Source organism: Clinocottus analis, unplaced genomic scaffold, assembly GCF_023055335.1.
Source record: "Clinocottus analis isolate CAN_PGR_092001 unplaced genomic scaffold, fCliAna1.0.p SCAF_3, whole genome shotgun sequence".
Classification (NCBI taxonomy): Eukaryota; Metazoa; Chordata; class Actinopteri; order Perciformes; family Cottidae; genus Clinocottus; species Clinocottus analis.
Genome location: NW_027176042.1, coordinates 2175021 through 2244762, shown reverse-complemented (window position 1 = coordinate 2244762; position 69742 = coordinate 2175021). Strand labels below are relative to the sequence as shown.

Below are 69742 nucleotides of genomic sequence, written 5' to 3'. Positions count from 1 at the left end.
AAAGAACTAGAAACACATGACCTGCAACGTGCAGTCCAGATGAAGCAGCTGGCAGAATGGACCACTTTACTGTCTTCATCCCAATCCTAATCCATAATGGCAGCAGTGGATCTGCTGGTTTATATGCTGGTTCTGGGAGAACCAGAACCCTGCAGCAGAATCCAAAATGAAACATCAAATAAATGCTGATGTTGTTTTGTGTTTGCTGGATGCTAACGCTAGCAAGTTAGCAGTAGAGCAACGTGTCCTGATTCATTCCACCCTTCCAAAAATAAATAAAAGAACAAGTTCTTTGTCTCATAATTTACCCTCCAGTGAAATAATACCTCAGCAACGAAGGCTTCTGAAAAGACTTTACATGAACTCAGACTTGTTGATTACATAAGAACGGCTCGGCTCCAAAACTGTAATTAAATATCATCACACCACCAAGTGTGCGCGCGTGTGTGTGCGCGCGTGTGTGTGTGTGTGTAGCTTTGCATCAAACAGGCTGCTGCTGCAACAGGCAGCTTCGGCGCTCCGGTGCCGGTGAATTCTCCTCCATATTAAATATTCCAGCAGTAGAGAAATCTAAACTTTGGAGATGTTCTCCTCCTCTCCAGATCTCCCTCTCTCTCCTCCCAGACATTTGAAGTTATTATGCATGTTCCCTCTCCCCTCACTGAAGTGAATATGCATTTCCAACACCTGTCAGTCTGCAGCCGTCCCGGCGCCGGCCCTGGAAGCGTCCGGCACCATCAGCCCCGCGGTGCTGCTGCTCCTCTGGGAGACGCTGGTCTGTGTGAGTAATCAAGTGTTTGCACAGGAATTACTGCCGTGATGGGAATGAAATGTGAAAGATAAATCAATTTTCAAAGTTTAATATTTAAGAAGAGAGAGAGAGAGAGAGGGGGGGGGGGGTGACGGTGAATAATGCATGAGCTCACTCAGAGCCGCAGTGTGGACCGGCTCCACGCCGCACGACACCGGACCTCCAGAACAGAGATAATGAAAAGGAGACGTGTTCCCCTTCATGACGCAGGAAATGAGCCTTGTTGCTTTACAGGCACACACACACACACACACACACACACACACACACACACACACACACACACACACACACAGAGTTGACTCATTTTATTCTTTTCAAGTTTGAGTTCAGTGAGCAGATTAATATTTATTAGATATTTATTATGTTCATTATGATGTGTTGACTATAACTGTCTATATTCTGTGATGATTCTTTATATTAATACTGATTTGTTTTTGCCATTTCGGTTTGAATTGCTCGTGTCATTCTTTCTCCCATGGAACCAAAAGACATTTTAATATAAATGTATATAAAGTATACATCAATAAATCATGTGTGTGTCGATGGTTGGGGTTGATATTTGTCGCATTAAAAGCAGGAGTTCAGAGGTTTGCATCCATATTTCCATGTGTGTTTGGATCTGTGCAACAAAAGCACAAAGAGTTCAGGTGAAGGGAAGATTTGATTCAATGCTCATGAAGTAAATTATTCAAAATATGATCAAACAAGAGGATCTTAAACACCGTAACCATGTATGTCTGATCCTGCACGCCTTGCTTGTGATCAGATATTGAAACTTCATCATCACTGAACATTTTGCAGATGAGTTGGTACCAACAATGTGCGACTTTATATACTTTAATTAACGTTTCCTCATTATGTTGATGACAAACGTACATTTCTAAATGCATTCGCTGTTGCAAACTATATTTCACAGTAATTTCTAGAAGACATATTTGGTGTGTCAAACCCCATCGTCTATGTTTCTAAAAACTCTTCTATTTAAAAAAGCTGAGACATGTTTAAATGAGAAGTGTAAAAGGTGTTGAGAACAATAAACACCGGCATGTGGGATCAGACCGTATCAATGCACGTTTGAAGAAACACACCAAATAGTTTGACAGCAGCGTATCATGACTTCATTGTTTCATGTGTGCAGAGCGCCGTCTCTCTGCAGAGCACATTGTCATGTGAGTGGAGTTTGCTTGTGTTTCTCCTCTCATTTCTTTCTCTGTCTCTGCCTCCGCTGATCCCTGCTGTGCAATCAGATGTGCGATTGTTACCGTTTCTTTAGACAAAACACGTTCCTGCACCGAGGCGCCGCTGAAGACGAGCCGCCTGACAATCAAGCGGTTGTGTTTTAATTGCTCCTCTTCTGCTTTAGCACCTCTGCTGCTCGTCTGCTCTTAATTCATCAAACACTCTCAATGCTGAAGAAGAACAGGTCAAATAAACCACAGCCGTCTCTGTGCTTTCCTCACTGCAGCTGAAGCAGTTTAATAGGTTTGATTCCCCATGACGGCTCAGTCTGCATGTGTGTGTGTGTGTGTGTGTGTTGGTGCAGTTTGTGCAGTGAAGATAAGCCCGTGTTGTGAGCTCGGTTTCTTTGCTAGCATCTATTTCAGACTGTCCTGTTGGGCTCTGCGCTCCGTCTGGAGGCTCAGCTGAAGCCCGGAGAAAATCAATGGCAGCCCTGAACCCCTGCAGGGGACGCTGTCTCTGGACAGAAGAGCGAAACAGTGGGAAACAAGAATGTTTGTGAAGGTAAAGCTGCCTGTGAGCAGACATAGGGGACGCAACTCAGTGGATGTCTCGTGTATACTCAAAATATACCAGTTTATCATTCAAAAAGTCTGAAATATAGCGGATCAGATGCTAACGCTCAAAACGACCCATTACGTCTAGAGAGAGACATTATTCAGTGTTAGCTAGTTGGGGTTAAGCTAAGTTTACCGGGTTCATACACATAATTTACTTTATAACTGTGTATCACATTTACAATTAAAACCAATATTAGGTGTTCAAAATCGACAAAATCTACCTGTATAGTAATGAAATATGAGGAAAATGTAGCATTAAATGATTCATTTTAGTTACTTTACTGTTTATTGTTGTGTCTGGGCCCTTAACCTTTTGAAAAATCAAATTTTAAGTCCCAGCATGCCCCATTCAGACCATCTTTTAGCATTAAATACATAATTTTCTCTATTTTTGAACCGAGTGACACAGTTTTTTGACTGAAGCTCCTTCCTAACAGGACAAGACTTTGTTTTATTGTGATTGTTGTTGCAGGTTCTGATTCTTTAGGTCCTAATCTTTCCATAAAGGTGTCTTATTGACGCTCCAGGAGGCTTTTTTGGGGAATCTGGTTCATATCATGCTGGATGTTCATAGTTACCATCAAAATATCTTTTAAAAGTAATATTTTTGCAGATATACATTTTTTTCCCAAGACTTTGCTGAACAAATACATACAATAAACACAAGTATTGGAATTAATTTGAGGTTCCCACGAGGACTCAAACAGGGAAAAGAGGTCTGGGACAACATTGGCTCCACAGTTTAACGGGTTAAACTGCTCACTGCGTCGGCGTTGATCAGGTGTCTCCCTCTTCTCCAGAGTTAAATACATATCTCATGAGGAACATAAACATGGCGTGCATGCGTATCCGTCTCCTCCCCTCGCGTCGCTCTGTGTGCGGCGGGTTCCTGCCGACAGAGCGAGCGCAGAGAGATTGCTCTTCTCCAGCGTGACTGATCAGCAGCTCCCTGTGGATGCTGCTAGATAAAGTGAAGAGGAGGATGTAAGGGAGTGGGAGGTAGACCGGCTGCCGATGGATTAGCAGCCATGTTTACATAGTGGCTGATTTAGTCTGCCGGAGCTGCCCAGGAATGATTTATTGATACTGGAGGGAGACGGGAGAGTATTAGGAAGTGTGATGGAGCGGATATAGAGAGACAAAGAGAGAGGGAAGGTGAGTGTGAGGAGACATCAGATGAAATATGATATAAAACACAGAGGCTGTGAAGAAGAAGAGGACGTACCCAGAGGCTCGTAGGCCGACGTTTTGAAGCATTTCGGCCGTCGCCATCTTGGTTTTTAGCCGTCTGGTCGAGGAAGACATAAAAAAAAGCTGAAAACACTGTGAAAGAGTGAAAGTTGATAGACAGCGACACCCAAACGAGGGTCAATCAGCTTGTGGCCCCGCCCTAAACATCCCCTGCTTCATGCTCCATAATGGTTATGAATGTTATGAATGTTAGTGCTGATGCAGCTGACCTGCATGCGCTGCAGTGTGAAGTATAAAACGCTTTGATTGGTCAGAAGAATAGAAAACCGCTGATCAAGCACACGCCCATTGTCCACTTCACAACTTGTTTTCAACACACGTCACTTCCTTTGGCCACAGAGTTATTTCAACTGCATATTGCAGGTTTAACCGTTTGTGTGGTGAAATGTTTTAAGAGAACAACACACACACACAACAACAACAACAACAACAACAACAATGACAAACAAGCGATGGAGGAAAGAAAGCGGTGAGATAGCAAACCTGTAATTATGTCATCGTTGTTATTTATTTCTCTAAAGGATTATCTGTCACATGCAGAGACGGCATCATTGTAGCTCTCTGGAGACGACACACACACACACACACACACACACACACACACACACACACACACACACACACACACACACACACACACACAAAGGGCACCTGCATTTATTAGAATTATCTTCAAAGATGTCTATGATGTTTCTGCCCTGCCAACAGTTTATATGTCTCTTTATCTTGATGTTTATTGCTTTCTCTTCTGTCTCTCTTGTGGTGAAGGAGGAAAGGAGTGAAGGAGTGAAGGAGTGAAGGAGAGAGGAAAGGAAGGAACGAGAGGAGGGGATGCTGGACAGATGGAGGGGAAGAATGAGGAAGAAGCATATAAGCTGTATCCCTGTGCACACACACACACACACACACACACACACACACACACACACACACACACACACACACACACACACACACACACACACTGTGTGCGTTATTCTCAGTGGAGATCTCTTTATTATTAAAATGTCTGGCGGTGCCCTCTAGGCCCTTTTACATCACATCACCTGACAGCCGGCAGCTCACGCCCAGGAAGCTCTGACTCGTCCTCATTAGTTCTACTAATACACCACACACACACACACACACACACACACACACACACACACACACACACACACACACACACACACACACACGAACACTTTCTCTCTTCCCACTTTACACCTGGAGATCTGGCAGTTGGGTTTTTAATGTGATGTAGCTGCATTACTGTAAATGTGATCTAGTAAAACACTATTGTTTCTGTATTATTATTATCCTGCTATTAAAATATAGCATGTGTTGTATGAAGGGTTTGTAGGCTTGTCAAGCTTCTCTTCATCTTTTTTGACAGCAGACCTTATGGTAGGAAAAGCACAACACAAAGAGAAAAACAGCCTCTTGTTTATGTTGTTTGTGATATTGTAACATGCTAATGTACAAACAACAAAGTCAAGGAAGAAATGACACATTGAGCTAACGGCTAACGGCTAATGTTACGGCTATCTCACGTAGGACTAGACCATTTGTGTTTCATTGTTTATTTATTAATGTTAATACAGCTGCTGTAGGTTTACTTTATCTAAATTATTACTCTGTAGAAATACAGAAATATTATTGAGCTTCAGTGAGATTGCAGGTTTAGGATTTAAGCCACTAAAAGCAGCCGTGTGCAGGTTTGGGACCTTACAGCCCGACTTAGTACACACGGCTAACACACTGAAATGACGTTAATGCAACGTGTAAAAAACCTCTCACCTGGTCTGTGAACATGAGTTTAAACTGTGACGTCATCAGTTTAAGTTTTTAATGACACAGACAGTGAATCCTACTGATAAACATGTCAGTCGCTGGTTTTAACAATAATAAAAGCATCTCGTTCGGCCTTAAAATACAGTTTGCATGAAATAAATCACTCCTATAAAACCCGAATGCGCGCGTCCTGTTTCCCCGTAACGCCTCACTTAAGAAACACGGCGCTTTGCTCACATTCATCATCTTCAGCTGCACCTGGGGCGCCAACCTCCCTCACACCCCTTTTAGCAAATTAGACCGTTTAATTAGGAAAAGCTCATTTGTATCAAATCATTTACATGGTGCAGCCAGCCTTTGCCAGGATATTCTAATTGATTATTGCTGCCGGAGGCGGCGCCGGCGTCTGCGGATGATCCTGCTGGTGAGCGCGTGTTCTTGTGAGAGAGTCCATGACTTTGTGCTCATGAAACAAGGAGAAGAAACTTTAACTCTGTGGAAATTGCTTTGATCACCATGTAGAATCGGCCCATTCACAGTATCTCTATTTTAACCTTTTGGAAACCGCGGCCATTTTAAGTCCCAGCATGCCCCATTCAGACCATCTTTTGGCATAAAATACGTAATCTTGTACCGAACAACACAGTTTTTTGACTGAAACTTCTTCCTAACAGAACAAGACTTTGTTTTATTGTGATTTTTGTTGCAGATTCTGATTCTTTAGGTCCTAATCTTTCCAAAAAGGTGTCTTATTGACGCTCCAGGAGGCTTTTTTGGGGAATCTGGCTCATATCATGCTGGATGTTCATAGTTACCATCAAAATATCTTTTGAAAAGTGATTTTTTTGCAAATATACATTTTTTTCCCAAGACTTTGCTGAACAAATACATACAATAAACACAAGTATTGGAGTTAATTTGGGGTTCCTACAACGACTCAAACAGGGAAAAGAGATCTGGAGACAACATTGGTTTTAAACCAGTATTTTCATACTTTCTGGCAAATATTTTCGGTACATAATACATGTGAGAGACGCCATTCCTGTTAATTGTTATTTTTTTTCCACAAAGTGATTAACATGTCTCTGCTCTGAAGTGCCTCTTGGCACATTTTTGAGGCGACACACTCCATGTAATCACCTCCAGACACCTCCCACCAGCAGGAAACAAAGTTCCTTGATTTCATTGTCCCCGTTCATAAAGCCCCATTTGGGAATGAAACCCTTTGCTCGGTCCCTCCAAAACGCTTCTGTTGAGCTCGGCCCCATTAAGGAGCGGAGCGAGCCCACTTCCCCATCGAGACTCACAAATGACCCTTTGATGAGGCCGCTCTCTGACCCCCTCCACAAAGCCCGGGCAGCGAGGGAGCGGCGGCTGCGCGGCGGTTTGAAGGATACAAAAAGATAAAGAACGAGGGAAAAAGAGACGGCAGATTATTAGAATTCATCCAGCGGTGCAATGAATTTCCTTTCAAGCTGCGAGATTCTCTTTCTATTCAGCAGCTGCACAACAAAGAGACATTAAATTATAAGCAAATGGTTTCTATGGCAGCGTCGTATGAATACATGTTTTCAACTCTCGCTGCTCTTGCTTTGCATGAGGCTTTTTTTAGGAAGCTTTTAAATATCTCTCTCTCTATATATATATAGAGAGAGATATATACAGCAAAAGAGGAGAAGGTGTCAGTGTTTTTTCTTTTTAAAAAAGCACAGATGGATATTCTCAGCTTAATGTAGATCCTGGAAAAGTGGAGTAATGTATTATTTTATCTGTTGCTTCCCTTTGACAGACTGTCAGAGTCCCTGACGGCTTTTAAAGACGTCCGACCGACTCTGAAAGACATACCAAGGCTTTACTAGATCTAAATATAGGTGATTATATCAATTATGACCAGAATATTGTTCCATTATCTAAAGCCAGAGAAGACAAAATGCCTCGCTTCCCATTCAGAATGGAAACAGCACCTCTGGCTCATTAATTAATGAATTAATTAACTAACATGGTGTAACTCATTAGTTATGCACAATCAGAAAAGTAAAGATGCTTCTGGAGTTGGTGCTTCAGCTGCTTCTTGGCTGACGTGCGACTTGGCAAAGTGACTTCCTGCTATAGTCATGGCATCTAAACCACAACGTGTGTTTATTTCCTCTCAATTTCTGAAATGGAATAAAACAAATGAGATGCAACACGTTGGTTAGTGAGCTGAGAGTTGTATTTGTGTTTCTTTAACTTTGCATTAAATCCTCTTGCTGAGCCGGTCGGCTCCCGGCTGCAGATGCACATCTAACACTCTGTTAGTGTTAGCGTTAGCATTAGCATCAGGTTTCATAGATTGGTCAGAAGGACCCAGCTTGTAAAATATCAGAATATTCATCTTTTAGCTGCGTCGGCAGCGTGAGATGGGACCAGAAGACGAGCTGCGTGTTGAGACGATGGAGCTGATCGTGAGAATAAACTCACATCTCAGAGAAATGACAACACACAACCAATTTCACCAATTTCTGCCTCTGGAAACGAAAATATGGAGATGAAAATGGATGAATATTTAGTCTGAAAATGCACGGCACAGTTTGGAGCAGTGGTTTTCAAATGGGGAACATGAAGGCACTCCAGGGGAACGCGAGATGTTTTTTGTAATGCATCTAAAATTAGCATTTAAAATCAGCTAATGTGAAATTTAATAAAAATTCAATAAAGTTCAGAAACTGCATTTGATATATTTTGTATTAAATCAGACGCCGATGGCCCAGCGTTGTGTATTACATCTGATGCTTTGCTGATGCTGGTTGGGTGCATCACTGAGGAGAGAACATGAACCTCACAGAGCTGCTGCAGCAGTCCAGGCCTGAAGGTCATCCTGGGAGAAGACAAGGTCGAGAGAGAAGGACAGTATGTTTTGTCTCATTAGTTTGTGCACATGACTGATTCTGGAGCAATGTGTGTGTGTGTGTGTGTGTGTGTGTGTCTGTGTATGTGTGTGTGTGTGTGTGTGTGTGTGTGTGAGGGGAGGGACGGGGGGGGGGGGGGGGGGGTGTACTGGAGCTCTCATGAAGAGATGTCATGTCACAGCACATGAACTAACATGTTATGATCTGTAGGTTTAGGACAAATTGACCCATCCATCAACAGCAGGCAGCCCGGTGGAGAGAGAGAGAGAGAGAGAGAGAGAGAGAGAGAGAGAGAGAGAGAGAGAGAGAGAGAGAGAGAGAGAGAGAGAGAGAGAGAGAGAGAGAGAGAGAGAGAGAGAGAGAGAGAGAGAGAAAAATAAAAAGAGAGAGAGAGAGAGAGAGGAAGACCCAGAGGAAGACAAAACTGAAGTTAAAATTATGAATAAGAAAAATATAAACATTTATTCCATGTTCTTTCCTCCAAAGCGTCACAAACCTCTTCTTCTGTTTTCTCGCTGCTCTCAGTCACTTTGTGATCGTCTGAGACCAACTCGTTGCTTTTCATCCCGTCTTTTGGACCAGAGGTGGACGGAAGAGAGAAAAACAAGCTCCTTCTTCCCCTTTTGTCTCTCCATGTGTCTGCAAATCCAGTTTTTCCCTGTGTGATCCCAGCCAGCACATCTGCAGTCAGGTGAGCGAGGACGGAGAGGTGTTGCAGGCTCTCTTGGTAATGAAGTGGGTGAAGATTATGGGGAGAGATAACACTGTTGTTCAGGTTTGTGACGGCAGATAGAAGAAAATAATGTGTTCAAATAGTCAAAAGTGTGTTGATTCATGATGTAAATACAATGTTTACATAAATATCAAAGACAATACAAGCAAACACACAACTCACTGAATCCACTGAAGGAAATGAGAATGTTTTGATAAAGAGGAAACTCCTCATGAAACACACACTAAATGTATAAAATCTGCAAGAATCCTTTAGAATTAAAAGAGGAAACAACATATTAAACCATGTAGGTTACTGTAACGTAACCCTCTGTGTAAGCACACTGCAGCTCTGACCAATCGGTGTCATGCAACCCTTCTCCTGACCAATGAGCATCCTCCTGCAGGCTTCACACAGTTATCAGCAGAAGCATTTCCAATAGCAGCTGCTCAAAGATCTTCCGGCTGACTTTGCACGGACGCGTGCGGCCGTCAGCGAGCGGACGAGATAAGAGGAGCTAACTGACCAGATAATCAGGACTTAGTTTTTCCGCATTCCCCTCTTCCCACAATGCAGCAGTCGGGCTTTTGGAGCTCGGCGGAGCGGACAAGCGCAGCTCACAGGTCGGGAGAGGAGAGGAGAGGACGTCGATACGTCTTACCGCCATGGGAACGACCCGAAGAAGTCAAGAAGAAGAGAAACAGAGAGACCCGGGGATGAAGAGAAACGTGCAGAGCAATCAGCCATCTTGTTATTCATAACTGTCCAAAACATCAGCTGCAGACAAGAAGTGTCTATCTCTATGCCAGGGCTTTAAGGAGCAGAATACAGCTCATATGTGTATTATTAATGATGGAAAGAGAGAAACATGCATGAGCCTCTCTGTCTCTGATGATGATGATGATGATGAGCCGCGATGCTCTGGTCCTCAAACATGCCACAGGTGTGCGAGTGAGAGAGAGAGAAAGAGAGAGAGAGAGAGAGAGAGAGAGAGAGAGAGAGAGAGAGAGAGAGAGACGTGGACGAAGGTCACGAGGTCGCGAGAGGAACCGGCCAATCAGAGGAGAGATGAGATCAAAAGTGTGATTGACTGGCTTGGTGGGGATGGAGTGGCCAGGTGGAGGAGGGGGGGTGGAGCGGGGGTGGAGGTAGATGGTGGCGCCAAACGTCATATGCATACCCGACGAGGAATCAGGAGATGAAAGGGTTCCGTTGCTACGGCAACACACCTGCCCGCGGTGCGGCTTCATTGATATGAGGGCTGCGGGGCTTTAGGCCAGAGGGGGGGGGGGGGGGTCGCTGCTCTCTGCTGGTTCAGACCAGACATTTAGAATTCAGATTAGTTTATTTTATCTCCATCTTTGTCGGGCAGAAACATATTTATGTTCCAACACCATCAGTCTTCTCGTGACAGAGTATTTCAACCTGAAAACACCATGAAGACATGACAGATACTGCAGTTTGAGCACAACTTCCTCTCACAGTCCTGCATGCGAAACATTAATACGCATTATCAGAGGTTTCATTTCCTTCATGCTTCGTGGGGTCGCGGCCCTTTGGCTGCTCCGGCAGCGCCGACAGCGCTGATGAAGGATGCATAACACGACGTATCGTGTGTTGAATCCCACATGGTTCACAGCTGATAAAGAAGTGTGTTTCTTTGGCTTTTCACCAGCATCACACTGTAAGAGAAGATAACATCTGCTGTCACAGAAATGTATTATTGACTGCATGCTGGGAGATAACCTTGGTAGACAGACATGTATGATGCAGAAAATTTGGCATATTTTGAAATATTGAGCATCTTAATTGCACATGAATTTAATTGTTTTAATTCAATTTTCATTTATTTTGCAGCCATCTTGTCTGGAGCGTCTCTGTATCGATAGAAGGACACTTGATGAAAGTATCCTGGTTCCCACTGAAAGGGATAAAGGACAGAGGAGAGGACTTTTGACAGCGATGTTAGAAAATACATGAGTTATCCTCCCCGCGAGGCCGTGTGGAGAAAAGGCCTTGTCCTCCTCCTCCTCCTCCACTCCTCTTCTCCTCTCTCCCACTCTCATTTATTTCAATTTGTCATGCTTTACTTTCCCCTTAAGAGAGCGCGCCGGCTGGTGAGCGGCTCCATATCGGCCGCGAAATTGTGTCTGCGCCTCGGCTGTAATGAAACATTTAGATGCAGGGCAGAGCGACGGCTGCGCATTAACACGAGCGCCGGCGCCGGCGTTTCCAACCCGGCCGGACTCGCCCCTCCACTCGGCGGGGAGGTGAGCGGCGTCTCCCCTCGCGGGTCGGCCCTCCTGAGGAGGGTCGAGGGGTCAAAGGTCGCCCGGCGGCGCGATGGTGAGAGGTCTGCGTGACATCAGAGCAGAACATCGTGACGCCGAGAGAGAAACGCTGATGATGGGAGCTGACGGCATTTACTATGTAAGTACACAAGTGTTATGAATATATTATCCTAAAGAACACAAATTAAGTTACAGACAAGTCTGAAAAATGGGCTCTGATAAATATAACATGTGATTATTATTACATGATGTCATGTTAGTGTTGAGGTGGCGTTTTTTCTATTGCAGTGAGATGTATGAACATTTTGTATCTGTAAAGTAGAACTAAGCTGATAAATGATCCTTCAGAAAAGCAGAATGACAGAGATATTTATGGAGATATACTATATAACAATACTACTATATAATAATAAAGTACAAAACAGAAACTACTATATTTGTAACTGCTTTGAAAAGGCAAAAATAAATGTGTCACACAGACGATGTTGCTCATGGAGGTGATTTAACCTCTGTGGAGAACAATGCACTCAAACCCTCCTGATCACATGTTACCTTTCAGCTTTATGGTATTAAAATGTTGAGGCCATGCATCATTCATCTGCATAAACCTGCTGAGCAGCAAACCCTCGCTCTCTAACACACTCTTGTCATCCTGCTGGAGATTAATATGTGAGTCCCAAAATGTTTGACGTTCACATTATATGATGTTTATTAATGTATAAGAAACATTTGTTGACGTCATCCTTGCATATTAAAGCTTTAAGGAAGTAGAATTATTGCAACACGTCTGTTTTCATCTTCTTTGATGACCCTGTAGTGTTAAACTGTCTTGTTTTACCCCTAAAGGAAGCTGCGCTTCAGAACATGAGATGATGTGAGAGCTGACGTCCTGCAACGCTCTGCAATGAAATAAAAGCAAAGGAATATCTGAAGTTGACTTTTCCTCTTTCTGTTTTTTTTATGCAGTGCTGCCGTTGGCTTCAGGCGAAGATATTTTCTGTGTTTGTGATTTATTTTTTTTCCAGAAGCTGGTTAAGGGTTTGACATTGTGTGACAAGGAGAATACGCCCGTGTTATTGAAAGATCAAAGGGAGGCATGTCGGGGTAAATTCTTACATCTCGTTGCCATTGAAGCCAAAAGGCAGACGGATGCTGTGGTCTGAATGAACGCCGCTCTGAGCTCTGCAAGGAAGTCGTTTTGCATGAGAGAGAAACAGAGAGAGGAAGAGCAAAGAGCGAGGAAGCATCCACAGCATCCCACGAAAAGAAAAGGTATATATTTATGGACAAGTTCTATATTTCTACCACCTGGTGAACAAAAATGACTCACACCAAAACCACCCTGTTATGTATTATAATCTTTACCTTGTTAGTGTGTCTAAGCAGTGAGAAAGTACAGTTTAGGCTCATGGTGATGCCACCAGTGTTCCAGCCTCTTTGATTAAAAGCCAGAGGAGTTGTTGCATCTTGTGGACGATGTGTCTCGTGCACATTTCATTGCAATCCAATCAAATAGAAGTCACAGATAGCAATCTCATGTTTGCCCAAGAAGAAAAGTCAGGAGACCGGCAACGTCAGTAATTAATCTCAAGATTCCTCCAGAGATCACGAACGTCTGCTCACATTTCCAACAGTTGTGAGGCAGCGACTGACCGAGAGGCCTGCGCTCAGAAAGCAAAGGGAGGAAGGGAACCATGCTCCTTAGACCTGTGAACTGCAGACAGCACATGCTAGTAATACTCACTCCTGGAGAAGGAGGCTGAACACAAGTCCAAGCTCCACCGAGTCCTAGAGGATCACAAAAGAGAGTGTCTTCATGAAAGGATGGCAAAAAACCCACCTCGAGCCATTGCATCTCCTATAGCCTTATAGTTTCACCAGAACCAATTTGAAAATGTCCAGTAAGTGCATCAATTTGCACGACATCATGACAGAACCATGGTGGCTAATGTAATTAGTCTATAGTTATAAAACAGAAAAGGCCCTAATGAATTGTTTAATTCTGGAGCGAGAGGAATCCGTTTTCCCGCTCAAAAGTTCCATCATCTCCTCGTAACACATCCTCTCTTTGGAGACGTTAGCCCCGCTTGTTGAACACTAACATGTATGGCAGAAGAATAAACGATGGGCAACTCCTGCATGAGCACATGAACGCGCAGCGGTAACAACAGTCACACAATCGCGCCCGTGCACGCCAGCCAGCAGCCTCACGGCGCCCGTCCCGCCCGTCGGGCTCATCTGGCCCTCGGGGCGATGGGGGGGGGGGGGGGGCAGAGGTGGAGGCACTGTGGGTGGGAGCGCCTCGGGTCTTCTGCAGACTCTCCTGCCCGCTGGAGGGTGAAATGAGCCCAGATAGAGCGAGCGGAGCAGCGGCTGGTGCAGCGAGACCAGATAGAAGGCTCTCCACCTTTAGCCCTCCTGCATGTTTTCCAGCTGATAAATTGCATATCTGGTCCGGGAGTGTGGAGCGGGGACGGTCCGTCAGGTTTTTGAGTCGAGAGGCGCTCAGCTCGTGAGTGTGTACTGCAGGATGAGGGGGCGGTGTCAGCTAAAAATGCACAAATTCACTCGCAGCAGATGTTTGCTTGGCTGGCCACGAGGGGCTGGAAATCAATCAATAAATAGAACCACAAATTCTCAGGGAAGCTTTGTGACTGGTGTCAGGGACAGATATGGGACGTGCAGACATCGTGTGTCTACACGGTGCAGGTGAGCGTTGGATTGTGCATTTGTTTTGTGCTGGTAAATGTAATCTGAAAGTGAATATAGCTGTTTTAGAGAATGCGAAGGCCCGATATTGGAACTACAGCACAACAAACTGCTCTTAACAGCCCAATGCATCACCTCCCCCAAGAGCAAAAACCAACAACTTCCATCAGATTGATTTAGATGCAAATGTTGTCCTCATGCATGGTGGAAAATGACACTTGTTTCCTATTCCCCCCCTCGCCCCCCTCCTCTTTTTGTGCACTGCTTTGCAAATTAAGTGGAGTGTTTGTGACAGCTTGATGCTGGTGGAGGCAACAGCAAGCAGAGCTTTGGATTGCAAATGTTCCCTGAGGGGGCCGGCCCCGGTTTGATATACTTAATAAACTTCAAATCCGACAGGCTGGCAGAGGCAGCGCGCCGCTGCTCATTCCTCTCCCTTCCCACCGTGAGATATGGAGCCCTGTGGAAACGGGAATGGGGAAAGTTTAGACGCTTTTCTAAGAAGGATCAGCGGGAGAAAGGTGTGTGTTTGTGTGTTCGTGCACAGAATTGTGTCTGCTTGTGATGGTTATGGCGTCTCCAGCAGAAGGAAGGCTGTGTGTGTGTGTGTGTGTGTGTGTGTGTGTGTGTGTGTGTGTGTGTGTGTGTGTGTGTGTGTGTGTGTGTGTGTGTGGTACTGGCACGACGTCTGATAAAATAAAGAAGCATCCAGGTTTGGACACAATAATATGAAAACTCTACGAATGTAATGCAACACAAAAGCTTCAATAAAGCCGACCTCCATGAAGCTCACATGCTCATAGCTTGTCTGATATTTATTATTTTATGGCTTTAAGAGGTTTCTGATTCACCTGTGTGATGTTTTTTTAAAGGTAGTGTCATATTCTATGAGCCAATTAGCCCCAAAAACAGAAAGCACAGCTCAGACTGATGGGAATGCAAATATTTAGAAAGCCAACGCATCGGGAAAACATTTCTAAATTGTATGGTACAGCGGCTTTCTGGTCTTCCTCACAGCGCTTTAACACCACATGACATCATTCACCCATTCACACGCTGATGAGAGGAGCCACCATGAAGGTGCCACATCAGGATTAAGTGACATGTGTGTGTGTGTTTGGTGGAGCGCCGCCATCATCTGTATCTGCAGTCATGACCAGCCGGCGTCGTCCGGGTCTCCAGCTGGAAAAACAATCATCACGGCTCATTCAAGTTAAACAAGTACAAACTCAGCAGCCATGCCGTAATCCTGCAGCATCTCACAGGAGTTGCTTTTAATCCTCTCCGAGTAAATTAAAGTTAGAAATTGAATTACGAGCTTTTCTTGTCCAACAATACAGATGTAGAACAAAGTGGCTGATAGAGAGCAAACACAGTCGTCTCCTCTCGTCTGACATCCCTCACAAGTCTAATCTCTCTCCGCATGCAGCGTTTGATGTCCAATTAAGCAGAATGCACAGAACTGAATGCCCCATTTAAACCCTTATCTAGACAAGGGGAACGTTCACAGCTCTCCTTGTCAGGATGTCCATGATGTGCATGTCCAATAACGCCGGCTCTTCCTGGACTTAAAGAACAGCTGGAAGAGAGAAGAAGATGCTGTACACAAACAAACTATATACACATATACAAACCATATTCAACTGATATCAAACTTGGATTAAAACGTTCTACACACCAGATAAGATGCTTAATACTTTACCTTACACTTATATTTTGTTATTTATAATGTATAATATGCATTAATATTGTGAACACTTGTAGCATTAACTGTTAAAATAAGAAGTATGGCCGATGACAACTGTTGAATGTAAATATTTTAAGTAAAGTGAAAACATTTATGAATATAACATTATAATTATTTCTTCTTTTTCCCCTTCAGATGACATTATTTACGTAACTAATGTAAAGAATTACTTTGTCATCCAGCTTTGATGTTTTATTCTCACAGCAGTTCAGTTTATTCTCTTTATTCACTGTGATGTGCTGGTAGGACGAGGGTTGTGTGTGTGTGTGTGTGTGTGTGTGTGTGTGTGTGTGTGTGTGTGTGTGTGTGTGTGTGTGTGTGTGTGTGTGTGTTATGCCAGTCGAGCGATAAAAGTTGCATGGGATTGAGCTGCCGTCCGTGTTGTGAAAATAACTCTGAACATCGTGAAGCATCAGGACTCACAGTTCAATGAAAGATAAAAGCACCGAGGAGATGCTGGAGATGATGGAGATGCTGGAGATGATGGAGATGCTGGAGATGCAGGAGATGCTGGAGATGCTGCAGCTGCTGGAGATGCTGGAGATGCTGGAGATGCAGGAGATGATGGAGATGCAGGAGATGATGGAGATGCTGCAGCTGCTGGAGATAATGGAGCTGCTGGAGATGCTGGAGATGCTGGAGCTACTGGAGATGCTGGAGATGCTGGAGATGCTGGAGATGCTGGAGATGCAGGAGATGCTGGAGATGCTGGAGATGCAGGAGATGCTGGAGATGCTGGAGATGCAGGAGATGCTGGAGATGCAGGAGATGCTGGAGATGCAGCAGATGCTCGAGATGCTCGAGATGCTGGAGATGCAAGAGATGCTGGAGATGCAAGAGATGCTGGAGATGCTGGAGATGCTGCAGATGCAGCAGATGCTGGAGATGCTGGAGATGCTGGAGCTACTGGAGATGCAGGAGATGCTGGAGATGCTGGAGATGCTGGAGATGCTGGAGATGCAGGAGATGCTGGAGATGCTGGAGATGCAGGAGATGCTGGAGATGCTGGAGATGCAGGAGATGCTGGAGATGCAGGAGATGCTGGAGATGCAGCAGATGCTCGAGATGCTCGAGATGCTGGAGATGCAAGAGATGCTGGAGATGCTGGAGATGCTGCAGATGCAGCAGATGCTGGAGATGCTGGTAATGCTGGAGCTACTGGAGATGCAGGAGATGCTGGAGATGCTGGAGATGCTGGAGATGCTGGAGATGCTGGAGATGCTGGAGATGCTGGAGATGCTGGAGATGCTCGATACCAGTTGGCGCATCTGTCTCCTTGTTTTAAACGACAGTGCGATACTACAGCTGCCATTGTCATGGACACCTGCAGCCACTTCTCCAGTATGAAGGTCTGTCGGCTGGTCTCAGCTCGTGTATTTCAAGGCCGGCGTCGCTTCAGCGAGCGTCAGTGTGGGAGAGAAAGTGTGTTTGTGAGTCCACGTGAAAGCAGATGAAATATAACGCGTTTCAGCTCAGACTCCAGCGAGGCCTCCAGCTGCAGGGCGCTGAGCCTCGGCTGGATTGAACGCCAACAGGTGTGTTTAAGAGACTAATCACTGTGCAATCAATTACAGACCTAACGTCCCAGAATGCAACAGTCACTGCCATACAACTATTATTTTAGCCTGCATGCAATAAAATAGAACATAATAAAACTAATGCATGTCACTAAAACGTCACAAAAAGGCAGCGTGCGTTTGTATGTCATAAAAATGTCATGATATTTGAAAATGTGAAAAAGACGTCATCGTCATAGCCATCAATGCTCGAACAGTTTGCTATGAAGTCAGCAACTTAGCAGTTTAATGTGGAAGTGAGATGGGAACGATGCTTTGCTTCATGTGTACTTTTTCTATTCCTTTCCTCGATCGTTCCATCATTTGTCAAATCCCAAAACTCGTTCCCACGATGACTCCTTGTCCTCGCCCGCTGTGCCAGAAACCTTCAGACGTTGCATTCGGTTAAGGCCAACGAGATGCCGACAGGTTGCCGGCTCTTCACACACACTGAAAGGACGACGGCAGCGTGTGAGGATTCCACTTCACGATAAGAATCTTGGAAAATTCAACAAAAAAAAAAAAGCCAGTGACCTTTGAGCTGGATGCTGCAGAGCCGCTGCAGTGAGGACGTGTCTGAAGGGTGACGCCAGCCTGCTGCTGGTGAAGCGCTCGCCTCTTCCTCTGCTGGCTGTGAGCAGAGATACGCTCCCTCTAATAAGCCCCCGTGGGACCGGCATGAACACTGCTGCATGTACATGCAAGCCGTCTGCAACGTGAGGGAGGGGGGGCTTAACAAGACAAGTGTGAACAGCCGTGCTTCTAGAGTAAAGAGCTAATATCACTCTGCTCGGTGGCAGCTTATTGTGGAGCGCAGCGCGGTTACAATAAGACGCCACATTCAATTACGCTCCAGCGCGGCACAAAATGCTTCCTGTTAGAGCCGGACTGACGGATTAGTGTTCATTTTTTACACAAATCTGTGAATCCTTCGTCATTCTCTCACCAGGGAGCGTGTCAGAGGTGGCCACTTCCTCAAAGGGCTCGTTGATGTGTATTATTAAGAATAGACTCCCATTAATGCATTTAATCTAAAAAATATATTATTTATAATATATTTTAGACTTTTTCTCATGTATTTCCTCACAAGATCGAGGCTGCCGCAGTTTCTGGAGCCCCAATGCATGATGGGAAACGCTTGTCTGTCGCCTAATCAAAGAGCGAATCGGCTCTTTGATTTGACAGCAAACACCACGCTGGTAGAAAATCTTCATTTTCTGTGTAATTGTAATACTTAACGCTGGAGGGAAGCTGTACGCTCATGGAGAAGACAGGAAAGAAAGACACAAAACATGGAGGCTGCACGCCACGCCGCCAACAGCAGACTTCAGCTGAAGTCTGTCGGCACAGAGAAGCCACGGCGGCGGCTCGTAGAGGACTCCGACCGCCGCACTCGATGGAGGCCAGCAGGAAGTCAGCAGGTGCTGAGGGTGGCGGCGTGGGGGAGGGAGGAGGAAGAGGGAGGGGGGGTGTAATTAATTTTCTGGGCGACTTGGCGAGAGAGGCCTCTTCCTTTCATGTCCTATCGGGTCCGGGGATCGGCCCCCTCGCGGCTCGCGGTTCTGCCGCGGGGGTCTCCGGCCTTATCTTGAGCCCCGTCTTATCTGCAGCTTGTCCCTGCAACCTGACGGAGGGAAGATTAGCGCTGCACCTCTTGTCAGCTCCTGATTTTTCCCTTCAGCGAGGACAGAAAGGAGCCCGGCGTAAGCCAAGATTAAGCTCGTTCTGTGGGTGTGCTCACCGTGGGTTTTTTTTTGTGTGGAAGTCTTCTGGAGCTGCAGCGGCGGGGTCAAAGGTCAGACCCGTTTAGTTTGAGCCTTCACTTTTACAAAGTAATTACACAAGGAGGAGTAGGAGGAAAGTTCACTGGGGAACATAGGGGAGCTCCTTACAGACCGCTGTACATCCCACTCATAATTCCTTCCCCTCCTGGTGGAGCTCAGACCGTGCCGAGTATATATTTTATCGAGATTCCTGTAATAAAAATACAATACAGGGAGATGTGTTGTGTTTAATGCTCAGGCGGGCGGGGCCGCCGGGTCAGGTGCTGCTCTCGGCTGTCAGCAAGAGGACGGTTGAAGGCTCTGATGGTGGGACCTTCTGGGAGAGATCACAAGCTCAGCCAATTAGCTGCTGAAAGGAGGCTGTGACCTTTGACCTCGCCCGCTGTACTTCCATTCTTCAGAGTGATCTGATTTTGTTCATTAAGCCCGGTGTGGTACATTCCCCCGTCGTCTCCAGTCAACTATCACACAAATCTCAGAGGCGATGCTACAAATGGAACAATCTCACCTCCGCATTTTGACATTTAGCAGAGAGAGAAAAGAGGACTAAATGTATTTTATTATTATATGTTCTGAGAGAGACGACCGTGTAAATGTTTTGCCCTCTGCGGCACGATTATAATTATTCATATCGACATGATTGTGGACTGTATAATTTTAGAAAGCAGGTCTGATTAGTGAAAAGTCCTTCAAGGCTTTACCCAAATGTTTATTCTAAAAAAGCAAACCAGACAGTTATGATCACGCCCTGACAGAACTCAGCGTGGAGTCTGATTCGGAGGAATATTATTGAACATGTGTCAATTAAAAGAGTCTGAACGCTGTGGGCCTCCACACACGCCCTCCTGCTCCTCATGAATAACTGCTGATGTTTAGTGAATAAACACAACGAGCCGAGAGGCAAATACTCGTGCATTAAGCTGCCGCTTGAATTCTTAATTATCTCCAAAATGCAGTTGGAGAATCTCTCAGTTTGTCTTCTTTCATTAAAAAAAATCCAGCACAAGAAAAGCAGCCAACGTGTGAGACTTTCTCTTCATGTGCTTCCTCACAAGATCGAAGCCGCTGCAGTGTTTGGAGCCCCAATGCATGATGGGAAACGCTTGTCTGACTGTCGCCTAATCAAAGAGCTAATCGGCTCTTTGATTTGACAGCAAACACCACGTTAGTAGAAAATCTTAATTTTCTGCGTAATTGTAATACTTAACGCTAGATCTCATGATTAATCCAAACATTATAATTGATAATAATAATAAAGCTTATTTATATTATATATATAATAGCTAAATGTGCAGCAATGTGTTTCACAGGAAGACATAAGAACAAAGGATAGCATACAACACAGTACACGCACATTTCTACATAAATATGTATGTTGTATGTACTGAATAACAGGAAGTGGCTGTTTCTTTGACTTCCTGTCCTCTTTAAAGGTTGAAACTTATCTTTTCATCCTCTTTCCAGGGAAACGAGCTCATAATGCTGCACCATCTCCTCCACAGCAGAGACACAGACACTGAGAGCACTTCCTGTGTGTGCGTGTGTGTGTGTGTGTGTGTGTGTGTGCATGTGTGTGTGTGTGTGTGTGTGTGTGTGTGTGTGTGTGTGTGTGTGTGGACACAAACCTGCCCTCACTATTTAAATGGTGTCTCTCTTGCGTCATCTCAAAATGCTTCGCCATCTGCAGGTGTCGGCTCCCTGTGAGATCACATGACCTCATGGCGTGTGTCATGGCCGCCGCTCCGTGTGTCACCGCGCTGCTGCGTGTGGGTCAGCAGGAAAAAGATTTTTCTGTAGATCCTGTAATAGTTTCCCTCTCGTCACGGGACACACGAGTAACCAGCCCTTCAGCTGCAGATAAGAAAGTATTTCACATATTTTTGAAAGTGTATATTTCAATGCTCATTTGTGTTGCGTTGCAGCGTTGCGTGTACACAGTCCAACATGCAGACGGCTTCAGCGAGCTTCTGCTTTGAGCGATAGAGACAACTTTGGGATGATTGACAAGCAACAGCTGTGAGGGCGGATAACAGCATCCTGGAACAGTGTCGCAGGAACACGGAGTCAGTCACAGCGGATAATTAAAACAAAGCCAGCAGTGTTAATGAGAAAGCGTGAGTGGAAGTGTTGACGCTCTCTTCTGTCACTTTACCTTTGACAAACTTATCGGCAAAGAAAGACTCTGTGATCCCGAGAAAGTTTTCAAAACAAAGGAAAATTAATTAACTCCTGATACACACATGCAGAGTCATGTTAAACGAGCAGCGAGTATGAACACATTCTGAAATGTTATACTCTTAATCCTAATTAGATGTGTGTTCATAGCTTGAACAACAACTTCAAAAAAGTTGAGAATAACTGGTATTATTCTTGATATGAAGAGTTCCTCTGCACGCCACTGAGTGACTTTTACCTGCAGGTTGTCTTTGATAGCAGCACCTTTTGTATAATCCACACTCCAATTAAATGAAGTGCACATATAACCTTTCTGGATGTACGTATGCGGGACTCTTTTTGGGCAATGCTCGTTCTTCAAACTATCACAGGCAATGAAGAGGATGTGAGGAGGGACGTCAGATCCAGAAGCTAATGAGGTTTCTATGGCCCTGCACCTCAGAGCGCTTCTCACACACACACACACACACACACACACACACACACACACAGCATGTTGCTGGTACAGATTATCATCAGAAGAGGTGAGTCCTCTCAAAGCCACAAAGATCGTCATCCATGGGATTTAGTTTCACTTCTCTCATCTGGGGAAAAGCACACCAGCTGGTATAGTTTTAAATAACATAAAAAAAAGGAAAGCAAACTTAACTGCATGCAATGTTACAGTCCTGATACATACTTTACTAAACCTACGAGCTTTGAACAAACACACACCAGCAAAGAAGGAACAACTTTTATTTGGGTTTTCTTTTTTAAAACCTGATGAATGTAATAAGTTCTTGAGGGAAATATCTTTAGCAGTACGACTGTTTGAACCAACGAGTCTTCACTTCTTCCGCTTGGAGCTGGTCAGGTGGCGTTTGACGCCGGTTTGTCAAAGCTTGGTCACTTTAAACAGTCGCCTGCTGTGAATGAAAACTACTCTGACTCCATCAAGGTGTCACATTCACAGATTGAAAAAAAACAAACATGAAGGTTTGAGCGATGAAATGTAACTGAAGTTCATGTTGGTCACCGATGCACCGGAGGGTTCACGATGTGAGAAGAGCCTGAGTTTGTTCTTCAGTATTACTCCGGGGTGCCGGACCCAAGGTCCAGTGTGTACTCCCCCCCTGGACCCAGTTGGACAACTATATCGCATAGCACGTCTCTCTCCCTTTCCAAGGCCTGATACTGCCTCAGAAGCCTCCCCAGCAGGTCCTCGCAGCTGGAACACCATTGGGTCGAGTTCTGGCGAGCCCGGTCGCTCCGGCACACGTCGGCTAGCGTGAAGCCGTCGAACGGAAACGGATCCGCATCTTCTTTAGAAGAAACTGTCCAAAAAAACACACACAGAACTGGTGAGTTACACATTTGACATGTGCTGCGTGTTGTTGCGTGTGTGAGACAAAACATTGTTATTCAGCACTTACAGGCGAGACGCAGGGAGACGTTGAGAGCGGCCTGCAGGATACACAGCGCGGCTAACGCTGCGATGCCAACCGTGAGAAGGCTTCTTTTACCGGGCGTCGCACCTGCACACACACACACACACACACTTTGAGCAACACATCCGATGGTTATGGAGCCTTCATCACGTTCACATCATTAAAACTAGGGCTGCAACTAACGATTATTTTAATAATCGATTAATCGGTCGATTATTTTTTTGATTAATCGGATAAAAAAATAATAAATTTAAAGCATTAATTTGCAACCTTTTATTACAAAAACAGAACTAACTGTGCAAATTCATTATTATTAATTCATTATTAACAATGAAGAGTTCATCAAAAATAAAGAAATACAAATCAGAAAACTTAACAGGATTTGTCAGAACTTGTTCTCTACACTCACAGACGCACAAACTTACACACATGCACACACACACTCACACACATGCAGACACGCACACTCACGGACGTACACACTCAGAACTCAGAGAACAAGAGATGATAATCCAGAAGTAACACTCAATGTATGAACGGATAACTTACGGACTGCACTTTACCTGAACAAAGCTTGTTCATTAGATATGGAACTACAAATCCCAGCAGCACTTCCTCTGCATAAAGCCTCATTATATCAGACTGTTGCTTCTCTTCAAGCCTCCTCAACTGTTTTGTTCAATACTCAAACATCCTCGCGACTTATTGAGCGGCGTAATAATCGCGCGACACAACGAATCGATAATGAAATTCGTTGCCAACTTTTTTGATAATCGATTTTATCGATTCGTTGTTGCAGCCTAATTAAAACATTGAGGTAGTGTGAGAAAAACACAAGAAACAATCCTTGACGTGTTGTGTATGTTGTGTAATAAATGATGACCACAGCTGTTTTGCAGTATCTCTCTAGTCGAGTAAATATTTAGTATTTGTGTGTGCTCTTACCTGACCGCTGGTGTGTCTTAGTTCCCTGCAGCTCGTGTATAGTTGTGTATTCGGAGAGCTCTGTGTCTTGCTCCATGATGAGCTGCTGTGTCTCTGTCCAATGTGTCGCTGCTCAAAATGAAGGAAGTTAGTATTTAGTAAGAGGAAATAACTTGATTTAGAGATATGCGAGTCAGAAAGAAGAAGTTAGGCAATAGAGGAAACCTTTTCTTAAAACCTCATTATGGTCAAGCTGATTCATATCCTGTTTCATCGCTAATCTTTATGCGAACTGAAGAAGAAAAAAACAATTTCTTCAGGTCTTGAGCCAGGCTGGTCAAACAGAGAGGTACATTGATCGGCAGGAATCTCTCTGATGTGTTAAATCTTTCCACATTCGGCTGTTGCAAACTGGTCCTTTCTGATGTTACACTCTTGTTGTGTGCTTTTATCTGACCGCTGACATCACAGGCCACATCTCCACACGCTTCCACCGCTTTACTGACAAAACAAACATCGCTCCCAGCCAGCATGTCCATGTGAGCCCCACAAGGGTTAAATATGGGCTATGTGGGTACTGGGTGGGCGTGGGCTTGAACTGGGCAAATTTTGGAGGTCCCATGTGGTTTCACTTACATGGGCCCCACATGTGAAGCCCATGTGGGCTGGCTGTATGAGCCCCATAAGGGATGTCATTGGGCTGAGTGGGCATGGGCATGAACAGGGCAAATTTGGTGGGACCCATTTGGTTTTAGTTGCATGGGCCCCACATGAGGAGCCATGCAGGCCAGCTAAATGGGCCCCATAAAGCATATATGTGGGCTAAGTGAGTCTGGGCTAGAACTGGGTAACATGGACATGGGCCCTATATGGCATATAAATGGGCTAAGTGGGCATGGTATGGAACAGGGAGACACCGGGGCCCATTTTTATTACGGGCCCCACAATTGAAGCCGATAAGGAATTTGAAGCCCCTTTCAGACAGAATTTGCATGACATGTGTGCAAAGAAAGAAAGTCCTATAAGTCTCGGTTGATGAACACACAAAAAAACAAGACTTGAGAAGTGCTTCCTGCTTTTACATAGTGAGCCAGCTCTTCGTAAACTTAAAGGCTCGCAGCATGCCCGGTGTTTGAACAGCACCATCGCCTCTATTCATCCTCTGGTCTTAGCTTACGGAGCAGCTGGACTCCGCTCACACCTGGCCTCTGATACTACCTCCAAACCAGATCAATTCTGTGCTACCCTCACACCTCTGGGCCAGATACAAATGATGGGGCAGACATTAAGAGTTTCCATCTTGAAAAGGCAATGTAAATGGGGCTCAGTTTTTCAGATACTGCCTCAAAACTGGGCGGTAGAAGAAAAATCCCTGAACGCTTTACGAGGACTACAGCTTACCTAGAAATGTTATCTTTGAAAATAACCATTAAACATTTTGAAAATCAGTTGGAATGTCTTCGCATCTTAGCATAATAAACAAAAGGAATTAGTATCATCAGCACAAGAATGTCAGAAAAAAAAATATTTATTATAATTTATAATTTCATTCATGTAATCTCACAGTATAAAACCATCCATTCTGGAATGGCAGCATTTCATTTTGTTCTGTTGTTTCTCTTTTGTTGTTGAAGTTTTCAATGTTGTTGTAGTGTACACAATAAATGTCACATTGATAAATCAGATGTTGAATTAAAAATTATAAAACACACACACACACACACACACACACACACACACACACACACACACACACACACACACACACAAACCAATCACTCAATCTCCATAATATAACTGGCAAATATACAAAACAAATCATGCATCGGCCTACAATGTGAAAATGGTTGATTCTGGTGGAATACAGTGAAAATGTCAAATATCACTACTTTTCTTGAAAATGAAATGTTAACATTCCAAAATGCATGGTTTTATACTGCAATGACAGTGAGATTAAAAAATGTGGCTTTCATCTGGGGCATTTTTGGCCAGGGAGTATTTGACGCTACATAAAAAAAAATAATGCGATCAAATAAATGTTGTTGCTAATCTTTGACATTTCCAAGACTTTAATCACCACCAAAAACCCACCACTCCACTACTATTTACTATATGGAGAATAAATCTTTTTTTTTATTTTTAAGAATGACTCATTCAATCGTATGGGCACGGTTTCGCCCCACTGTAACCATCCGCTTCACCAAGTAGTCCGACATCAAATTCAGTTCGTGATCGTTAAATTTAATTTGTTCATACCTAATTCCGACAAGTTAGAGTTCAACCATACTCGTCATATGCGTTGCAAATATTTGGGTTTTACAGATTAGACGGAGGACTTAATTGGGTTCTCTGCGGATGGATATGTTATTTGAAAACCAGCTCCCTAACAGTTTGGCGCTCATACTGCTCCTCATCCTCGTCTCCTTTCCACCGTCAAGGCGTAACGAAGGTAAGACGAATGATTTGTCAGCACGAGTGTCTATTTACAGTTTGTTTTATGTGTGCAAAATGTAGTTTACAAAACCTTGAAGCTAATAAACACGCTTAGCATGGCGTCGTTAGCTAGAAAAACATGATTGTCCTTGTTTTGCCTGTGCATGTGAGGTGCACCTCCAGGTAGACAGAATAGCAACCGAATGCATCTCAGTTAGAAGCACATTTAGCAGACGTTGCCTCTCATGTAGACTTTTTCTGACCATGGGGTATGTCGAAAGACGAGTGACACAATTTCGGACTCTGTATAATTAGTTTCTTTACTCGGGAACTTGAGAAGCCATTACAGGCAACGTGAGTCACGCTCGTCATACATGTTCATTCTGCCTGCATTCAATCTGAACATTACTTGAACAAGATGAACATAGACGTATGTTCTACATCCCCTTTCCTTAGCTTACGGCCGTGGGAATCAATAAACAAACATGTTCTAATACATGTGGATCAACAAATGAGTTCAATGCCATTTTCACTTGAAACTAAATCCGTTAATTCTAAACTCAAACTGAATCACAGGTAAGGCAAATTATACTGTTGGCATGTCACATATCACAAAACATATGGCATCATGAGTTTCACATTTCCTCTTTTTTTTTTTTTTTTTACAGTCCCATTGGCCTGGTGCTTACTGCACATACTTAGGATTTGGCCTGCAAACTCTTCCAGAGCGGGTGATGTATGTATTGCTTGCTGTCCCATTGGGGGATTGGACAGGGTCCTGGCTCATGTTTTGTGCGTGGTTGAGTGTTTGTTCTTCTTCAGGACGGGAGGTGGGTGACTGAAATGCAGGAGTGAAGTCATGGGGGTCTCCATGTTGTGGTGGAGGTTCGGAGACGGGGAGGATATGCCTGCGGTTCCGTCTGCATTCTCCTCCTTTTGATTGGACGATGGATGACCTGGGTTCCTTGCAGACTTCCTTGACGGTTCCTAGGCGGTCATGCCCAAGAGGGGTTTGCATCCTCACAACTTCGCCTTGATGTAAGGGACGAAGGGGTCTGCTGGACTTGTCACAGCATTCATTTTGTGATAGGCGTTTACGAACGAGCCCTGCCCTGACGACTGAGTTGTTCTTGGACTTTGGGACCAACAGTCTCTTGCTCACGGGTAGGGTGGTTCGTGTCTGCCTGGACATCAGCCTTTCGGCTGGGCAGCCAAGTGTGTGGTCACGTGACACATTGCGAAGATTGAGCAGGTTGAGAAAGACATCGGTTCCGTCTCTCTTCGATCTTTCCATGAGCTGCTTTGCACTACGAACGGCACGTTCAGCTAGCCCGGTGGCTTGTGGATATTCTGGGCTGCTTGTTACATGACTGAAATCCCAGGCTAGGGCAAAGTCTGTGAAGCGTTGGCTGGTGAATTGAGTGCCGTTGTCGGAAATAAGTTTGTGCGGGCAGCCATGGACAGAGAAGTGCCTTTTTAGTTTTGTAATCACAGTGTTGGCTGTAAGGTCACGAAGTAGGTCGATCTCAAACCAACCTGGAATCAACTGTAACTAAACAGTGTTGGCCATTCCACTCAAATATGTCGGTTGCGACTGTTGACCACGGTAGGTCAGGCACTTGGTGTCGCTTGAGTGGCTCCTTTTGTTGGTGAGGTTTTGTACTGTTGCACACCGGACATGTAGTTGTTTCTTTTTCGATGTCCTCAGTGATTGTGGGCCAGAGCACTATCCCACGCGCTCTGCGTTTAGTGGATTCTGAGCCTGGTCGGTCTCTGTGGAGAATGGTGACGTAGTCCTTTTGCAAAGACTTGGGAGTGACTGCCTTTGGGCCTTTCATAACGACACCATCTTCAACTGCCAGTTCATCTCTGCAGGGGAAATACTGGCGGATCTCTGGAGGTAACCGAGCTTGTTTAGAAGGCCAGCGCTTTGATATGACACCGCTCCGTTTCTGTAGAACTGGATCTGAAGCAGCGTGTTCCCTCAATTCAGTCAGCCACACAACAAATTTAAGCAGAGGACGTGGTTTTCCATATTCTCTTTATGGTGACACATGAACTTTGTCATCCTGTGCTACAACTTGGTGATGTGTTTTCTTTTTTAGCTTTGTGTAATTGAACAAGTAATGATAACCCTTCCTATACTTTAAAAAGCTCTACCCAAAAGTTTTTAATCACTCATAACCTTCTAGGTTTTTTAAGGAACCCGATAGTTTTCTTTTCAAGGTAGCATGAAATTGATTAAAAGGTTTTGATAATGTTAAATACTACGGTTTCTATTTTAAGTAATTGTTATTAATATTATTTTTATACAAACATGCGACAATTCATTTTGCATTGATAAATAATTTCCATTCCATGATTGGTTCTGTATATGTACAACATTGTAAAAAATATGGTTAAAATGGTCGTGGATGAGTTTAAAAACAGTTAAGCGATAAATAGATGTAATACATTTATTTTGCCAGAGTTCTACATTTTTGCTCAGTGAGTTCCTGTAAAGAAAGAAATTGAACATGTTGCTGTTTTTGAGTTCAGGAAGGCTAAGATTTGTTTTTTTTTGGGTGTGTTATTAAAATGGCTTTTGTGATTTATTTTTAGGAGGGCTAAAGAGGAACGCATTAACCACCGGACTGAAATAGAAAGATGCAGAAAGGGCCGTCTCCAAGTGGTTCATCGGAGCCTGTGACGGGGGGAACCGAACAACAGGAGCGCAAAGAGACCTGAAAAAAAGGTTGGAGGGTGGAGTACAGAGCCAAGAGCCATCTCAGTCGGTAAAACTGCACTGATATGTTGGGACTGATATGTTGGATTTGAGCTTGTTACATTTTGGAAAGATTTAGTTGTCACCAAGTTTTTCTGCCCTTTCTTTTGTTTTTTAAAAAGAAAAAGACTGTTTTTTATGTGAAAGCATGTTTTATTAAACAGTCATTGTAAGCAACTTCATATTGTGTTTTTTGTATCTTTTTGTGTTTACTTAAGAGGAACTATGCAAGACTTTTACCCTTTTATTATATTTAAATTATTATTAATTGCCCAGTTGGGCATCATGTGTACAAATTCATTTTAATTGAGTTTGAACTGGTAAAATCCGTCAAGCCCACATGGGAACCGACAGGGTCAAGCCTACATGTGTCTGATATAACTCATTTTCTCATCCCTCTTCTTGCCCTGTGGGCAAAGATAAGGGGCCTACATGGGTTCTGTGCAACTCGCCAACTTGGGGCCCATCTGAAACCCGTCAGAACCCACCTGAGATCCATATGGGCAAACCCACGTGGGGCCACTATGGAAACTGCAGACAAACCCACTTGAAAACCATAATGTAGCCTATCTGGGTCCCACTTAAAGCCCAGTCGGATCCCTCTTAAAATCACACAAGTGGGGCCTAATTGGGTCTCAGATAAATTGCCCAGTTGGGCCTCATTTAAGATCCAGTCTGATCCCTTTTCGTGCCCATGTGGGCAAATATATGGGGCCTACATGGGTCCTGTGCAACTCACCAAGTTGGGCCCCATCTGAAACCCAGTCAGAACCCACTTGAGGTCCATATGGTCAAACACAGGTGTGGCCACTATGGAAACTGCGGACAAACCCACTTGGGACCCTCATCTGCAGCCCAAATGTAAACCTTATGGGCCCCACATGGACATGCTGGCTGGGATTTAAAGCAGATTTATATAAAGGAGGAGGAAGAGAGTTCCAGATGGGAGGGGCGGCGATGGAGAAGCCCCGCCCCCTCAGGTCCGATGCTTGGACAGAGTGTGATTCTGGTGGATGTGCACGTACAGGATGCTGCTGCAGTAGTCCAGTCCAGAGGCGATGAAGACGAGGATGAATGTTTCGGCGTGGACGGGTGATGTTTTTAGATGAAAGAAGGTTTGTGTGCTTGGAGAGGGTTGGATGTGTGGAAGCAGGAACAGAGGTGCCATGGATGCAGAGGGGTTGTGGTGGGGTTCGTTAAGTGGTTTGGGGCCGATGATGAGGATGATGAGGATTTCGTTGGCTTGCATCCGGGTCTTTATATGTGAGGCCGTTGCTGGTGGTGGAGACTGTAGTGGGTGTGATGGATTTGGTGGAGATGTGGAGCGGCGTAGTGGAAATGGAGGCCGTGGTGCTGTCAAGGGGAAGCAAATAGAGGATGAAGAGGAGGGGTTCGAGTACTGGACCTTGGGGGACACCTTGAGGGGCTGTCAGGCTTAGATTTATTGATGCTAATGAACTGTTGGCGGACAGAGAGGTATGACTTGAACCAGGAGAGGGCTGGGCCGGGGATGTGGAGGGAGGACGCAAGACGGGAGGATGGAGAGGTTGATGGAGAGGAGGATGGAGAGGTTGACAGGGAGGAGGAGTGGGTGGAGGACCGGGGGACTAAAGTGGAAGGCATGTGGTTCAGGTTGCAGGTGTATTGAAAGGTGCATATGGACTCAAGGGGATTGCATTCATATACAGAAACTGAAATTTAACTGTCATTCATTTCAAAACATTGGAAAATGTTAATCTGAAACACCTTTTCTACTCTGAGAACACAAAAATGTGACACTTGATAAATTAGTTGTCTAATTTTGTCATTTCAAATCTCAGCATGTAAAGAGGAAAACAGGCTTCTTAAAGGATGAACTCGTGTTTCACAATCAGTGGACCTGAAACTGACACTGCACACATTTCTAAATGTAAATATGAAATGTGTTTCAACACAGTACTCCACAATCAGAGACACGTCATAATGTATTACCACTCTGCACTCCATTTCCTGCGAGAATTCACAAGAAAATAGATTAAAAGCAGCCGGATGTTGAACCTTTAGTGGCGGGTATCAACACATGCAGAGTGAAATAAAAGCATTCAGCTGTCAACCTTACAGCTGAGGTAAAACATGTGCATTACACGCGTGATAAGCCTCTAACATACATGGTCCCTGTTGAGCTTTACATTTACGTATAAACAGATCCACCCAATTTAGTATCTTCCCTTGGGGGGAGGAATACCTGCCACCTGAGCAGGCTGCAAAACTTTATCAGTTCAAATTAAAGCTCCAGTGGAGTAAATGATACCAATCCTGACACTGCTTTACCACTCCCATATCTAACAGCAGCAGGGAGCAGGAAGCGAGAGAGCTGAGGAGAGGGAGAAATGAATGGGTGTGTTCGTCTGAGCTGCAGCGCCACGCCGACGGCTTGCAGGGAGCGACAGTGCATCCTAGTGGGCGCAAGGAAAAGCACTGCGAGTGTGTGAGGAGTGAGCTTCAGGTCAAGTATTTCAGTACAAATATTTCAGTTCTGATGCTACAGGATGCTGTGGGGAGCAAACATAAGATCAACAACACGACAACAATGTTACACTAATCTATTGAAACCAAACACACAAAACAACTGCAGCGCCAGAGCTGTGGTGCTGAACGACAAGAACAAAGAGACGACAAAGGAGATGAGACTTGGGGCTGTGTGGCAGAAGATATGAGTACATCATATATATATATATATATATATATATATATATATATATATATATATATATATATATATATATATAGATGCAGTTCTTAGCTCAGTCCATTCAAGCAGAAAAAACAATCCCAAACTCAGAGGCACACACACATACCTGCACACACACATACCTGCACAGTGCACACACACATACCTGCACACACACGGTCGCTGCACACGTTCACTGGAAAACACTCAGCCATTCATGCCCACAGCCGCTCTCACACTATCCATATCATGCACCTGTGCACACACACTCACATTCAATAACATGAATTCAGACGCACTCATGCAGGAGGGCACACGCGTAAACACCCAGCTGCATGCATACGGGTACTTAAGGTGTGTGTGTGTGTGTGTGTGTGTGTGTTTATACAGAATAACAGGACAAATCAAGGAAACAATGGCAGCAGTGTATGTGTGCATGTGTGTGTGTGTGTGTGCGTGTATGTGTGTAGTTAGCTATAAGGCTGTCAAACAGAGCGTGACGTCACTCTCCTGGCGAGAAACATATCACTAAAGATTTTTATTCTTTACGTCAACAATGAATGAATGAACTCCCACATCACGTTGTCCCCGAGAGGATGAATTATATGAAAGACTCGTTCTTTAGTTTTCCATCAGCAGGTTGACATTTTGGTGTTTGAGTGAAACGTTCCCGCTAACCTGCTTGACCTTAGCATGTTAGCGTTAGCGCTGTGAGCGAGGGGGCACTTTGCCCTCAGTGCAGCCTCGCAGGACCACCAGTATCTCATGCTAACACACTGACCCACCCCTCTATCTGATCTGCTCCTGTCCTCACATAAAGTCACAATTGCTTTTGTATTGTCAGTTTGTCGCAGTTTTGGCGCTGCAGTGTTAAAGTGTTGCTTTGAGATCCTTGATAGCCGACAACGTCCTCTTCTTGCGTTGGAGGCTTTTTGCGGAGGGAATGAGCCAGATGTGGCATGTTGTTTCTCATTAGTGACGTGCAGCTCACTCTTCTCACTGTTAAAACAAATAATCTGCCTTGACTCTGCGTCTGACAGCTGGAGATGAGAACTCAGTTAATTGACAAAAAAAATAAATCTGAATGAAATCAAAGCGCTTGCCGCGTCGTTTCGTGATGATTTGTCTAATTCTTGACTGCGATGCTAAAGGGAGGGGAACGGCTGAGATGTAGATGCAGTTGGGGAACGAGGAGATAGTGTGTTTGTGTGTGTTGTGGGTGATAAGGAGAGAGGGAGAGAGAGAGAGAGAGCCTGTGTGTTCGGACCAGCTGCACAGCAAATCTGTTTATTCTGCACAATTTGGCATCAAACACAACAGACTGCTGAGTGCCGGCTACTGCTCGTGGTGCCCCATTAAAATGGAATTTATTGCTGCCTTAAGAGCAAATCCAGATTACACATTTTTCCCCTCTACACGCTCTTTCCTCCTCTCTCTCTCACTCTCTCACACACACACACACACACTCTGGTGTGTTTCTCCCGCTCTAAGCAGCAGCTGTCAGACGAGCTCATGGCGGACCCAAACAGGAAGGCGTGGTCGGCCCGCTCGCCTACCTGTCCACCGCCTCTCTCCCCTGAGGGTGCCAGGACGAAGACCTTCCTGTCATGGACAGTTTAATGTCCCATCTTTGAGTCAGTTGCATCCATGTGACTGAAACAGTGCACAAAACCTCCCCAACCCGACAACGTGTTAGCCGTTTAGCTCACGCTAATGTGCAACCAGACTTTGAACTTGTGCTGCAAAGAGAGCATGAACTCGGGGGCCCGCATCTCGCTCCATAAATCTCCTCAGCCAATGATGAATTCATATTTAATGACCGCGGCCATCGTCTGGGAAAGGAGGAGCATTCTTTCACTATTGCTCCTTTTCCCCCCGCCGCTTGGTCGAGATAATTGATTTCTCTGTGGTAACAAGGTATCGACCACGCGGTGGCCAGCGAAGACGGCGGTTCGATTCAAAAGGAGGGAAAGAACAGAAGGAATGAGAGAAGAAGAGATAAAGTGAGAGAGCAAGAGCATTGAAAGCCAACAAGCCGTACAATCATTTGCAGTTAAAACACTCGCTGGCTTTCTGTGGGTGGAGATTGGAAGACGACTCGTCTCATTTTTCAGGACGTTTGCAGCCTCGTGCAGGCCGGTTTGCTCTTTTACTGTCGTATGTTTAAGAAAAGCATATTGATCACACAATCTGTCACTTGAGTTACTGAAAACTGTGTCAGAAACAAATCTGTTAGGACGACTTCTCAAGCACATGCTCAGGAAGCAGTTTATTGGTCCTCGTGTTTATGAATTAGCATTTATTCTCTAAACCTTGACAACCTGCTCCTTCTCCCCCCCCCTGCCCGTTTTGATGTGATTTCAAAAGCAAATCTGCATGATGCCGAGCCTTAATCCAGCAGCCAATCTTCCAAAAATAGTAAGCAGATTCTGCGGGAACATAGAAATGCCCCCCGGCAAGTGACAAAATATGTAAAACGCTTCATTTCATGTCGCAAATGCGCACACACAAATAGTCAAATACGGGGGAAAAAAAAGCACTATTTAACATGGCCTTCAGCTTAAACAAACGTATTGATTAGATACTTGATCAGACGGGTGGGTTTGACTGGCGGTTATTGAGTCGACGTCTCCGAGGTGCAGACGTCGACCTCGACCTCGACAGGAACAATCCGTCAATAACTGAAGCAAACCTCATGAACTGCGTAACGCATCGACTGCGTTCAGCGTGCAGAGACGGTAACACTTCTGTCGGCTCCTTCGGCATCGCTGCCTGCAGGTCACTATAGAGGAATAAATAGTGCTGCTGCTGTTGTTGTGTGTTTACCAGCTTACATTGTAATTTATTTAAGAGCTCTTAATTGGACTAGTTACTCATTTGGCCCTCGTTGGTCCCCCAGCAGAGTGGAGCTCCATCACCGCACACTGGGGCATGCTGGGATATGGCGCTGCAGAGACTCACTGCACACAGCCAGCTGTTTGATGTCTGCACAACGCACCGCCGTGCAGCATAAATAAACACACAACTCCCCCCTCCCACCTCCCCAAGAGAGGGCCCATGGACACACAGGAGACCTCAGCGCAGGCTGATCAACTATTAATGTTGATTTGAAATTCAAACATCTTCCGAGGGTCTTCTCTGCACTCGTTCATGTGTGTGTGTGTGTGTGTGTGTGTGTGTGAGGAAGCGCCAGCAAACACATTTGGATGAACTCTGCGCATCATATTTTCATTTCTCCCCAAACAGCTGGGCTCCGGTGTCATCTGTGTGTTGCTGAAGCTTCGTATTGAGGCCACACCGAATGTGTGTCAGTGGGTTCGGCCTCGGCTTAGCGCTCTCCAAAGTAACTGTTAATGGAATAACTATACAATGTGTAAATGATCCCTGCTTTAATTCATAATAATGTCGGACCTCATCGCCCGCCCACTCAGCCCAATAGATTATGGAAATAGCTGTAATGACTATTGGAACAATGAGCCAAATTGCATTATCATTCAGCGCCACATCAGCTGTGGAATAAGCGACGCCGCTTCGCTTTCACTGAAGATCTGCAATAATAATGGCCGACATTCAATTTCCACCAGAGAGATGACGATGAGGAGGTTTAACGCTGAGTGAAGGAGACATTAATAACATACTTATAGCTGGTGGGGGAACACTAATCCATGTCCAGGTGTAAGAGGGTTTGTAGGTTCAATAGCTGGTAACAAAACGCTCCCGCCTCACACCAGCAGACCTCCTCTGAGTTATGAACAAAACCCACCGAGACAAAGGAACCAGTCGTAGAGGTTTTATTTTCAGCTCCACAAAGGACTGCGTGTGATGGTGTTGGAGCCAAGACCAAGAAATCAAGGTTAACATTCAATCTGATCTTTGGTAACTACATCAGTTCATATTCATTAGAGAATCATACAATAGAATACATGTGCAAGAATGTAAAGAAACAGTAGATCTACTCGAGTCCCACAATATCCACTTCTCTTTTTTAAATCGGCAGGCACAACATGGTTAGATTTGGTTTGAATGACTCAATACTGTTAATCAGTTTGTGTCAGCATAAATATTTCTAAATAACTAACCCTTGTAGCAGGAACATAGTAGCTTCTAAACACAGTGAGAGCAGCAGAGAGGACATTTAATTCAGAGGAAACATCACTTCATGTGCATCGCTGGTGATGCAACTGTGCAAGAATGTTAACATGGAAACATATCTATATTTAAAATAGTGGGTGTGCATGCAAATCTGTTTTATTCTTAAATCATAGAAGCTGCAGATTGTATTGTGTGAGCCCACAGATGAGCGCTCGTGATGGAGATACAGCTCTGCTGATCGGTCCTCTGTGATAAAGGAATAACTCCATGATCTGCTGATTGTAATGAGTGTCAGCAACACTCACTGGTTGTGTACATATTGTGCAGTAGATCATCTTCATTGGTTACGCTTGCATATCAGAGGAGGTGCAACAGCGACCTCTCGTGGTGTGTTTTCCCATTGTTGCATGGACAGTACAACATGGCTCCCATTCAGTATCAGTGTTCATGATGCAGTATTGTTAAAGTATAGAAATTGTCATGGCGCACAAGCAACATAAATATAAAACAAAATGTTAAAAGCAGCTTCAGGATAGTGACGAGGAAACCGACCCCAGAAGACAAAGAGACACTGGCCAACAACACAAGTTATCTCCTCTTTGTCCAAAGCAGTTGTGTGTTTCTCGTGTGTTTGAGGGTCACAGACGGACCAACACGTGAGAAAGCAACACTTCTAAACATCAACGCAAAGCACATGATGCTTCAATAGTTACGGAGCGGCTGCGAGGTCAAAGCCTTCAAACCGGACAATCACACACACGTCACCTGTTTGTCAATAATTAATCATTAGTAATCAAAGATATAAAACAAACAATCGTGCAGAAATCTTTTCAAAAAATAAAACTCAGGTTAGAAAGTCTTGAATAAAATAAAATATAAAATCAGTAATAAAATTGTTGCATGCTAAAATTGCACAGTAGTTTCCCCACATGATTATGTGAATATATCTTTAGTTATTGCAGTTAAGAAACCCAGAAATACAATATGGGTGGACTCTTTTCTTCTTCTTGTATTTTACCGTTACTTCAGCTGCGGAGAAGCAAAGAAGTTTCCCTGCCGCTGAGAGGCAGCGGACGCTTTGCCCTTGCTCCCAAATCTAAAGACAGAAGAAGTGATGCAAGTTTAGTGAAAACAAGGTTTGCACTCATGTGGACAAGTCTGCATGTTGAAGTGTCTTCAGGTAAGACACTGAACCCCAACATGCTTAAATATGAATTACAAGAGCCCTGATATAAATAAAATGCAGTTGAATATTGTGTATTTCAGTCTCTTTCTTTAAAACGTAAAGACGTGAATGTTCCTTGTTCTTTAATCTATTGTCATAAACAGTATAAATGTTACATGATGAATGAATGAAACAGGGTCGTCTCCCGTCCCCCTTCAGAGCCGGGTGCAGCTGCACCCTGAAACGACTGAACGCCAACAAACATGGAAAATAGTTTCTTAGATTAAATATGTTGACAAATTTGGCAGAAACAAAGAAAATCACACAAGTCAGAAGCAATGCACGGACATTCTCTACTAATACAACAAGGGCCTCTGGGCGTAAAAATCCAAACTGCATCGCTCTGACACTAGCAATGTTATCTGCACTATACACTGTGTGTGTGTGTGTGTGTGTGTGTGTGTGTGTGTGAGTGAGCGTACATTGTGGTGCTGGAGAGCGTCTGCTTCATGCGCTGCGACAGCGAGCTGGACGACGGCGTTTTGGCCATCATCTGGTGCTCTGGAGTGGTGACTGGTCCCAATATGCTCACTGCAGACACGTGAAAGGAAACCACAATTCAACAAAGATGGTTTAGTCAATTTAAGACGCAGTAATTTTGATTTAGTAGTTTTAATCTCTTATCATGTGCACTACTAAAACACATTGTCTCGCTATCGACTTATTACATTTGGAGAAACCTTCGCTCCTGTATTCCCTTTCCAGTGATTCACCTTTGTGGTCTGGAGTATCGGTGTGGTGAGCATCCTCCATGCCCGTGTCATCTGGAGAAGCAAACTGGTCCCAGTAGTTTGCTGGAATACTAAGCAAGCGCTCCACGATCTAGAAAGAGAAACAATCAATCCAGTGTTTGGAGTCGAAACCATTCAAGAAGAACAGAAACTCTGACGTTGACGTCAACAAAAGCACGCGTCTGTTTCACTTTACCCGCGGCTGTCGGTTGGTGTCGTGCAGGATGGTCATGGGGTCGGGGTCGGGAACCGCATGACCCACGAGAGTAGGGCCAAACACCCTGGCCAGGTTGTGCACATCCATCTTGGTGTCCACACACTCAGAGACTCTGGAGAAGGAAAGAAGAAGAAGATGTCATGGTTTCAATTAAAGCTGATCTGTTCCGCAGAGAGCTGCTCACACTACTACGATGTAACGGGTGGGAGGTAATGAAGGACGTGATGGAGGAAGAACAGGATGAAACAAAAGGCTAGTGAAATAAAAAGATAATTACTTCTGCAGGTGGATCATGAGGCAGGCCAGAGTGTCTCGGTTGGGTTGAGGCAGCTCGCTGATGGTCTGGTACAGGACGGCGAGGCTGTTGCCATCATCCTGGATTTCTACAAAACAAAAACCTACTCATTTAAAAGTCCTTTAATTACTTCAATGCAAATGCTTGTTCTTAAATAATGTTGCACAAACGGACCATTTCTACTGCATATTGTCTCAAAGACTCACCGGCTGCTTCCATGAAGGCTTTGTTGAGGTGGAAGGTGAGCAGCGGCTCTGGGAGGTTTCTGAGGAAGTCTTTGAGGACGCCTGTGATGACGTTAATGTCGTCCACTTTGTGGAGCGGAGGCAGAGTCTTTCCTCTGATCAGCTTCTCCTTCAGCTCTTTCACCAAGCGCTCCTGGCCAGAGACCCTGTACAGGCCGACCTGCGGCACGGGAAAGGTAAAGGAAAGCAGCGCTCATTGTCTGACTGAGCGCAATCGCCCCAAAAGGTAAAAGATCAGAGCTTAACATGAAGGTGAAAACCAGGTCTATCTCACCTCATGCAGGCCTCTGTGTTCAATCTCCTTAATACAGTAGAGGACCAACACTGGGATCTTTGGGGAGGTGGCTGGAGCAAAGTCAGCCAAGGTGCTCTGCACACAAATTACAATTAAATTGACTTATTGGAATAGAAAACAATGAACTATAGTCGTATACGTGCCATACCCGTACCTCTGTGGTCATGACGGGAGTGTTCACGGCTTGCGGGTTGCAGGGCAGGGGGCACAAGTCCCGACACTCCGGATGGGTCGCGACCTTACAGTCCTGGCAGCGAAGGTACATCTTGCCGAACTTTGTTCTTCTTCCACACGGTGCGCAGACCTCGGACCGGATCACCTTATGGATGGGAGGAGCACAGCGAGGTGAGCAGTGACGCTTCGACAGCGGTGAAGAAGCGGTCCGCGTGGATGCTGACGCGACATTAAATATACAGCCTTACGGTTTTGGGGATGAACTGGTGCTTCTTCCCTCCTGCCTTGGCTCTGGGGGTTCGGGGCTGAGCCGGGGAGTCGGAGACGGTCGTGCTTGCGGTTTCAGATTGGTCGGTGGTGGTTGCATCGCCCCACGCTGGAGCAACTGGAGGCAACATGTTGGTAAGAAATCACCGAACCGGTGAAGAAATGTTCCAAGCGAATCTTGGTTTTATAGTCTAATTAATGTCGTGAAGATGAAGCATGCAGAAGATGTAGAAAACGCTCACCGCTCTTCCTGCTGCGAGTCCAGTAAGGAACCGTTTCAATGGTGGAGACGGCCTCCACGGTGCCGCCGTTCACCGGCAGCGTGATCGTGGTTGTGGTCACTATCGACTCATTCATCTGGGTGAAATGTTAATTATTAATTGGTCATTAATTGCTCTTTTCAACCAAACTGGCGGACATCAGAGTTTCTTCAGAAAAAAAGACTATATTGAGGTTTACTTTCACTTGATAAAAAGAGACATAATCCCCCAAAGCAAAGCTGTTTGAGTGTTACTGTTCTACAGTACGTTGAGCAGACGTCAGCTGTACCCGTTCTGCTGCTCGTCCAGTGGACCGAGGTTTCTTCAAGGCCTGTGGAGGAACCTCAGAGAGTTTTCTGGAGGAACGCTGGAGATAAAAATGGCATAAAACACATTTGAAGAACTGGACACCGAGCAGCAAGTTGTGCCGACGTGTAGAAAATAACATGAATCAAAACCACCGACTGTCTTTACACTCAGTCCAACACGAACCATCACCATTACATCATTAATGCACGCAAAGGAGACATCCATTCTAAATGTGTGATTAAAAAAACATGACTCACTCGTTTCTGCCGCTTCCGCAGTCGCACCGTCTTCATCGCCGAGGCGTCCCAGTCCTGCCGGTTAAGAAGACTCATAAACCAAAGCACTAAACTAAATGAAGGCTGTTGTATTCTCCTAAAAAATGCAGTGACACTTCTCGTTAAATGGGTCAAATTACCAGAGAGTCGTCCGTTTGGTCATAGCTGATGTCTGACAGCAAAGAAGCCGATTCATCGATGGTCGTTAACCTGTAAAACAGATGCATGCAGCACTTAATCGTCCTGTCTGAAGTACTTCCTGTGCCGAAGACTTGATGGAAAACAGCACAATATTCTGGGGAGTAATGCAAGGCTTTGATATAAGAATTTAAATGTTTAGTATAATTTGAAGTATGCATGCTGTCCCTCTCTACAGTTAATGGACAGTGCAACTTCAAAAAGTAAACCAGTCATGATCTCTTATTATGTAAAAGTTCAAACAAGGATTGAACTAAAGACATTGTTGTTTTATCAGGAAGCATTTCAGGAAGTATTTCAGAAGCAGAGGAGGATCTGACCTGCGGCTGGTGTTGAGGTTGCTCTTCGCGGCCTGCGCCGCCTGCGAGTGGGCGCTGAGGAAGGCGAGGGCGGAGCGCTGCTCCTCACTCAGGTGGACACTGTGACCGTTGTTCTCCGAGACCAGCAGCTCCCGGATCAGCTGCAGCTGACGTTCCTGTTGCAACCACAACCCAGCAGGATGAATGAAAGGGACAGATGAGATATATATTAGTGACCACCGGCATTACCTGAAGATTAACTTCTAGATTGTGAAGTCAATTAAAAACACCGCTGGATGTTTGAGCTATTTGGATCCTCCAGGTGTGTAGTCTATCTTGTGAAGGTCTCATTGAATGGGTGGATTATTGTCTCAGACAAATTTAAAATGCAAGTACCCTTAAAAAAAAAGCACACTGTAGGATTTGTGCAAAATCATAGTACCTTTCCACCAATGCAATGAGTCCTTCACAGGATGAAATGCATTTCTATACATTTCTTTTTCAAATTTCCTATATATTGCATTATCAAACCACGCAGATATCCAAGACTACTAAATGGTGTTGCACCAACCAGCTTCTCATAAACGGCCTCTGCCTTCTGCCGGCGGCGGATCTCCACGTCCACCTGGTTGCGGGCATGCTTCAGCTTGACCTCCAGGGACACTCGCTCAGTCTCCGCTTTGGTCAGCACTTCTTTACAGGAAACCAGCTCGTCACCCGCTCGCATCCACTTCTTACGGCACTCCTCAAAGTTAACGGCCATCTGGAGGAACTCTGAAAGACACAACCGAAGAGGAGATTGTTGTAGCGCTATAGTGCATCACATACCTTTCTTTTGTATGTGGTGGTTGTGTGTGTAAATGCCATTCCAGTGGCAACTGAATGACTAGAAGAGGGAGGATAAAGGACAAAGTGCTCTGCAGTAAAGTGAACACATGAGTTGATGTGCTTCCTGATGGGTTACAATGGAAATGAATGGCTTTATCTAGACTATTGAAATGGAAATTTTTACTCCACCCCAATAGCCATTCCAACCCCCATTAGGGACGTGTGATGCACCAACAATGTCCACAGCAGATGTGCAGCTCTGGCCCTGCTAACCTGTAGTTACAGGAAAGGCGAGGTTCCTGCAGCTCACATAGTTTGGGAAAGAAATGCACCGATGGTGACGTCACACCGTGCCATAGCAGACGAGCATGACTAGGTACGGAAGCTCTGGAGGTGGCAAATACCCAAACCAAGCGTATAAATAACTTACGTGGCGCAATGTCGTCATTGAGACCGTCCACCTGGGCTCTCAGGCTCTGGAACTGGAGGTACAGGTTCACCGCGGGAGACTCCATCGTGTGTTGCTGCTCACAGTAGCGGGAAGAACCGGGAGAAGTTGAGTAAAAGTCACGCTGCTGGTCAGCCCGTTGAACTCAGCTAATGTCCGTAGGTTGAACTGTTTTCCAACTCTCACAACAACTCTCGAGCTCGTTCGCTCCGTGCATGTAGCGCCGGGTTTAACGTTACTGCCGCGCCTTCAGTGACGCGTATCTGCACTAAAACACGTACCTGTGCGGTGTTTTTCCCCCGTGAAAGCGCCGCTGCTCGTGTAACGTCGCACCATCCACCGTGTGAAGCTAATGCTACCCGGTGTGTTCTCTCGCAGTCCTCCGGCAGAGCCGCACCTATTTGATAAAGTTCAAAAACCAGCGCCGGTTTTCTTCTTCGTGGGCTGTGAGGCGGAAGCTGCCGCGGCGCTCTGTCGCCCCCAGGCGGCCAAAGAGGAAACTGCAGGGGTCGTGGCGATTAATGTCGCCTAGTTCCTAAATCAGGAATTTATGTTTTATATAAACAAAAATACATGTATCATAACATATTACATTATTTAACATTTGATGAATACATATATTACTCAGTCAGTAAGTAGGTCTAATGATGGAGGTTAAATATTGATATAAAGTCATATTTCATTTCAATGTGACATATTGGTTTTATTGACATACTCATTTATATACATAATTAAATATGAATGCTAATATTGTCCAGTTCATTATAAATTCATGAACCACAGTCTTTTTTCAATTAAAAATTGATTTGGTTAAGATATTATTTTTTTTAGTATATATATATATATATATATATATATATATATATATATATATATATATATATTAATCCCTTATTCTATTGTCCGATTAATTATTAATAACTTAACCGCCATAACTCTTTTAAGAATTCTGATGTCCTCCTGTCCTCTATACATAAGAGGAAGACTTTAGGGACATACATAATACATGACATTGTTTATAATGACCCAGTGTATTTCTTCATCTACTAGCTCAAACTTCTGATTTAATTGTAGTTGTGCTTTGAGTTTTAAAAATCTCTGGAGGTTTTTTAAATTAGATCTGTTTTTGAGGCGACTTTCTTTCAAATACTTGCTTCTAACGTATTAACTGGACCGCAGGAACTCCTTTAATGACATTAATAATGTTGCTATATGCCATTTTTTGCACAGTATTTGAAGGGTATTTTGACTGAGATGTGTTAGTCCAGTATCTGTGCCTCCTTTCCTGACTGTGTGTCAAACTATTCAATTGAGAAGAGACAAATTATGTGTGAAATCGTAAAATCCTTTGAAACCGTCTCTCACTGTGTCCTGTTGTGGGCCTGGCACACGGGCTGCACAACAACACCATTAATCAGCCACGGATGGCATATCTGGGTGCAGCAGCAGCACAGTGCAACATTTAATGAGGGTACCACACACACACACACACACACACACACACACACACACACACACACACACACACACACTAAATCAATTGCAAACAATGTACATGTATGTCTCCAAAACACATTAAAATAAAGAAATAAAAAAATAGTCTATAATTGATTTGTGTGCTTGTGTTTTTAGCATCAGAACATTGTGTGTGTGTGTGTGTGTGTGTGTGTTATGAATATCGCTCCCCCATTAGAGGTGATTTGAGATAATAGGATCTGTCAGTCAATATGCACTCTGTGTCTTAGTCAATTATTTATTTCGATATGTACATTTCCTCCAGTCACAGATAATTTCACTGACTGAATTCTCTCTTGACATAAATCATTGTCTGGCCTTTCGTAAACTGAGTGGACTATTACTCCGATCTGCATTGATCTGTATTCTGGCATCGAGAGGGGAAAAAATAATAATTCATGTTTCACAGCAGAGCAGTTGTTCATAACTTAGTGCAAATGTATTTTCTATCAGATCAAACATTGTAAAAGGTGCGTTACCTTTTAGTTTATTCAGACAGGCAACACAGGTCAATGGAACTTGTAATAACTGCACACATTTTAATTCACAAGCAGTTTTTAAGACAGAGTGTTTACCTGAATAATGCATTCACAGACTTATAGATATCTGTCTAAAAGGTGCATGGATAATACGCTACAGCAAGGTCCAAATGTCACAAGTGCATCTCAGGAATGAAAAAAGTATCAGGAGGCTCTTATGCACAGAAGTTTCAGAGGAAGCACCTGCAGCTTGTGCTGACTCAGGCTTCGGCCTCCTCAGTGGCACCATTGGAAGGGTAATGGATCCACAAACAGCCTCATGGGGAACACTCGGCAGATATACATCTACTTAGGAGGATGCACGCCAGCAGAACACATCCTCTATACATACTTTGCATAGTTGTGCACACGAAGCAAAGCAACGTTTAAGGGTCTGGATACAGGTAAAGAAAACAAGCATGTTCATGCACGTTAGTGTTTACCCCCCCAACATTATACAGAAGTTCTGTCCAATTTGGTGTAAAAAGGGTAAAAGTGCTTGTTGTTGAACAGAAACAAAACCATCCATATCTAAGAATGTAGAAAGAGTGGACAAAAAACATGAACATGCGTTTCCCGATGTGGTTACTGATGGAGTTGTAACAGATCACAACGTAGTGTAAAGTGACCCCTCTATAATGCACGTCGTATTGCATTACAGTTAAAGCTCTGTAATGTACTTGTTACTGTGGAGATACCGGATTGAATTGAATCATATCTTAAGTGTGCGTGTTTTTGTGTCAGTGGATTTGAACATGGTGTCTATCGAGTTAACAGGAAGCGTTGACAACATGGAATGTCACACAACGAGCGAAACTATTTTCATCAAATGTGAAAGGAGGCCGTGTTGGTGCTGAGTGAGTCTGCAGGTATGTGCAGAGGCCAAGTGAGTAAAGCGCAGGGTAATGTGTGCAGGGGCACTCCAAACATCCCATCAATTGAATTACAAGTGGAATCTCCCACTCGGAGAGTGTTTACTGGAAAAGGCTCCTCTTTCCCTCCCGGCTTCAACAACAACACTTTTTTCTATCTTCCAGGTATTGAAACCGGACACCTGGTGAAAAACTCCAACGCAAACACATTCTCGAGTGGATTAAACAGCTTGTGATTTCTAGTTTGAAAAATGGGAGGAACTTGAAAAAAAATGTTCTTTTTTTTTATTGATTTGGACTCATTTGAGCAGTTTATCTTGTTGTTTGAGGAGAGGACAAGAGCATTCAACCTGAAAGAAAGTAAAAACACTCCTGTGGAGGGATCCGTTACCATAAGTGAAATAAGCCCCGAGGGCTCAGGCAGAGATCCACAATGCATCTTGTTTCTCAGAGAAGAGCAGGCAGAATGAGAAGAAAATCAAACGGACACTCAGTATCCTCTGATATTTGACAATTATGTAAAACATTCATACTGAGAAGCTTCCTGTTGCAGCCACCTGGAATCCTTAAGGACAAAAATCATTAAATAAATGACATTGAAGGGGAAAAAAAACAACTTAACATGGGAAATGACTTCCAATGTGTGACTGGAGTGTGATGTTGAAGTGTCAGCTACAGCTTGAATCCTAAAGGTTCTGCATGCAGAGAAGTGTACAGAGTCACTGAGTGTTGACCGAGCGTCAGTCAGCGACTCATCTCCGTGAGAATGGCCGTGCGAGTACTGCACACCTGTGGCAGGCGACGATGTGGGCTGCAAAGGTCTTCATGGCTTCATGGTGCAGACGGGGATGACGATGATGAGGATGATGACCACCGCAGTCGCGATGAGCGCCGCCAGCTTGCAGACTTTGGCCCGGCGGAGGTCCGCCTCTTTGCGCCGGAGGAGAGCGTCGTATCCTGGCGTGTAAATGTCGTCCATCCAGAACTCCATGTTGTTGGGGTTCAGAGAGTCCTGGGTCTGAGTGACACGGAGCCGTTCAGAGGTTATTAAAGCAGGTATACACTCATATAGATTACATAATCTAAGATGTAAAAGATGTGATCTGCTATTTCATGACAATCATTGCATTTTACTAAACTCCTCTTTTCTTGAGCTTGTGGATGTTCTTAAAAATATAAAAAAGATGCAAATGTTGGACTAATCAATCCAGAAAACGTACAACTTTTACTCATTTATAGATTAAAACCAATGACTTCATGAACAGAATAGGATTCAATGTGTTGACGTGTGATGAGCCTTTACCTGCAGGTCCAAAGGAGAGATCCGGGCCTCTCGGTCGTCCACGGTCCATATGGGCCTCCCCCTGCCCTCCGGCGGCCTGGGGTCCAGGATCTTCCCCGAGGTCAGTCCACCGGTCAGACTCGTGTCTTTGTGGCGGAACAGGGACGAGTTCAGCACCTGCTCCACCAGGTTGGAGGACTTTCTGGAGATGAGGTTCGTCGTGCTGCCCGATGGATCTGCCTACAAGGGGAACGGGCCAAACACAGATTTGATTTATGTTGTATTATTATTATACGAATGTTCCTTTGAAGCCGTGAACAAACACATGAGTTTTATTGTATTTTAACTTCTGCATGCGATTGCGTGTCTGCTTCTTTGTGACTCATTTGCATATAACAGTAAACAACTGGAAACACGGAGTGTTCATTGTAAAGGTTTGAACCCACAACGTGGCCTTATTAGTCATCCGACCACTAACTCACAGTCTACAGCAGAGCACCAGCTTCAGGCCGAGCACATCGTGTGGTCACACGTGATGTATTTCTGTGGATGACACTCTCATCTAACAGTTCATATGCAGCATGGAAAACAGTAAAAGTGCTCTACCTTTCCATGTGAAGATTTGCCATCTTTGCTTTTGGAGAAGGACACGGTCCAGTCTCTTGCAGAGTTGGAGACGTTCAGCTGTTTGGAATCAGACAGATGTTTCTCTTCGGGCTGGGTTTTGGAGGCCCGTCGAGACGATGCGTCTCTCATCCCTTCTTTCCCCCCCTGTGAATCCACCTGATCGTTGCTGCTTTCTGTGAGCTCTCCGGGATTGGTCCACCGGTTCCAGTCCAGACTGCTGGTGCTGATGCCCGGAAACAGATGCTCCGACACGGACAGCGGCTGAGGCTCTGACGACTCCGAAGGGGTTATAGGGTGGCTCATGAAAGAGGAGACGCCGCTGAGAGGCTCCAGCCATCGGCCGCCGCCGCCGCCTTGCTCGTTACCGCCGATCGGCTGCTGGATCTTTTCATCCAGCCGCTGCAGAGCGGACAGCACCTGAGAAATCTCTGCCTTGACGTCGTTCAGTGAATCCAGCTGTCTTTCTATCTGGCTCATGCGGAGCAGCAGCTTGCAGACGCTGGACTTGAGCCCGTCGTCGGTGCTCTCCAGAGAGTGGAAAAGCCTTTGGAGTTGACCCAGGCGGCCACGTCTGGCCTCGTGGGTGTCCTGGTTGAGGGCCCCGGATCCGTCGCTGGGGTGCAGGACTCCCGTGGAACCGCACATGCTAATGTCATCCAAGAAGCGGAAGATGGCACTGATGTCATCCTCGCCGATGTCGGGGTCGTCCAACGAGGTCATGAAGGAGAAGCGGTCGGCGTGGACGAGGCTGCGGAGGCGCCGGGTGTCCGACGGGTCGGTCTGGGTCCCTTGAGCTTTGACTCCGTCGACTCCGCTGTCCCCACTCTCGCAGCCCGAGGACCCCATTATGTTGATGGCGGGGGTGGATCGTCTCGGGAGTTGCCCCCCTTGTGATTCCATCCCCCACCCGATGCTGCCGGGGCCGATCCGGTCCTCTAGACTGTGACTCTTGTTGCTCCAGATGGGCCTCTTGCCCCTCTGAGGTAGATGGTGCCGGGGGGACCAATCTGGGGTCGGCCGCGGTCCGAAGTAAGTGGAGGCCTGCAGGTCATCGAGGCTCTCGTGTTTGCCCCTCCGCTCCGGCGATTGGTGAACTGTCGCCGCCGATGGGTACGGATTTGGGATGGTCTCAAAGCTTTGGTTGTCGAAGCCTTTCGGAGCCTTGTTGGGACTCGGAGACTCGCTGTTAGCCGTCACCGGGGGTATCAGAGGCGCCTGGTTGTGAAAGTCCTTCCTGAAGATGTTCCTCTTCTTGTCGACAGACGACCCCTGTCCGTCTTCGAAAACCTCCATGGGCGCAGAATCTCCGCTCGACTCGCTGTCCGTCTCCAGAGGCAGGTAGATATTCTTCATAACATCGTCGGGGCTTTGACCGCTCGGGTATAAAAGCGTGGTGTGAGGCAAGTCGAAAGACACAGCCCTCGCCCTGGTCGGAGAGGGGGACACGAGAGAGATGGGATCGGGGGGAAGACTCGCTCGCTTGTGGGCGGAGTAATTCGATCTCGGAAACAGCAAGTGCTGATCGATAGGCCCGGCACTGGAGTCAGAGTGGGCACGCGCTCGCTCTCCACCAGAAACGTTCAGCTGGTGTATTCCAGGCAGACCGGGGCCGGGGGATTGGTCGACGGGGAGGACCGTCTGCGCTCTCGTTGGTTGGCCGTCATCAGCGGCGCCGCCCGTCATCTGAATGAGGTTGAAGATGGTCACGATGTCAGCAGCGACGCCTATGGGTGAAAGCCCCTGGCCTCTGGCGGATACGCGGTCTCTGAAGAGAGTCGCTGGGAAACAGGGGTCCTGGCTGGCGGCGGCGAAGAGCAGACTCCTGAGCTCCACCAGGTTCTCCAGGTCGAAGCGCGTGCTGACCATGCGACAAAGGTCCTGGAAGGTCAGCCACTGGCGCATGTTGGCCAGCTCCTCCAGGATCTCCAGCAGCACGCCGGGGTATTCCTGCTGCAGGTGGGCCATGGCTGCTCACCTGGGAGAGGAACGCAGGCAGCTTCATGTGCAGAGGAACTTTAAAAATGTATATATTACAAAGGGATTGACAAAACACACTAACACAATATTAAATAAACACAAGTTAATATCACATTCTCTCTTCCTTTGATGTAAAAACAACATATTTTTGTTTCTATAACATATAATAACATGACATATAGCATCGTATACATGTTCAATAAGAATAATAAATCAATGGACATTATGTATTGACTATGTGTTGCATTAATATGAGGTATATATAAATATAAAGGTATTTTATAGTTCACTACCATGCTCTCATTATATTGCATGTTAATAATAGTGCTGGTAGTAAACCGGATGTTTTGTATAACAATTATATATATATATATATTTTATTATTAAACTTATTTCATCTTATGTCTAATATGAGGGTTTCAGATATGATCATGTTTCATAAGCAGTATATAATCATGTAAATCACAATCAAATTCCAAATCAAAACTCCTCAGAAATGATTTTAATATACGACTGTGTGCTCTTACTGTTTTTATTCATTTGTATTGGTTTTATTATTCTATTCATTTTATTGCAAATCTTTCAGGATATTTTAAATATTGTGTAAAGTGACTTTAAATACCAAGAAAAACCGCTCTGTAAATTAAATGCATCATTAATATTATTATAATTAAATCCTGGACAGTTTCAGCTCAGATTTAAAAAAGCTCTCCGAGTGGTGAATTTGTAAAGTGACCTTATTTTTGAGCCCTAAAATAACTGATCATCTGACCCGATGACGCCGTCACACTGCGCACATCTCCTCCTCAATGGACCTTTTTAATCTTCTCATTTCTATGAACAACCCTCGAGGGCAGACGCTTCACCAGACACGTGCCAGATGAATAACGTGGCGTTCAGGGACTTCGTTGCAGGCGGCAGTGAAACCGGTCTGGAGCTGAAGACATGCGGGACGTGTTCCTGGAGAGTCGATCCCCCTTTTTGAGCATCATCAGCTGGGACGACGCCAGTTACAAATGCAATGTAGGTTAACATCTTATGAAAAGGTGCAGCCGGTGAGCGTCTCCACCTACCTGAATGTGATGACAGATAAAGTCAGGCGCGCGTCCATGAAAGATGACAAAGATGACAAATACGATCCAGCTTCACGTCGATAGTGAGTCCATACTGCAAGGTCTGAGGCGGCTCTGAACTGTCTTTGTGGGCTTCTCTGTTTGCAGCAGCGACGAGCCCACAGCGCAGGCAGCGGAGGAGAGAATCAGAAATCAGGTCATCTTCCCACAAGTCCTTGCAGTCCCCTAAGGGACCTCAAAATAAATCCAAGCGGTTTCCCCCCATCGAGAGACGAGCGCCGACACTCGCAAAAAAGTCACCAGTGTGTGTGTTCTCCTTTGTGAGTGACACACGGGAGGAAAACGCTGCTGGTGTGTTGGAGTATAGGTCAAGCCATGGAGCATATTTTCTCAGGGTGCCATAGCAGTAATTGGTTTACGTGTGCAAATTGAGCAGAGGAATAAAGGGCAGATTAAAAATTGATGTTTGATAATTGACACTCCAAAGTGACAGCGCGCTATAAGAGCTGAAGGAAATTACCTGCTGGATTGCTGCACGCAGGACCGTCTGCCAGACTTCAGCCCGCCCAGACTTTTCACCATTACTCTGCATTATCATCCATAAAGGCTCGTACTTAAAACTCCATTAGAGCGAGAGAAGGGCACGGCTTTCATCGGCGAGTGGTAGCACTCGGCTGCGATCAGAATGGACATCTCTAATTCATCCAACGGCTCACAGAGCAGCCCATCCATCATCCCATACACTCAGGACGCGCTGGGAATCAATGCAGGGAATGAGCCGTGGACGTGGGTGAAGGTGTAGGACAGCAGTGTGTTACTGTGGCATCGTGCTGCTGCACACAGGGGGGAAGTACACAACTTAAAGGATGATTTCAAAACACAATCTGCTTTTTTTCTTCTTGTTTTTATTATTTCATTGCACTTGGCATTTACAAAAGTCTCTACTTATTGAGGTTGCAACATTTCAGTGACCTACTTTTACATTAAACATTAAACTGGACAGTCCAGTCCTACATAACATAGGGAAAGATTCCCTTTTGTACCTTCCTAACGACCGAGTTAGACCAAAAACCTAGAATAGAGCTAATATTTGACAGGACATGACATGATGTAAACGTTCCTGTGTTAAGGTTTCAGCTGAGACGAGCTTCTCGGTCTCTTTTCTTCTTTGGTTTCACCGCTGGAGCTACAAAGGTTGGCGTCAGTGAAGGATTCAAGGCCGGATCTAATGCTGGGTTCAGGGCCAGCAGGTCCAATATGGCGGCACTCTCCATGCCTGTTGACACATGACAGCATGAAGGACAGGGCCGGAGGGGAACGCCGTGTACGTATATTTACTCTGTGACTGGAGAAAGCTGCTCACCGGCGTCGTCCTCTTCGGCGCTGGGCTCCAGGTCTGGACTGTGGAGAGAGACCCGGGCCAAGGCCGCCAGCTCGGTTATGAAGCTTTCTTCTGCCTCCTGACGGACACAACAACGCAGAGCTCACAGAAAATATCCCGTGCGCGACTGTAATTTAAGTCGCCAAGACGTCGTCGAGCAGAAGACTTGAAACGTACGAACCAGCAGCTGAGCTTTGACCCGTTCCATCTTCTGGTCCTGGGCGACTTTCCTCCGCCTCAGCTCCTCGTACGTCTCGTCCTGGTCCCGATCACACTGCTCCAACACCCTGGCTTTGTGGAGCTCGACCCTGAGACGCGACAAAACAAACAAAAGCACCGACGCAAATTAGTTTCATTTCATGTATTTAAGGCTTGAAGAAGTGTGTCGTGCAGACAAAGTGGTGCTGCACCTCTGTTGAAACTCAGCGGAGGTGGGTTTCTTTCCCCAGTTCACCAGCTCCCTCAGCAGGGACCTGCTCAGCTGACTGCTGCCCTCTCGCTTCTCATTCTCCTCTGAGGGAACAGGAACAACGGCACACAGTCCATGTTGTAACTTACAGGTTTTTATACAGATGTAAACATCACATGTTGACTGTCCTCTCACCCTGGTTTATGTTAAACTGATCCTGCTCTGTTGTTTGGATGATGTCCTTCAGGTGGGAGTAGTAGCTTTGGACCAGTGCGGTGAGAGAGTCTTTGGTCACGTACACGCTCTCCGAGGCCGCCTCCGTCAGGTGGGGCTGATGGGGAACAAGCGTTACTCTGTGAGGCGCCGAGCGAGCGAACCCGAAGCAGAAAGATGATTCAAATCCACAACGCAAAACACAAGCGCCAACCTTCAGGCCGGCCTCCTGCTCTGGAGAAGTCTGCGTCTCCGCGGGGGGGCTCTCCATCACCTGTTGGATGGCGTGGCTGAGGGTGTTGCCCACCGCCATCTGCGCGTGGCTCTGGAGGAGCTCCATCCCCGTCTCCAGCTCAGACAGGAACTCCTGCTGGAAGCTGTGGCCGACCAGCTGACTCTCCGGGCCCAGGTGCCTCTGTGCGAGGCTGGCGCTGCTGCTCTGCGATGGGCATGGGACGACAGCGGTGTTCAGACTGCTGGGGACTCGGCTCGTGTGTTAGACGGGTGAATTAGGAGACGTATTGCATCGTGTGGTGGGTTTGAGGTGCTTAAAAGAAGGCATTGCTCCCACCTTGAGGGTTGAATGGACGCAGGGCTGGCTTTTGCCGGGCTCTTCCGTCAGAGCGGCTCTGAAATCCGTCTGCGAGAGCGCCTTCAGCTTGGACAGACGCATCTCCTTCAGCATGTGCAGACAGAAGTGCCTGACCACAAAGTGCCTCTGCACCGCCCCCAACAGGTGCTCGTGTTTCTTCTCCAGCAGCCGTCCCACGTGGCTGAGAAGAAGATCGGGTTGCACCATTTCCGAATAACGCATAAACATTGATTTTTAGTGGATGTGAGTGGATGTGGCCGTGCTGTAAATCAGGTGATCTCACCTGTTGAGCGTGTAGCTCTGTCTGGCCACCATGGCCCGCAGGATCGTCATCTGTTGTTCACTCAAATGTTTGAGACAGGCCTGCACCAGAGCCATCTCCTCATCCCACACCTACAGCAAGAGGCCTCGAGTTTAATCCAACTCTTGCAATCGTCTAATGTGCATCAATTTAATGTGTACGTGTCATCAGCTGGTGTCTACCTGTCCGTCGCGGTCCAGCTGAGCCCTCATGTCCTGCAGCTGCAGCCCGGTGCTGCGCTCCGTTTGCTGCAGCTGTGCATCCAGCTCCTGCTCCAGATCGCCCCACAGCTCCTCGCGGCGTTCGGCGGAGATGCTCGACTGCGCCGCGACAGAGGAGAGGAAAACGTCCCTGGCTAGATGTCCGAGCCTCTTTGACCAGGATGCACGCAGTTTCTGCAGATACGCACCACAACGTACATGAGGATAAAGTAAGAGCAGGAATACAACATGCGGCGGTCGACCTTTCACCTTCCAGTGCTCGCAGAGGGCTTCGGCCACCCGGCTGTCCTGCTGCTGCTCCAAGTCAGACATCTGCTGCCTGTGCTTCAGCAGCAGCTCCTGGTACACCTGAGGGGAAGGTTACACAACAGATGTAGATACCAGTGGAGGATGCACAAGGTGTACAGGACTATTTAGATCTATATATTGAGGGAAGGGAGGCCACATGTTCTGACCTTGGTGAGCTGCTGCAGGTCCTTGTGAGTGTGTTTCAGCTCCAGGGAGCCGCTCTTCTCCTTGGTCTGGCTCCTCAACAGCTTCTTCCTCTTGGACTCCATTCTGCTGCACTTTTCATCCACCAGCTCCTTGGTCTTCCTCGTGCACTCTGCAACATCAACGTTGCTATGAGCTGGACTAGTGGAGCACTTGGAAAACAACTGCAGTTTGTAAAGCCGGCTGGAAAACTAAGTTATGGATGATCATTAACAGAGATAGTTCTTGTAATGAATGAATGTGAGTGACAGTATATTCAGAATACACACATTTACACCACTTACCCAACAGCAAGAGGTGCATTGCTATAAGAAAACACCTCTATGATGTTCTGTCATACATTTTTAAATCATCCTTTCTTTCATTCTGAAGGACCAACATAAAATATTCCCTTTATTGTTTTTTCCCCTACTATCACTCACAAGAGGAATACAAACACAACAGAAAAGTAAAACAGACTCAGAGGATGAAGCACATTGTCTGACTAATGTGAACAGTGTTTAGTTCGGGTGCAGCGATAGTGAGAGAGATATTCTGTGCTGTCCTGAAAGAACCTGACCTGATTTGAGGAGGATTCCCAGAAAACGGTCTATTTATGTTTGAAAAAGTAGGCTAGACATTGTCTACTGCTGCCTGCCACCAGAAACTAATTACACACACTCACACTTGGTCAGTGTTTGAACAACTGCTTTCCAAAACGTACTCAAAAAAAAACCTGCGTTGTGGTGAATTGACTGAGATGAAAGTGAAATGTTCCCTCTCTCCTCACCCTCTGCACACTGCTGGAGGCCTTCGGTCACAGTTGCCTGAACCTCTGAAAGAATCGTTTCCATGTGGCTAAAGGTCAAGACGTCGTCGCTGGTCAGCTGCTCCAGTGTCGTCGCTATCAAGCTCTGCCTCAGAGACGCCTCCCGACTCAGCAAGGCGGGCTGCGACTGAAGGAGCCCCGACAGCTCCTCCCACCACAGCAACCTCTGCTGAACACCCTGCGAGGAGCAGAAAACAACTTTTCCTTTCGTGCGCCCGGTTCTTCGCTCGACGACACAAGGGATGAGAAGCAGAATGAACGGTGTGGCAACGAACAACGAGCACGGCTTCACCTTGAGATCAGCTCGCTGCGTGTTCATCAGGTGGGTTTCCACTAACAGAAGACTCTGGATGAGAGAGAGAATCACCTCCTGTGCCTCCTCCGGGGAGAAAATGCTGATCTTCTTCAGCAGATGCTGGCACAGGTCCTCCACCTGTTTGCTGAAACATCTGGACTGTGAAGAGACCTGATATTAGCTTTCCCTTCAGAACCCTCAGTGTGAATACAGATGTTCTCATGAACTTAGTGTAAAAGGAGTTTCTCCTCATTTTTACCACTTGAAGGCCACGCTCAAGAAGATCCTTCTGAGCTCTCTCTATTTCCTCCAAAGTACACGGAGCATCATCCTTTTTCTCGCTGGCAGTGTGGCCTGTTGGGAACTGTTTCTTCAGCTCATTCAGCTCCTGAAATGACAGATGACAACAGATGGATGGATGGATGCATGCATGCATGTATGCATGCATAGGTCTGCATGCATACCTACATACATGCATGTCTGTCTGTCTGTCTGTCTGCCTGTCTATATGTATGTATGTATGTATGTATGTATGTATGTATGTATGTATGTATGTATGTATGTATGTATGTATGTATGTATGTATGCATGTATGTATAATAGACATCTGCTCTGGCCTTTACCTTTTCTTGCATTTGAAGAATATTCTTGGAGAAGTCAGCATCATTTTTGTCTTTTGGAAAACGACCACTGAATATTATTTTTACCATTTGGAGAAACATCTATAGCAGGAAAAATACAACTTTTGAGCTTTGACAAACTACAGAAAAAGTACTTAATAAATATTATAACACTGTTAAAGAAAAATGGTAAAAACTCACCAGGCATTTTTCTTCCTGAAGCTGGGAGCAGCGTCGTTGGATATCCTGCAGGGCCAAACAGTAAAGGCTGATCCTCCCTTCAAAACTGAAGAGATAGCACGAGTGTTATAGCCTCCAGCAAACTGGGGTCTGTGCATCTTGCTGGAACATTAAGGTGCATGGTTATGGTTACGACTCAACGCCTAGAGGCTACTGGTTCCTACCCTGGCTGCGTCAGTGTGTGAGGGTAGTGAGAGACCCGGGTGAAGCTCTGGTTCTGCAGGCTCTTGGGGAACAGCGAGGAGGAGATGAACTGACTGCTGTCGTCGTTGTCCTGTTCCTGACTCAGAGACTCTCCATCCGTGGAAGAGGATGACTCATCGTTCGGCATTGCTGGCAACTTGGAGTGCTCGTGCAGTGATGGATTGGACGCTCCGTCTGCTAAAGGCTGACAAATTCAGGAACAAGTTGAAGTAATTACAAACCAATTGATTGCATTACTGTATTTACCTTTCCAACTTATGGATTGGTGTGCAACTGGTTACTATTTTCTGTTCTGCCACCACTTTTATTAAATATTGCATCTCCATTTTCTGTGTAATACTGTTTTGTTTGCTTATTTGTGCTAAAGAAAGTGTGTGTATTAAGCATTCATTTCAGTTTGTGAAGAGTCTATGACCTCGTGTACAGAGGAGGAAGTGGATGTTATTGTGGTGATAATCTGTATATTTATGACAGACTTACTCTGTATTTCTGGTTGATGGGATAAACCACCTTGGCTCTGCATGCAAAAGCAGCCACATCACTGCTCACAGGAGGCTTCTTCTTCTCCTGCACGGTGCCGCTCGGCGCCTCCTTCCTGCTGTTGCTGACACAGTCACTTTGGTTGTTGTCCAACTCGCCATCATCCGGTTCAAGCAGCCGCCTGGCGTTGTAGCCCTGAACGGGACGACACGCGGGGAATAAGTCAAAAACAAACATAAATCAAAGGGCCGCTGAGTGTGTGGTGAAGAAACGCAAACGAACAAAGGAACTCCTATGGCTGCCTCTCCTGCTCTGGTAAAAAAAAAAAAAAGACCTACCCAGGTGCATGCTGGTCCTGTACCTGCTTACTCCTATCTGAAACCCCAGGTGCATGCTGGTTCTGTACCTGCTCACTCCTATTTAAAACCCAGGTGCATGCTGGTCCTGAACCTGCAAACCCAAAATTAGACAACAAATAAAAGTCTAACCTAAATAAGCAAACATCTAGAATAACTCTCACATCCCCAATACATCTTCAAACACCCTCGCGCATCTTTTCTTATCTTATTAAAATACAATTGTCACTTTTATTATATAATACATACTTGTTCTGAAGTTATCTGTTTGTTGTTTACATATGTATCCATTGTCACATATTTATTTGTATTGTTTTATTCTATATCTATGTGTATTGTTTTGCATCTTGCACGTGCAACGTACTTGGCCAATACATGATTGATTGTGATGCTACACAACTAACTACATTACTGGTGCATAAGATGAGAGAGAGTGTGTGTGTGTGTGTGTGTGTGTGTGTGTGTGTGTGTGTGTGTGTGTGTGTGGCAGGAGGGGAGAGGCTGCACGGTCCCTCACTTGTCTGGTCAACAGCAGCGGCTTCAGGCAGAAGACGTAGAGAAGCGCCGCGGTCGCGACCCCGCAGACCCCCCCGCAGCTCGCGGCCGCCGTCAGCAGCCCCGCGGACACGCGCAGCGCCTCGGCGAAGCTCACCAGCAGCTCAGTGGCGCATCCCGCCAGCAGGTCCTGCTCCGACATCTCTCATCTCACCACGAACCTCGAAGTGCACGCACGTCAGCGGCGCTGCTCGCGACGTGAACAACTCATAACTCATGTGTTTCTGTGCGCGCGTGAGGCTTTAACGCGTCGTCACGCGTTTAAACATTAAAAACATTCAATGTGAAACAAACTTCTTCCAGCTCGAAACGTCTTTTCCCCCCCAAAAAACGACCAACTCGGTGTCACTGTTCGCCAATGGTGGTCCCGGAGATCCAAAACAGCTGCCTCGACTTTCACCGGAAGAGAGATGAACCCCCTTCAGTATAAAAGCACAGTAATTATTATTGATCGACATGAAGGGAAAATCCCCTCTCACAACATTGATACGAATAGAAGTGCATATTATACGTAAACATTACATATTATATTGTTTTTCTGTTGCATTTTTTTTGTCTTTTTCCAGTAATTAAAGCGCCAATAATCGTACTGGCTCGACTATGACGTTTTATTTTGAAGGCCGTAACCGGAAGCTCTACACCTCCTTTGAGGAGTTGCCCGTTTCTTCCCAAGTTTTTTTTGGAAAAAAAAGTTCTCCGATGTTGTGCAGGGACTTTGTGTTTGAAATGGCGTCCATGGTTTTCCGCTCACAGGTTCGATGCCCCCGCGGCAACGAATGAACGTCTCCAAGAACCGGCGGCGGGGATGTTGGTGTTCCGGTTGGTTTGCAGCCTCCTCTGGTTCCTCCCGGTGGAGTCCGGTGCGGAGCATAACGGGAGCGGTGCTGCTCGGGACCCGCCGGGGTACACAGCTGCACCGGCACAGGAGGTGAGGGACCTCCTGGGGAATTATGACAATATTTATAAGATATCATTGATTTAGTTTGTGTCCCTGAACCTCATTCTCTTCATGCAATGTTTTGATGCAGGTCAACTCTAACCAGGCTTTGGTTTGGAGCTGTACCCTTGTTTATTATTAACATATTAAATGGACTAATATTGCATTTTTTTCCATTGTCAGAGGCTCTCCGGCATCCGTGCAATGCAACATCACCTTGGTGGGAAATCAGCAGAGCAGACATTTCTTAGGATGGATGGTTGGTTCTTTTCAGCAATATCAACAACACAGTAATAACACAACTAATGTCTGTGTGAACATGGATGAGAGATTGTACACATAAGTCTCTGATAGTTTTGTATCCCATATGACGTAACGTCAGGCTTTCATCATAGTTTTAGGTTGCAAATATCTGATATGCAGACACTTGTGAATACAACACCTCTGAGTGTCCATGCATATATTAATAATGTGTTTATGTATTGTCATCTTCAGCCTCTGTAACTGGTTGTGTTTAACACAGCAGGTACAATGGAAACCAGAGCGCCCGCGCTGCTGCCTGCAGGGCGCCGCCTCTCCTCTCCAGCGCCGGGTCCTTGGGGTCACTCTGTCTACTCGCCGCTTTCCTTCCTGTCCAACATCTTGCACCAACGGAGCCGCAGGAGCACTCTGACCCGATACAGCCCGAGCATGCCTCTGCCTCAGGTGTGTTTCTCAGGGTCTGCGACGCCTCCTCGTGGACGTGGTGGTTCACACCGTCACGCCTTTACGTCACATTACAGCCCATTCCCGCGCTTTATTTTATATGATTTAATAAAGAATCACGTTGGAAGAAATGCAATACACGGTGTGTTCCATGTTTCTGCAGACTCAGAGCGTGGCACCTCCGTCTGTATTCGGGGTCAAATTTCACAAGTGTGCACAGGTACATCGGCACAATTGTTTGTTTCAACTGTTTTGAACATACAGAAGATGTTGTTGTCTTACTCCTGCCTCTGCTCCATCATGTGGCCCCCACCAGGTGGAGCTGGACACTGATCCTCCTCAACTGACGTTCTTCCTGCTGGTCCACAACATGGGACCCTTGGGGGGCACCAACCTCTCTCAGGTGGCGATCCGGGACTCCATTTCTGGGATAGTACCGTTAAAGTCTGATGGCCGCGTGGTGGAAAGAGGCTTCCAGACGTTTGCCATTGATTCCCTGTCTGGTATGTCTGGGGGTCAATCAAAGATGATTCTGGTTTGACATTTAAAATATTAGACTTTCCGGCGATTGCTTTCACAATATTGATTTTTACTTCTGTAGCCGGATCCCAAGTCGTGGTCAACTATACGGCTCACATAAGGAACCATAAGAGTGAAGTCCTGGACCTTCCAGCTTTCCTCACCTTCTCTAACGCCTCGCAGGTACTGTTGCTCTGCGCTATCGAACTGGAAGAGTTCTGTCTGCATTTCCAGTACGAAAAGAATAATTTCTCTCTTCATTACTTCTCGACTCCGCAGAATGACGTCAGCATGTTCGGGCCGCTGACGGCTAATCTGACCTTGAGGGTCAATTCCACCGACAGGGTGAGTTTCCTTCACTGGAAGCCCACTTTCATGTTTTCATCTGGTGCACAACTCATTCGATGAGACGCGTGACGTCTGCGCCTGCTGGTTTAGATTCATCCGAACCACGCGGTCCACTTCGCCGGCTTCGTTGCCGGGTTCTTTGTCACGCTGACGCTGCTGTCGCTGGGCTTTCTGGCCGTGAACCTGATCGGCCTCAGAACCAGACTGAACCTGCTCCAGCAAAGGGTACCACGAAGTCACGACACACTGTTATTAAAACTTGCTTAATCAGTTCATTACTTACGGTAATAACAGTATTTATGGATGTTTTAAATGTGTTGTTGATGCTTGTCTGTTTAAAGGAAATTTTGTCTTTTTGTCAAATCCAACAAGTATATGTTTCAGTCAAGGTCCAGTAAATAGTTTGAGGTTTTTAGCTTGACTTCAGGTCTCAGGTAATACACTGTGCATATCTGTTCCCGCTTCAGAGAAACAGAAGGGATTCTGACCCGGAGTACGCCGACTGCAACATGAGCGAGACCGTGAAAGATGAGGCCGCGTTTGAGGACAAGATGGTGGACACCATGGTGCTGGAGGATCCCCAGAACATGCACCAGGCTTTGGAGAAGTGAGTAGACGAGTCGAGACCTTCAACGTGCCGGTTTAGAGCTTGGAAGAAAGACACACCGCCGCTTCATGTTGCTTTCTCCTGAGCCGCTAAGAACCCACAGCTCACTCTGCATTTCATCCCCTTTAAAGCCTTGAAATGTCCACGCTGCTGCACGCCACCAACAACCTGGAGGCCACTCGCATCCAGATCTACAGGGACGTGATGGCCTCCCTGCTGGGCGGCCTGCGCTCCCGGGGCCAGGCCGGCGCCCAGGCCCAGCAGAGGCTGCTCAGTGTGCTCCACGGGCAGATGCTGGGCATGGAGGGTCGGCTGAAGGAGGAGCGAGGGGCCCGCATGGCCGCCCTGGCCGGCCGCTGCAACCAGGAGACTCGGGAGGAAATGGAAGCAGAGCACCGCAGAGAAGCTGCTGAGAAGGCTCAGGCCGAGCTGCTGTGTCAGCATGCGGACCAGCAGGTAGTGAGACCTCGTTAGGATCTGGATCTGAGAGTTTATAGCATCCGTTACATCCCGCCACTGAGCTGTGAACCTCGTGTTGTCGCCAGGAGCTCCTCCACTGCAGCGTCCTCCTGGAGAAGCTGCACAAGCTGACCCAGAGTCAGCTGCAGCGCATCCTGCTGGTCCGGCACGAGGAAGCCTCGGGGAAGGTCCAGAGGCAGACCATCGAGTGGCGGCGGGTGGAGCTGCACAAGATTTTCTCTGAGGAACTAGAGGAGGCCACCAGGATGGGCGAGCTGGAGAAGAGCGCCGCCAAGAGTCTGCAGCACGATTACTTTGCCTGTCAGGTGAGCGACATGTGAATGACACAATTATGTGTCCGTACATTGATATAAGGACTCTTCACCCATCTGTATTTGTGATGTTCAGTCCATGAAGCAAACATGCAACAGTCACGCCCTCCTCCTCTCTTCCAGGACCAGCTGGAGGAGGTGCTGGATGTGGTCGTCGCCAACCAGCGCTTTGTGCTCGCTGAACGCCACGCGCAGAGGAGGTTCCTGGTGCACAGCCTCCACAGCCTCAACAGCCTGGTTTCTGACAGCTTCTCCAGCACCTCCGGCAACCTGAACAGCTGGTTCTCTCACATCAGGAGGTGGGAGCTCAGTGTGGTCACCACCATGGGATGACCACGTCACAGCACACAGCACTGCACTGGAAATGTGGCCACGTAAAATAATATTACAGTATCAGGGTATTATGGAATTTGAAAATGGTTATTTCCAGGTCTGGAATAGTCCTTGGAAAAAATTTAAATCCCCAAAGTGTAGTAAAAGTTGTTTAAATGTGTTATATTCATGTGTTCATTTACGCTGAGTTTGAAATAATGAATCTGCTTTTAAAAGAAAGAGGCTCTTTATTCTTTAAAAAAATATATTGTCGCTCATTCTCCATTGGTCAAAATGTGTATGAACCCTTAGTATAAATGTACAGTTTTATAATTGAACAAGTTGTGCTTCTATTTGTGATGTAAAATATTTAATAGAAAATATCAATTTGAAAAAAAAAATGCAAAAGATGGAGAACACACGATTGAACAAACTAAATATGTTAAATATTATTCATGATGCGTGTTCCTGGTGTTTCACAGGACATGAGAGGACATAACGTGAGCCTTTTGTCAGCAGTTGAACCTTGAAGGCAGTTTGAAGCTGGAGCAACACAACAAGTGAGATGAACTGCAGTTGTTTTTTAACCCGCTATGCTTCCATCTGTCCACCAGGGGGAGCAGTGTGCCTGCAGAGCAGCTAGTCCAGCTCCAGGAGAAGGCCCAGAAGGAGCTGGTGATGCTGAGGCAGAGGCTGGAGGAGGCTCTGAGCCGCGAGAGGAGAGCCATGCGCTGTGAGCTGATCAAGAAGAGGCGGGAGCTCATCTCTGACTTGGTGAGGAGGAGAAGCTCCCGCTTGAACCTGTTGGTCTCGTGCCGTAACTACTGCGCCATCTTTAATCCTTCGCCCTTGCCTGCTGCAGTTGCGGGTCCACAAGCAGAGACAGAAGGATCTGTCGGTTCTGTCCAAAGGTCTGGAGGGAAGGACGGACGTCGCCCGGCACCTCCACTGCTGGCAGAACCTCCTGACGGCTCACAGTCTGGAGCTCGCAGAGCTCATCAACAACCTGGATGAGGAGGCAGCTGCAGACATCCGCAAGGTGGCGCTCTGACATGACACCACCCGCACTGCAAGATGCCCACACTGGCGTCCCACTTTGATGGATTCAGTCGTACTTAGTTGCCTTCTTGACCTCTTCCGCTTCTAGGTGACCATGCGAGTGATTCAGGGCGCCGTGACAGAACTCAAAGCCATCCAGCCGTCCGCCACGCAGGCCCTGCTCGTGCTCTCGCCTCCGGGGGCGCCGCGCGTCCCGCCGCAGGGGGAAGCGGAGGCGGGGCCCGCACACGCCCCCCAGGGGCCGGGAGCGAGCGCCCTGCTGCAGGGCCAGGAGCGGCTGCACCAGGAAGGCAAGGCGGCCTTACACACCCTGAGCTGCACCAGGGCGGCTCTGAGGGAGGCCATGGAGAGAGAGCTGCAGGAGCAGAGGCAGCTCAGGGCGCACTGCCGAGCTTTCTTCAGGTCAGTGCTGGGATAATCCGGCTTATTCCAGAGGCAAGTCCTTTGTAGAAGAGCATCCTCAACGTCTCTCCTCTCATCTTCCCGCCTCAGTTGTTTGTGTTCGTCCCAGCTGACTCTGTCCGAGGACGACGGGCTCCGGATGAAGCTGGAGTTCCAGAAGTGTCTGTCGGTGATGGACCGGTGCCTGGTGCTGCCCCACGCCGTCTCCAGAGCCAAACTGCACACCGCTCTGGCCGCCTGGAGGAAGGAGAGCGAGCAGCAGATGGTGAACTCATCACCATACATCGCTGAATTCAGTTGTTAAAACGTGTGTGTGGGGAGTTTGGCTCCAGCTCGTGGTCGTATATGAGGACATAAAGTCACGGAAATGCACTCATATGAGAGCTCATAGCATCCTGTTTGATGTGTTGGTCCTTTTGCAACAAATGAGCAAAACTACAACGTCAAATAAAGTAACTTATCATTTTTGTACTGAATGAAAACTTGATATGGAAGACAAAAGGAAGAAACTGTGATCCAAACCACATGTGGTTGAGTCAGTGTGAGCAGCAGCTTGGGGCTAAAGGTTAGCACAGAGATGCTACTTCCTCCTTTAAACCTCCACATGATGCAATTACAGCTTGAAGCCCACATGCGTTAAGCCACAGCAGGATATAATGATGCATTAAATATGTTCTCTAATGACCGCCAGTGCAAACCACACGGCGATCAGCCTCAACTGTGTGCGGCCGCTGGATGAGTGCACACTGTTATTTAGTAATAACAGTGGTTTCATTCTTGGAGTAATTTCCCAATTGAATGGTATGGATGTTTGTGTTTGTTTTGCAGATTCATATGCAGTCCAAGGGGAAAGGCAGCCAGAAAACAGACACATGTGACCTGCCGCTGTTCCAGAGGAGGCTGCAGGACAGGATCCAGCTGTTTGAGGAGGAGAAAGAGATGGAGAGCAGCGTCATGAACGAGGTAAAGCCGCCAAGGACCAAGCTGTTTGCAGCGCGTTAACTTACTGAAAGGCGTATGGATGTTGGAGTCGAATGTCTGGAGGTGACTGAGGTGCATCTGACGTTGGCAGGTGATGGAGGAGATGCGCCGGGAGAGAGAGGAGGATGTGCGCCGTCAGGGCGACAGCCTGGCGACGCAGATGGCCGCCATCCACTACCAGAAGGCTGAGAGGAGGAGCAAAGTCCTGGAGACGTCCAGAGCGATGCTGGCGCTGCACAGCCGGCTCATCCAGCAGCTCCGAGACGGGAAGAGCCTGGAGAGACAAGACCTGGCCCAGAGCATACAGAACCACTGCTCGGTAGGCAACGCTCTCCTCCAAGTCAACCTTCTGGAAACCGTGGCCTTCAACATTTTAAGTCCCAGCATGCCCCATTCAGACAATCTTTAAGGCATAAAATACATATTTTTTCTCATTTTTGAACCGAATGACACAGTTTCTTGACTGAAACTCCTTCCTAACAGGACAAGACTTTGTTTTATTGTGATTTCTGTTGCAGATTCTGATTCTTTAGGTCCTAATCTTTCCAAAAAGGTGTCTTATTGACGCTCCAGGGGGCTTTTTTGGGGAATCTGGCTCATATCATGCTGGATGTTCATAGTTATGATCAAAATATAATTCTTTTTTGCAGATATACATATTTTTTCTGAACAAATACATACAATAAACACAAGTATTGGCATTAATTTGGGGTTCCTACGACGACTCAAACAGGGAAAAGATGTCTGGAGGCAACACTGGTTCCACAGTTAAACGTGTTAACCCCCGTGGACGGACCATAAAGTGCAAACTAATGCGTTATTCCCAGAAAAATGCTCCCGTCTCCTCCGAGAGCGAAACCTTCTCATGTAACTGGACTCCTTCAGGGCCTGGAGGAAGCGGAGCAGCAGCTCCAGCGCGAGAGGACGGAGCTGGATGTCGCGCACGCGTCTCGGCTCGGAGTCGAGTCCGGTCCGACGCGAGGAGACGACTGCGAGGAGGGCGAGGAGGGCGGCGAGGAGGGCGGCGAGGAGGAGAGGCTGTTCCATCTGCGGCGGGATTGCAGGATGACGTCCATCCTCCAGGAGGCGCTGCACAAGAGCGATCAGGTCGCCGCGCTGTTGGCCGAGAGGTGAGCCGCCGCGTGGGCGTGACCTCGGGGGGGGGGGGGGACCAGGAATGTTGTTTATTGACGCAGCCGCTCGGCGTCACGGCGTCGGACCTCTCTGCTGTTTTTCAGGCTGCAGGAAATGACTGGCAGCGAGCAGGCCGTGGAGGATTTAAAAGGCCAAATGGAGCTCAGGAGACTTTATGCAAACTGTGACCAGGTCTGCATTTCCAGAGACTTTACAATATTCAACGCGCTGTACCGAAGAACACGGTCTCACTTGTGTGTTGCATGCTGGAGGGGTTTTGGAGGAACAGCTGTTTTTAAGGTGTCTCTGTGCTGCGTTTGTGTGTCTCAGGATCTGGAGTTTGCGTCCCGGCTGGTGACGCAGAGCCAGGCGTCTGCTGAGGTTCTCCTGGAGGCCCTGCGCCTCCTCCTGCCCACGCTGCCCGAGAGCGAACTCCTCTCCATCACCGACGCCCTCCGCCCCAAACAGCTGCCGGCCTCAGCGCCCGCAGAGCACGAGCAGCCCGGGTAAGAAGGTCCAGGGTCCACCGGGTCGTGTCGTGTTCAGGCAGAGGAGACGTCTGGGCAAAGGAAAGGAAAAGAATATGCAAAAGATGTTGTTCTTCAGTGCAATGAGCTGACATCTCTTAGCTGAAGGATATTGTCCTTCATGTGCAGTTTTCCGTGTTTATTAGACGAGGGCATCATGTTGTAACCATAGCACAGAAACCAGCGTGGTATTTGTGATGACCTTTTGACCAGGTGTGCCGGAGGGCTGAACCGACTGCTTCCTGTCAAACTGAGAGAAGACGTGTTGCTGAAAAACATGGCAAACATGCCACACTGCACCGCGGAGAGAGAGAGGTGAGTTCACCACATTCCTGTAGTTTGCAACGAGCTGCGAGGTAAAGATGTGACGCGATAGTGAAGGCGTGTTAGTGACATCATGGCCGCGCCCTTCATTGACCTGGAGGATGAACAGCTGCTCTGTCCTCCAACTCTCACAGACTCCAGGAGAAGAGGCGGAGCTTGATGGAGAAGCTCCTCCCCAGATCCAGAGTCCCGCCTCCAAGAGACGCTGCGCCGCCGCTGGCTGAAGAGAAGGAGGAGGAGGACGGTTCCTCTGACGCACCGCGGGCGGTTCCTGAAGCCGCCGTCACTGCAGACGCAGTCACACGGCGGCCAGGCGGCGCCAAAGGAAGGGCTGTGAACCCATCAGGGCAGGAGCGGTTACGCGGCCCAGAGGGAAGCGAGCCGTCCTCCTCCAGCGTCCCCGCCGCCGGCGGCGAGCGGCTGTTTGTGTTCCGGCATCCTCCAGAGTCCTGCGGCAGCGCCGGCGCTGCCAAAAGACAAAGAAAAAGAAACTTTCTCAACCTGAAGAAAAGCTCAGTGGCTCCAACAAACCTGCCTTGAGACTCACAAAAACACTTTTTTAATTCTTTTTATGATGACGACGGTACTTTAACGAGATTTTTTTTACAATCCAAAATAAAGCTATGATTTTGCAGCGTAGCAAAACACGTCCTCTCCCTTCACCTGGTGGGAAAACACACATTACTTTCATGTTAAAGACAGACACACTGCTGTCCTGCAGTATTAATGTGTACTGCAGTAGTATGACAGAGTATTGATGTTCAGATATGAGTGGTTATGGTTTGATGAGAGGATGTATGGATGCACTTTGACATTAGAAATGTGTGTTCTTTCATGTGCAACACTTTCAATGAATTGTTTTGATGAAGCTCAGGACTACAAATCAAACTCTTCTTCTGAACTATTTAAGAAATGTGCATTTGAGAAAAGCAACACGTTGAGCAAAGCTTGCGACATGTTTGTCTCAGCAGCCAAAGCGCTCAGCCTCCACGTCATCGCCCTCCACTCCTCCTCTTCCTCCTCCTCCTCCTCTACTTAAACCCCTGTGCCCGCCTCGGGGTCCTGACTCCATCAGCCTGCTGTCCGACATGAAGCTCGGACTCGTGACCCTCGCGTGCGTCTTCCGCTTCTTCGCGTGCCCGTCGGACTGCGCGCCCCCGACCTGCTACTCCAGGGCGCTCGGCCTGAGCGCGGAGGTGATGACGCTGCTGGACCGGATCCACACGTCCCCCCGCACGGTAAGCGCGCCGCCGCGGCCCCGCGCGCGCGTCTCCGCGCTGCTCCGGTAACGACGGTGTTTGTTCCGTTTCAGATAACGTGCGCGGACGTGCTGCCGGTGATCTTCCTCGACGTGCATGTAAGTGTAAATCAACGGGATGACGCACGGCGGGGGTGAGAGGCGCCGGGAGGACTTTGGGAATGTTTCTAGAAGACAATGGGAATGTTTGTGGGCTTGGAAATAAAACTGAACATCAATGTCTGCAGAAACTGACCAGATGACTCATAAAACACACCTCATGATGAGCAGTTTCATGTAGGACTATTGCAGACATCTCTGGTTCATATCTGCTAAACTATGACCACTCACTGCAAAACAATCTAGAGGAATAAATAGCACAAGAGGATGTGTGTTAACTTTGGGGTGCACTGTCCCTTTAAGAGCTGAAGGACTTCATTTAACACAAAATCAAACAATCCCAGTTGGATAGGAGCTGCAGATTTCACACTCTGGGAGATATTGCAATGCACATTAACATGCACTGTGAGACACATGCATCAGATATGAATCCACCTCTAGATTATCCATGAAGTGTAAATACTCTAAACATGTATGTGTGAGCAGTTTAGAGGACACTGTTCATCTTTTCCAGAACTCGTGCGTCACAACCAAGCTGCGGGACTTCCTCTACGTGGTGCTGAACCACCCGGACCCGACCTGCAGGCAGCTCCCCAGGATGGTGCTGCTGAAGCGCAAAGTCCAGAACCTGCACACCATCATCACCAGGATCTGCTACCGGGTAAGAGCGCGGCTAACACCCGCGGGGTGAAGCTCCTGGTCCTCGGGGTGCAGCCTCTTGACCGCATGTCTCGGCTCCGTTGGCAGGACTTGGTGTTTTTCTCGGACGACTGCGAGGCGATCGACACCGGACACGTCAGGCCTCACTACGCAGAGGACCGCCTGCAGCTGCTGCAGGAGGATTGATGAGCAGACGCATCCACACTAACGCATCAGCCACATGTAGAACTGCATTAACACACAAACAACAACGACACACTGAGCTGCTTCACGCTGGACCTGCTGGTGTTGTAGTGGACCCGAGTGGCCACATTCCAGCCAAGGAGTGCAGAACTTTTCCACAGGAAACTAGCTGAAAGCCAACCGCGCCGACGAAAAGCTTGAAATAATAAAGCAGTGAGAGATGCTGGTGAGCTCACCAGGATGCTCAGAGGTTCTGGAGTCACCAGGAGGAATGTGTTGCTCTGGGACGTCCTGATGGAGAATATGAAGACATGTAGGAGCTGCTGGTGGAAATGTTATGTAAGGAATAGATTCTCTCTTCTGCTCTTTCAGCATCGTCTCACTTACAATGTTTATTTTTCCTTTTGCTCGTGAGGTATCATCTAGTACATGTTGTATTTCATATGTTTTGCTGTCACTGGTGTCAGTGTTACTTCTTTTAAACGTGATATAACTTCATGTGCCAACGGTTTTGAGAAGACCTGAAATAATCTTCGTAAGAACTACAAATTAAAGATCGTTGAGATCCACTGAAGGAAGACTTTAATGCACATTCACCGCCTAATATGATATGAAAAAGCATTTTAATGCAGAAACAGTGAATTTGTCCTGAGAAGAGGATGCATGCGGAGGGTTTCGTTGTGTTTCCGGTGACGCAGGCCGACAGAAAACTCTCATGTTTAAGAGTCATCGTGAGATTAACAGCTGTTTCACTGTGGATGAGAGACTGGGTTGCTTTATTTTCTGATCAATTATTTGTTTGTTTTAGTTTTGAATTGCAGGATGGAAATGTGATTCCACCCTGAAGATATTAAAGTGCTTAAACTTTTAGAGTTAAACACATCAATATAACATTACATTGAAGAAGCTTCATCTCGTGTCGAGTAGATGAAACTGAACTAGAAGCTCATCTTGAAACATTGTGAGTTAAGACCTGAATCTTTTGATTTATTAAACATGGAAAACAAATGGACGAACAGAAAAAGCTTCAGACAGAAAGCAAAGCAACAACCTTTATTAAAACAACAATAGACACATTCATGAGTAACTCATTAACGTCAGTTAGCAAACAAACACATTAAATATGTTATTCAAATGGACTTTTTTTCATTTTAGGTAAAAAATTATGTTTTACTATATTAACCTCACTCTTTTATCACATAATACCTGTTACTTTGTTTAGTTTTGAGCAAAAAAACAAAAAAAAGGATTTTGTACAAGTTTGGCAAACGTGTGTGTGTGTGTGTGTGTGTGTGTGTGTGTGTGTGTGTGTGTGTGTGTGTGTGTGTGTGTGTGTGTGTGTAAATATTTACTTGGCTCTTAATCCCGGTGGATATAAAGCAGAGTGAGCCCTCTCTGTTTGAGACGTTTTAGACACAATGAGCCTGTTTTACACCTTTATGACTTTACATAATAAATCTGCTTTGTGTGATTCAGCTTTTGCTTTCTTTATTCTCTGAAGTCCAGCATGTCCCAGTGCATTCTGGGAAGCCGCGCTGGCGTCCAGAGTGAAGCAGCACGATGTCCTGAGGTTGTTTTCCCTCTGACGATGCTCTGGTTTCCTCGCAGCGTGTGATGATGATGATGATGATGATGATGATGCTCTGGTTTCCTCTCAGCGTGTGATGATGATGATGATGCTCTGGTTTCCTCTCAGCGTGTGATGATGATGATGATGCTCTGGTTTCCTCTCAGCATGTGATGATGATGATGATGCTCTGGTTTCCTCTCAGCGTGTGATGATGATGATGATCGATTCATCTTCATGGAGACGATATAAAGTTCTCTGCTGGACTAAAAACACGGTTTGTGTTTCCAGAAACCTGCGATGAGGTCAAACTGTCAAAGTACAAAAGCAGATTTATTCTGCAAAGCAAACATAAACTGTTTTTTGTGAAGAGCATCAATATT

The 69742-nt window shown here is 46.3% G+C and overlaps 5 protein-coding genes across 7 annotated transcripts; 2 read left to right on the top strand and 3 right to left on the bottom strand.

The window, feature by feature from the left end:
- Nucleotides 1-35575: 35575 nt before the first annotated feature.
- On the bottom strand, nt 35576-42300 carry LOC137796475 (rac GTPase-activating protein 1-like). Its single transcript, XM_068594424.1, has 17 exons — nt 42197-42300; nt 41898-41991; nt 41211-41413; nt 40661-40815; nt 40283-40352; nt 40125-40178; nt 39848-39925; nt 39541-39655; nt 39280-39416; nt 39012-39176; nt 38837-38932; nt 38524-38722; nt 38300-38405; nt 38002-38134; nt 37788-37896; nt 37497-37605; nt 35576-36945 (listed from the first exon to the last, which is right to left on the bottom strand). The coding sequence occupies exons 2-17, from the start codon at nt 41980-41982 to the stop codon at nt 36870-36872; spliced, it is 1890 nt and encodes a 629-aa protein (XP_068450525.1). The 5' UTR covers nt 41983-41991; nt 42197-42300; the 3' UTR covers nt 35576-36869.
- A 1458-nt stretch (nt 42301-43758) lies between these two features.
- minar1 (membrane integral NOTCH2 associated receptor 1) lies at nt 43759-48694 on the bottom strand. Its single transcript, XM_068594648.1, has 3 exons — nt 46709-48694; nt 46124-46342; nt 43759-45838 (listed from the first exon to the last, which is right to left on the bottom strand). The coding sequence occupies exons 1-3, from the start codon at nt 48692-48694 to the stop codon at nt 45644-45646; spliced, it is 2400 nt and encodes a 799-aa protein (XP_068450749.1). The 3' UTR covers nt 43759-45643.
- A 2006-nt stretch (nt 48695-50700) lies between these two features.
- LOC137796507 (evC complex member EVC) lies at nt 50701-57300 on the bottom strand. 3 transcript variants are annotated; one of them, XM_068594476.1, is made up of 19 exons: nt 56909-57300; nt 56036-56230; nt 55516-55739; nt 55313-55397; nt 55115-55213; nt 54751-54879; nt 54489-54650; nt 54158-54374; nt 53352-53500; nt 53146-53244; nt 52858-53070; nt 52658-52767; nt 52354-52555; nt 51997-52221; nt 51765-51900; nt 51571-51673; nt 51342-51468; nt 51143-51239; nt 50701-51055 (listed from the first exon to the last, which is right to left on the bottom strand). In XM_068594476.1, exons 1-19 carry the CDS (start codon nt 57086-57088, stop codon nt 50913-50915), a joined length of 2895 nt encoding a protein of 964 aa, XP_068450577.1. In that variant the 5' UTR covers nt 57089-57300; the 3' UTR covers nt 50701-50912. The 3 variants fall into 3 exon arrangements, with proteins under 3 accessions (XP_068450577.1, XP_068450578.1, XP_068450579.1); XM_068594477.1 differs by having other exon boundaries at nt 52057-52221; XM_068594478.1 differs by having other exon boundaries at nt 57044-57300.
- A 361-nt stretch (nt 57301-57661) lies between these two features.
- Nucleotides 57662-66132, top strand: LOC137796961 (limbin-like). The gene is made up of 23 exons (XM_068595241.1): nt 57662-57874; nt 58067-58142; nt 58407-58588; nt 58752-58808; nt 58905-59091; nt 59190-59290; nt 59387-59452; nt 59546-59680; nt 59923-60062; nt 60194-60518; nt 60608-60847; nt 60977-61152; nt 61780-61939; nt 62028-62204; nt 62313-62626; nt 62717-62891; nt 63455-63589; nt 63699-63926; nt 64493-64737; nt 64846-64933; nt 65072-65247; nt 65482-65583; nt 65727-66132. Exons 1-23 carry the CDS (start codon nt 57752-57754, stop codon nt 66130-66132), a joined length of 4014 nt encoding a protein of 1337 aa, XP_068451342.1. The 5' UTR covers nt 57662-57751.
- Nucleotides 66052-69245, top strand: cytl1 (cytokine like 1). Its single transcript, XM_068595242.1, has 5 exons — nt 66052-66175; nt 66564-66830; nt 66905-66949; nt 67464-67610; nt 67697-69245. The coding sequence occupies exons 1-5, from the start codon at nt 66164-66166 to the stop codon at nt 67793-67795; spliced, it is 570 nt and encodes a 189-aa protein (XP_068451343.1). The 5' UTR covers nt 66052-66163; the 3' UTR covers nt 67796-69245.
- Nucleotides 69246-69742: the final 497 nt, after the last annotated feature.

Bases quoted from the DNA above. Each gene is read 5' to 3' on its own strand.
- LOC137796475 (XM_068594424.1), bottom strand. From the start codon at position 41,982: ATGGAGTCTCCCGCGGTGAACCTGTACCTCCAGTTCCAGAGCCTGAGA. The intron at 38,723-38,836 runs GTGAGATAGACC...CCCGTGCCGCAG, and splicing joins AACACAGAGGCCTGCATGAG to GTCGGCCTGTACAGGGTCTC. The intron at 37,897-38,001 runs GTAAAGTGAAAC...TTCTCTTTCTAG, and splicing joins ACACCAACCGACAGCCGCGG to ATCGTGGAGCGCTTGCTTAG.
- minar1 (XM_068594648.1), bottom strand. From the start codon at position 48,694: ATGGCCCACCTGCAGCAGGAATACCCCGGCGTGCTGCTGGAGATCCTG. The intron at 46,343-46,708 runs GTAGAGCACTTT...TTCCCCTTGTAG, and splicing joins GCAAATCTTCACATGGAAAG to GCAGATCCATCGGGCAGCAC. The intron at 45,839-46,123 runs GTAAAGGCTCAT...CGTGTCACTCAG, and splicing joins TCTCTCCTTTGGACCTGCAG to ACCCAGGACTCTCTGAACCC.
- LOC137796507 (XM_068594476.1), bottom strand. From the start codon at position 57,088: ATGTCGGAGCAGGACCTGCTGGCGGGATGCGCCACTGAGCTGCTGGTG. The intron at 54,651-54,750 runs GTAAAAATGAGG...GTCTCTTCACAG, and splicing joins TTGAGCGTGGCCTTCAAGTG to TCCAGATGTTTCAGCAAACA. The intron at 53,071-53,145 runs GTGAAAGGTCGA...GCGTATCTGCAG, and splicing joins CCCTCTGCGAGCACTGGAAG to AAACTGCGTGCATCCTGGTC.
- LOC137796961 (XM_068595241.1), top strand. From the start codon at position 57,752: ATGTTGGTGTTCCGGTTGGTTTGCAGCCTCCTCTGGTTCCTCCCGGTG. The intron at 58,589-58,751 runs GTGTGTTTCTCA...ATGTTTCTGCAG, and splicing joins CGAGCATGCCTCTGCCTCAG to ACTCAGAGCGTGGCACCTCC. The intron at 64,738-64,845 runs GTGAGCCGCCGC...GCTGTTTTTCAG, and splicing joins GCCGCGCTGTTGGCCGAGAG to GCTGCAGGAAATGACTGGCA.
- cytl1 (XM_068595242.1), top strand. The intron at 66,831-66,904 runs GTAAGCGCGCCG...GTTCCGTTTCAG, and splicing joins TCCACACGTCCCCCCGCACG to ATAACGTGCGCGGACGTGCT. The intron at 66,950-67,463 runs GTAAGTGTAAAT...CATCTTTTCCAG, and splicing joins TGATCTTCCTCGACGTGCAT to AACTCGTGCGTCACAACCAA.